Source organism: Ambystoma mexicanum (assembly GCF_040938575.1).
Source record: "Ambystoma mexicanum isolate Mex_15411 chromosome 12 unlocalized genomic scaffold, UKY_AmexF1_1 Mex_chr12_unloc.1, whole genome shotgun sequence".
Classification (NCBI taxonomy): domain Eukaryota; kingdom Metazoa; phylum Chordata; class Amphibia; order Caudata; family Ambystomatidae; genus Ambystoma; species Ambystoma mexicanum.
Genome location: NW_027182322.1, coordinates 5,383,824 through 5,455,912, shown reverse-complemented (window position 1 = coordinate 5,455,912; position 72,089 = coordinate 5,383,824). Strand labels below are relative to the sequence as shown.

The following is a 72,089-nucleotide window of genomic DNA, read 5'->3' as shown; positions in this document are numbered from 1 at the left end:
TGGATGCACGTTCACGCCTCCACCTTCTCTCGGCTTCATACGGGGATCATATCTCCTCCCTGTCTCACCATCATGCAGGGATGCATGACCAATGCTCCTTCCCTTCTCGCCTGCATACATGGATGCACGTTCACGCCTCCTCCTTCTCTCGGCTTCATACGGGGATCATATCTCCTCCCTGTCTCACCCTCATGCAGGGATGCATGACCAATGCTCCTTCCCTTCTCGCCTGCATACATGGATGCACGTTCACGCCTCCTCCTTTTCTCGGCTTCATACCGGGATCATATCTCCTCAATGTCTCACCCTCACTTCCAACATGTGTAACTTCTTGTTCTCTTTGACGTCTGGGGCATGGGTGGCTACTGCACAGCTATAGATGTCGCCCACCTGCAAGGTGCTATGGAAAGCACTTTTCCACATTGGACGTGCTATATTAACCCCCTCTCCCCAAATACAATAAAAATAAAGAAATATATGTGCTTCCATAATGTCTACCTTCTAATGTTTCATATGTGTAAGCACATTGTCCTCCTCCTGACCACATTCTAAAACTATGTGCAAATTGTTCCTTCCATAAACTGTCACTTCCTTGGCCCTTTATTTATAATGACTGTTATACTCTCTCTCTTTCCGCCACAGTATAAAAAAGCCTAGCACACCTCATGATTGGACTAAGAAATTCCTGTCATTTAGTTGGAAATGATTTTCCCATTATCCCCAAAAACTCCTCACTGTGTCTAAGAACGCTTTTTTTCACCGGACAATACAGATCAGATTGACTTGAAAGGTCCTTTCACGCGACTACAGAATGCCTCTCATTCCACTAAAAGATACGCCTTTGCCTACAATAGCCTAGGACTAGACTATGAGTCCCAATGTAGAAAGACCACAAGTCCACAGATATGCCTGTTTATTTAAACATCTGTATTATCATCAGCGTGTGATTGTAAAGGCGGGACCTCGCGCTCTCTGTAACGCACTCCATTGGCAACATCAGTTAAATGTCGTTGGTTCAATCCGTCGCGGATGTTGTTTTTATTCCCATTTGTAACTGGGAAATACTGTCGCTGCAACACATATGTCTTAATCAAGCTAGTGGTTATTGACGTAAATGGCAGTGTTATAATGTTTCATGTACTGCAAATGTCACCACATAATGCGCTCTTAATTAGATTTGGTTGAAATACATTACAGTCACCCGATGAAAAAGTGTGCAAAGAGCATTAAAGAAACAAAAGGTTCATAACAGTAACAGGACATATCGAATTGTTTCAGTCCTCCACAGAGATTGCCAATGTATTAATGGAAATTCTAAAATATCTGCCCAACTGCTGTGACATTGCCTCACCGCAATGCCGTGACTCGGATTCGAACCGAGGTTGCTGCAGCCACAACGCAGAGTACTAACCACTATATGATCACGACGAGCTACTTGGGCTGCTACAATGTGACGTTCCACCTCTATCATAAGCTGTACTCCATCTGTGATGTCATGACTCATGTTTGAATTAAAGGTTGGTTGTGATGTTATCCATGAGAATAAGTGGACACCTGATCCCCAGTCACTTATTTAAGATCTCAATAATCAAGTCAGAATCCAAATGAAAGTCATCAAAGTGGAGCCAATTAGAAATAATATAGTTACACAAACCTGGCAATGGTGCGGCAGCCAGGGCCGATAATGGCCCGCCAGCCTGAGAGCAGGAAAGTGTGAGAGCAGTGATGGTCTTGTGAGAGTTTACAGCTGTTATTGACCCTGTCCCCTTCCATTGCAGAGTTTTCTCCCTATAAGAAGTGCAGAGGCCCCTCCGGGGTGCTAATAGTAAATTTATTTTTTTGCGCAGGAGAAGTGCTCTTCACCAATTGCACGTGCCAAATCACCCGAAGGCCACCACCATAAAATTCAGGCATTCATGTTCATGCGTCCTCCATGTTATGTCCTTATAAAGGGATGCATGTTCATGATGACTCCATGTCACACCTGCATACAAGGATGCATGTTCATGCCACCTCGTTCTCTTGGCTTCATACAGGGATTGTATCTCCTCCCTGTCTCACCCTCATGCAGGGATGCATGACCAATGCTCCTTCCCTTCTCGCCCGCATACATGGATGCACGTTCATGTCTCCTCGTTCTCTCGGCTTCATACGGGGATTTTATCTCCTCCCTGTCTCACCCTCAGGAAGGGATGCATGACCAATGCTCCTTCCCGTCTCGCCCGCATACATGGATGCACGTTCACGCCTACTCCTTCTCTCGGCTTCATACGGGGATCATATCTCCTCCCTGTCTCACCCTCATGCAGGGATGCATGACCAATGCTCCTTCCTGTCTCGCCCGCATACATGGATGCACGTTCACGCCTCCTCCTTCTCTCGGCTTCATACGGGGATCATATCTCCTCCCTGTCTCACCCTCATGCAGGGATGCATGACCAATGCTCCTTCTCGCCTGCATACATGGATGCACGTTCACGCCTCCTCCTTCTCTCGGCTTCATACGGGGATCATATCTCCTCCCTGTCTCACCCTCATGCAGGGATGCATGACCAACGTTCCTTCCTGTCTCGCCCGCATACATGGATGCGCGTTCACGCCTCCTCCTTCTCTCGGCTTCATACGGGGATCATATCTCCTCCCTGTCTCACCCTCATGCAGGGATGCATGACCAATGCTCCTTCCCTTCTCGCCTGCATACATGGATGCACGTTCACGCCTCCTCCTTCTCTCGGCTTCATACGGGGATCATATCTCCTCAATGTCTCACCCTCACTTCCAACATGTGTAACTTCTTGTTCTCTTTGACGTCTGGGGCATTGGTGGCTACTGCACAGCTCTAGATGTCGCCCACCTGCAAGGTGCTATGGAAAGCACTTTTCCACATTGGACGTGCTATATTAACCCCCTCTCCCCAAATACAATAAAAATAAAGAAATATATGTGCTTCCATAATGTCTACCTTCTAATGTTTCATATTTGTAAGCACATTGTCCTCCTCCTGACCACATTCTAAAACTATGTGCAAATTGTTCCTTCCATAAACTGTCACTTCCTTGGCCCTTTATTTATAATGGCTGTTATACTCTCTCTCTTTCCGCCACAGTATAAAAAAGCCTAGCACACCTCATGATTGGACTAAGAAATTCCTGTCATTTAGTTGGAAATGATTTTCCCATTATCCCCAAAAACTCCTCACTGTGTCTAAGAACGCTTTTTTTCACAGGACAATACAGATCAGATTGACTTGAAAGGTCCTTTCACGCGACTACAGAATGCCTCTCATTCCACTAAAAGATACGCCTTTGCCTACAATAGCCTAGGACTAGACTATGAGTCCCAATGTAGAAAGACCACAAGTCCACAGATATGCCTGTTTATTTAAACATCTGTATTATCATCAGCGTGTGACTGTAAAGGCGGGACCTCGCGCTCTCTGTAGCGCGCTCCATTGGCAACATCAGTTAAATGTCGTTGGTTCAATCCCTCGCGGATGTTGTTTTTATTCCCATTTGTAACTGGGAAATACTGTCGCTGCAATACATATGTCTTAATCAAGCTAGTGGTTATTGACGTAAATGGCAGTGTTATAATGTTTCATGTACTGCAAATGTCACCACATAATGCGCTCTTAATTAGATTTGGTTGAAATACATTACAGTCACCCGATGAAAAAGTGTGCAAAGAGCATTAAAGAAACAAAAGGTTCATAACAGTAACAGGACATATCGAATTGTTTCAGTCCTCCACAGAGATTGCCAATGTCTTAATGGAAATTCTAAAATATCTGCCCAACTGCCGTGACATTGCCTCACCGCAATGCCGTGACTCGGATTCGAACCGAGGTTGCTGCAGCCACAACGCAGAGTACTAACCACTATATGATCACGGCGAGCTACTTGGGCTGCTACAATGTGACGTTCCACCTCTATCATAAGCTGTACTCCATCTGTGATGTCATGACTCATGTTTGAATTAAAGGTTGGTTGTGATGTTATCCATGAGAATAAGTGGACACCTGATCCCCAGTCACTTATTTAAGATCTCAATAATCAAGTCAGAATCCAAATGAAAGTCATCAAAGTGGAGCCAATTAGAAATAATATAGTTACACAAACCTGGCAATGGTGCGGCAGCCAGGGCCGATAATGGCCCGCCAGCCTGAGAGCAGGAAAGTGTGAGAGCAGTGATGGTCTTGTGAGAGTTTACAGCTGTTATTGACCCTGTCCCCTTCCATTGCAGAGTTTTCTCCCTATAAGAAGTGCAGAGGCTCCCTCCGGGGTGTTAATAGTAAATTTATTTTTTTGCGCAGGAGAAGTGCTCTTCACCAATTGCACGTGCCAAATCACCCGAAGGCCACCACCATAAAATTCAGGCATTCATGTTCATGCGTCCTCTATGTTATGTCCTTATAAAGGGATGCATTTTCATGATGACTCCATCTCACACCTGCATACAAGGATGCATGTTCATGCCACCTCGTTCTCTTGGCTTCATACAGGGATTTTATCTCCTCCCTGTCTCACCCTCCTGCAGGGATGCATGACCAATGCTCCTTCCCTTCTCGCCCGTATACATGGATGTACGTTCATGTCTCCTCGTTCTCTCGGCTTCATACAGGGATTTTATCTCCTCCCTGTCTCACCCTCAGGAAGGGATGCATGACCAATGCTCCTTCCCGTCTCGCCCGCATACATGGATGCACGTTCACGCCTCCTCCTTCTCTCGGCTTCATACGGGGATCATATCTCCTCCCTGTCTCACCCTCATGCAGGGATGCATGACCAATGCTCCTTCCCTTCTCGCCTGCATACATGGATGCACGTTCACGCCTCCTCCTTCTCTCGGCTTCATACGGGGATCATATCTCCTCCCTGTCTCACCCTCATGCAGGGATGCATGACCAACGCTCCTTCCTGTCTCGCCCGCATACATGGATGCACGTTCACGCCTCCTCCTTCTCTCGGCTTCATACGGGGATCATATCTCCTCCCTGTCTCACCCTCATGCAGGGATGCATGACCAATGCTCCTTCCCTTCTCGCCTGCATACATGGATGCACGTTCACACCTCCTCCTTCTCTCGGCTTCATACGGGGATCATATCTCCTCAATGTCTCACCCTCACTTCCAACATGTGTAACTTCTTGTTCTCTTTGACGTCTGGGGCATGGGCGGCTACTGCACAGCTCTAGATGTCTCCCACCTGCAAGGTGCTATTGAAAGCACTTTTCCACATTGGATGTGCTATATTAACCCCCTATCCCCAAATACAATAAAAATAAAGAAATATATGTGCTTCCATAATGTCTACCTTCTAATGTTTCATATGTGTAAGCACATTGTCCTCCTCCTGACCACATTCTAAAACTATGTGCAAATTGTTCCTTCCATAAACTGTCACTTCCTTGGCCCTTTATTTATAATGACTGTTATACTCTCTCTCTTTCCACCACAGTATAAAAAAGCCTAGCACACCTCACGATTTGACTAAGAAATTCCTGTCATTTAGTTGGAAATGATTTTCCCATTATCCCCAAAAACTCCTCACTGTGTCTAAGAACGCTTTTTTTCACAGGACAATACAGATCAGATTGACTTGAAAGGTCCTTTCACGCGACTACAGAATGCCTCTCATTCCACTAAAAGATACGCCAGTGCCTACAATAGCCTAGGACTAGACTATGAGTCCCAATGTAGAAAGACCACAAGTCCACAGATATGCCTGTTTATTTAAACATCTGTATTATCATCAGCATGTGACTGTAAAGGCGGGACCTCGCGCTCTCTGTAACGCTCTCCATTGGCAACATCAGTTAAATGTCGTTGGTTCAATCCCTCGCGGATGTTGTTTTTATTCCCATTTGTAACTGGGAAATACTGTCGCTGCAATACATATGTCTTAATCAAGCTAGTGGTTATTGACGTAAATGGCAGTGTTATAATGTTTCATGTACTGCAAATGTCACCACATAATGCGCTCTTAATTAGATTTGGTTGAAATACATTACAGTCACCCGATGAAAAAGTGTGCAAAGAGCATTAAAGAAACAAAAGGTTCATAACAGTAACAGGACAAATCGAATTGTTTCAGTCCTCCACAGAGATTGCCAATGTATTAATGGAAATTCTAAAATATCTGCCCAACTGCCGTGACATTGCCTCACCGCAATGCCGTGACTCGGATTCGAACCGAGGTTGCTGCGGCCACAACGCAGAGTACTAACCACTATACGATCACGGCGAGCTACTTGGGCTGCTAAATCGCGAAGTTCCACCTCTAACATAAGCTGTACTCCATCTGTGATTTCATGACTCATGTTTAAATTAAAGGTTGGTTGTGATGTTATCCATGAGAATAAGTGGGCACCTGATCCCCAGTCACTTATTTAAGATCTCAATAATCAAGTCAGAATCCAAATGAAAGTCATCAAAGTGGAGCCAATTAGAAATAATATAGTTACACAAACTTGGCAATGGTGCGGCAGCCAGGGCCGATAATGGCCCGCCAGCCTGAGAGCAGGAAAGTGTGAGAGCAGTGATGGTCTTGTGAGAGTTTACAGCTGTTATTGACCCTGTCCCCTTCCATTGCAGAGTTTTCTCCCTATAAGAAGTGCAGAGGCTCCCTCCGGGGTGCTAATAGTAAATTTATTTTTTTGCACAGGAGAAGTGCTCTTCGCCAATTGCACGTGACAAATCACCCGATGGCCACCACCATAAAATTCAGGCATTCATGTTCATGCGTCCTCCATGTTATGTCCTTATAAAGGGATGCATGTTCATGATGACTCCATGTCACACCTGCATACAAGGATGCATGTTCATGCCGCCTCGTTCTCTTGGCTTCATACAGGGATTTTATCTCCTCCCTGTCTCACCCTCATGCAGGGATGCATGACCAATGCTCCTTCCCTTCTCGCCCGCATACATGGATGCACGTTCATGTCTTCTCGTTCTCTCGGCTTCATACGGGGATTTTATCTCCTCCCTGTCTCACCCTCAGGAAGGGATGCATGACCAATGCTCCTTCCCGTCTCGCCCGCATACATGGATGCACGTTCACGCCTCCTCCTTCTCTCGGCTTCATACGGGGATCATATCTCCTCCCTGTCTCACCCTCATGCAGGGATGCATGACCAATGCTCCTTCCTGTCTCGCCCGCATACATGGATGCACGTTCACGCCTCCTCCTTCTCTCGGCTTCATACGGGGATCATATCTCCTCCCTGTCTCACCCTCATGCAGGGATGCATGACCAATGCTCCTTCCCCTCTCGCCTGCATACATGGATGCACGTTCACGCCTCCTCCTTCTCTCGGCTTCATACGGGGATCATATCTCCTCCCTGTCTATCCCTCATGCAAGGATGCATGACCAACGCTCCTTCCTGTCTCGCCCGCATACATGGATGCACGTTCACGCCTCCTCCTTCTCTCGGCTTCATACGGGGATCATATCTCCTCCCTGTCTCACCCTCATGCAGGGATGCATGACCAATGCTCCTTCCCTTCTCGCCTGCATACATGGATGCACGTTCACGCCTCCTCCTTCTCTCGGCTTCATACGGGGATCATATCTCCTCAATGTCTCACCCTCACTTCCAACATGTGTAACTTCTTGTTCTCTTTGACGTCTGGGGCATCGGTGGCTACTGCACAGCTCTAGATGTTGCCCACATGCAAGGTGCTATGGAAAGCACTTTTCCACATTGGACGTGCTATATTAACCCCCTCTCCCCAAATACAATAAAAATAAAGAAATATATGTGCTTCCATAATGTCTACCTTCTAATGTTTCATATGTGTAAGCACATTGTCCTCCTCCTGACCACATTCTAAAACTATGTGCAAATTGTTCCTTCCATAAACTGTCACTTCCTTGGCCCTTTATTTATAATGACTGTTATACTCTCTCTCTTTCCGCCACAGTATAAAAAGCCTAGCACACCTCATGATTGGACTAAGAAATTCCTGTCATTTAGTTGGAAATGATTTTCCCATTATCCCCAAAAACTCCTCACTGTGTCTAAGAACGCTTTTTTTCACAGGACAATACAGATCAGATTGACTTGAAAGGTCCTTTCACGCGACTACAGAATGCCTCTCATTCCACTAAAAGATACGCCAGTGCCTACAATAGCCTAGGACTAGACTATGAGTCCCAATGTAGAAAGACCAAAAGTCCACAGATATGCCTGTTTATTTAAACATCTGTATTATCATCAGCGTGTGACTGTAAAGGCGGGACCTCGCGCTCTCTGTAACGCGCTCCATTGGCAACATCAGTTAAATGTTGTTGGTTCAATCCCTCGCGTATGTTGTTTTTATTCCCATTTGTAACTGGGAAATACTGTCGCTGCAATACATATGTCTTAATCAAGCTAGTGGTTATTGACGTAAATGGCAGTGTTACAATGTTTCATGTACTGCAAATGTCACCACATAATGCGCTCTTAATTAGATTTGGTTGAAATACATTACAGTCACCCGATGAAAAGGTGTGCAAAGAGCATTAAAGAAACAAAAGGTTCATAACAGTAACAGGACATATCGAATTGTTTCAGTCCTCCACAGAGATTGCCAATGTATTAATGGAAATTCTAAAATATTTGCCCAACTGCCGTGACATTGCCTCACCGCAATGCCGTGCGAACCGAGGTTGCTGCGGCCACAACGCAGAGTACTAACCACTATACGATCACGGCGAGCTACTTGGGCTGCTACAATGTGACGTTCCACCTCTATCATAAGCTGTACTCCATCTGTGATGTCATGACTCATGTTTGAATTAAAGGTTGGTTGTGATGTTATCCATGAGAATAAGTGGACACCTGATCCCCAGTCACTTATTTAAGATCACAATAATCAAGTCAGAATCCAAATGAAAGTCATCAAAGTGGAGCCAATTAGAAATAATATAGTTACACAAACCTGGCAATGGTGCGGCAGCCATGGCCGATAATGGCCCGCCAGCCTGAGAGCAGGAAAGTGTGAGAGCAGTGATGGTCTTGTGAGAGTTTACAGCTGTTATTGACCCTGTCCCCTTCCATTGCAGAGTTTTCTCCCTATAAGAAGTGCAGAGGCTCCCTCCGGGGTGCTAATAGTACATTTATTTTTTTGCGCAGGAGAAGTGCTCTTCACCAATTGCACGTGCCAAATCACCCGAAGGCCACCACCATAAAATTCAGGCATTCATGTTCATGCGTCCTCCATGTTATGTCCTTATAAAGGGATGCATGTTCATGATGACTCCATGTCACACCTGCATACAAGGATGCATGTTCATGCCGCCTCGTTCTCTTGGCTTCATACAGGGATTTTATCTCCTCCCTGTCTCACCCTCATGCAGGGATGCATGACCAATGCTCCTTCCCTTCTCGCCCGCATACATGGATGCACGTTCATGTCTCCTCGTTCTCTCGGCTTCATACAGGGATTTTATCTCCTCCCTGTCTCACCCTCAGGAAGGGATGCATGACCAATGCTCCTTCCCGTCTCGCCGCATACATGGATGCACATTCACGCCTCCTCCTTCTCTCGGCTTCATACGGGGATCATATCTCCTCCCTGTCTCACCCTCATGCAGGGATGCATGACCAATGCTCCTTCCTGTCTCGCCCGCATACATGGATGCACGTTCACGCCTCCTCCTTCTCTCGGCTTCATACGGGGATCATATCTCCTCCCTGTCTCACCCTCATGCAGGGATGCATGACCAATGCTCCTTCCCTTCTCGCCTGCATACATGGATGCACGTTCACCCCTCCTCCTTCTCTCGGCTTCATACGGGGATCATATCTCCTCCCTGTCTCACCCTCATGCAGGGATGCATGACCAACGCTCCTTCCTGTCTCGCCCGCATACATGGCTGCACGTTCACGCCTCCTCCTTCTCTCGGCTTCATACGGGGATCATATCTCCTCCCTGTCTCACCCTCATGCAGGGATGCATGACTAATGCTCCTTCCCTTCTCGCCTGCATACATGGATGCACGTTCACGCCTCCTCCTTCTCTCGGCTTCATACGGGGATCATATCTCCTCAATGTCTCACCCTCACTTCCAACATGTGTAACTTCTTGTTCTCTTTGACGTCTGGGGCATGGGTGGCTACTGCACAGCTCTAGATGTCGCCCACCTGCAAGGTGCTATTGAAAGCACTTTTCCACATTGGACGTGCTATATTAACCCCCTCTCCCCAAATACAATAAAAATAAAGAAATATATGTGCTTCCATAATGTCTACCTTCTAATGTTTCATATGTGTAAGCACATTGTCCTCCTCCTGACCACATTCTAAAACTATGTGCAAATTGTTCCTTCCATAAACTGTCACTTCCTTGGCCCTTTATTTATAATGACTGTTATACTCTCTCTCTTTCCGCCACAGTATAAAAAAGCCTAGCACACCTCATGATTGGACTAAGAAATTCCTGTCATTTAGTTGGAAATGATTTTCCCATTATCCCCAAAAACTCCTCACTGTGTCTAAGAACGCTTTTTTTCACAGGACAATACAGATCAGATTGACTTGAAAGGTCCTTTCACGCGACTACAGAATGTCTCTCATTCCACTAAAAGATACGCCAGTGCCTACAATAGCCTAGGACTAGACTATGAGTCCCAATGTAGAAAGACCACAAGTCCACAGATATGCCTGTTTATTTAAACATCTGTATTATCATCATCGTGTGACTGTAAAGGCGGGACCTCGCGCTCTCTGTAACACGCTCCATTGGCAACATCAGTTAAATGTCGTTGGTTCAATCCCTCGCGGATGTTGTTTTTATTCCCATTTGTAACTGGGAAATACTGTCGCTGCAATACATATTTCTTAATCAAGCTAGTGGTTATTGACGTAAATGGCAGTGTTATAATGTTTCATGTACTGCAAATGTCACCACATAATGCGCTCTTAATTAGATTTGGTTGAAATACATTACAGTCACCCATGAAAAAGTGTGCAAAGAGCATTAAAGAAACAAAAGGTTCATAACAGTAACAGGACATATCGAATTGTTTCAGTCCTCCACAGAGATTGCCAATGTATTAATGGAAATTCTAAAATATTTGCCCAACTGCCGTGACATTGCCTCACCGCAATGCCGTGCGAACCGAGGTTGCTGCGGCCACAACGCAGAGTACTAACCACTATACGATCACGGCGAGCTACTTGGGCTGCTACAATGTGACGTTCCACCTCTATCATAAGCTGTACTCCATCTGTGATGTCATGACTCATGTTTGAATTAAAGGTTGGTTGTGATGTTATCCATGAGAATAAGTGGACACCTGATCCCCAGTCACTTATTTAAGATCTCAATAATCAAGTCAGAATCCAAATGAAAGTCATCAAAGTGGAGCCAATTAGAAATAATATAGTTACACAAACCTGGCAATGGTGCGGCAGCCATGGCCGATAATGGCCCGCCAGCCTGAGAGCAGGAAAGTGTGAGAGCAGTGATGGTCTTGTGAGAGTTTACAGCTGTTATTGACCCTGTCCCCTTCCATTGCAGAGTTTTCTCCCTATAAGAAGTGCAGAGGCTCCCTCCGGGGTGCTAATAGTACATTTATTTTTTTGCGCAGGAGAAGTGCTCTTCACCAATTGCACGTGCCAAATCACCCGAAGGCCACCACCATAAAATTCAGGCATTCATGTTCATGCGTCCTCCATGTTATGTCCTTATAAAGGGATGCATGTTCATGATGACTCCATGTCACACCTGCATACAAGGATGCATGTTCATGCCGCCTCGTTCTCTTGGCTTCATACAGGGATTTTATCTCCTCCCTGTCTCACCCTCATGCAGGGATGCATGACCAATGCTCCTTCCCTTCTCGCCCGCATACATGGATGCACGTTCATGTCTCCTCGTTCTCTCGGCTTCATACAGGGATTTTATCTCCTCCCTGTCTCACCCTCAGGAAGGGATGCATGACCAATGCTCCTTCCCGTCTCGCCGCATACATGGATGCACATTCACGCCTCCTCCTTCTCTCGGCTTCATACGGGGATCATATCTCCTCCCTGTCTCACCCTCATGCAGGGATGCATGACCAATGCTCCTTCCTGTCTCGCCCGCATACATGGATGCACGTTCACGCCTCCTCCTTCTCTCGGCTTCATACGGGGATCATATCTCCTCCCTGTCTCACCCTCATGCAGGGATGCATGACCAATGCTCCTTCCCTTCTCGCCTGCATACATGGATGCACGTTCACCCCTCCTCCTTCTCTCGGCTTCATACGGGGATCATATCTCCTCCCTGTCTCACCCTCATGCAGGGATGCATGACCAACGCTCCTTCCTGTCTCGCCCGCATACATGGCTGCACGTTCACGCCTCCTCCTTCTCTCGGCTTCATACGGGGATCATATCTCCTCCCTGTCTCACCCTCATGCAGGGATGCATGACTAATGCTCCTTCCCTTCTCGCCTGCATACATGGATGCACGTTCACGCCTCCTCCTTCTCTCGGCTTCATACGGGGATCATATCTCCTCAATGTCTCACCCTCACTTCCAACATGTGTAAATTCTTGTTCTCTTTGACGTCTGGGGCATGGGTGGCTACTGCACAGCTCTAGATGTCGCCCACCTGCAAGGTGCTATTGAAAGCACTTTTCCACATTGGACGTGCTATATTAACCCCCTCTCCCCAAATACAATAAAAATAAAGAAATATATGTGCTTCCATAATGTCTACCTTCTAATGTTTCATATGTGTAAGCACATTGTCCTCCTCCTGACCACATTCTAAAACTATGTGCAAATTGTTCCTTCCATAAACTGTCACTTCCTTGGCCCTTTATTTATAATGACTGTTATACTCTCTCTCTTTCCGCCACAGTATAAAAAAGCCTAGCACACCTCATGATTGGACTAAGAAATTCCTGTCATTTAGTTGGAAATGATTTTCCCATTATCCCCAAAAACTCCTCACTGTGTCTAAGAACGCTTTTTTTCACAGGACAATACAGATCAGATTGACTTGAAAGGTCCTTTCACGCGACTACAGAATGTCTCTCATTCCACTAAAAGATACGCCAGTGCCTACAATAGCCTAGGACTAGACTATGAGTCCCAATGTAGAAAGACCACAAGTCCACAGATATGCCTGTTTATTTAAACATCTGTATTATCATCATCGTGTGACTGTAAAGGCGGGACCTCGCGCTCTCTGTAACACGCTCCATTGGCAACATCAGTTAAATGTCGTTGGTTCAATCCCTCGCGGATGTTGTTTTTATTCCCATTTGTAACTGGGAAATACTGTCGCTGCAATACATATGTCTTAATCAAGCTAGTGCTTATTGACGTAAATGGCAGTGTTATAATGTTTCATGTACTGCAAATGTCACCACATAATGCGCTCTTAATTAGATTTGGTTGAAATACATTACAGTCACCCATGAAAAAGTGTGCAAAGAGCATTAAAGAAACAAAAGGTTCATAACAGTAACAGGACATATCGAATTGTTTCAGTCCTCCACAGAGATTGCCAATGTATTTATGGAAATTCTAAAATATCTGCCCAACTGCCGTGACATTGCCTCACCGCAATGCGGTGACTCGGATTCAAACCGAGGTTGCTGCGGCCACAACACAGAGTACTAACCACTATACGATCACGGCGAGCTACTTGGGCTGCTACAATGTGACGTTCCACCTCTATCATAAGCTGTACTCCATCTGTGATGTCATGACTCATGTTTGAATTAAAGGTTGGTTGTGATGTTATCCATGAGAATAAGTGGACACCTGATCCCCAGTCACTTATTTAAGATCTCAATAATCAAGTCAGAATCCAAATGAAAGTCATCAAAGTGGAGCCAATTAGAAATAATATAGTTACACAAACCTGGCAATGGTGCGGCAGCCAGGGCCGATAATGGCCCGCCAGCCTGAGAGCAGGAAAGTGTGAGAGCAGTGATGGTCTTGTGAGAGTTTACAGCTGTTATTGACCCTGTCCCCTTCCATTGCAGAGTTTTCTCCCTATAAGAAGTGCAGAGGCTCCCTCCGGGGTGCTAATAGTACATTTATTTTTTTGCGCAGGAGAAGTGCTCTTCACCAATTGCACGTGCCAAATCACCCGAAGGCCACCACCATAAAATTCAGGCATTCATGTTCATGCGTCCTCCATGTTATGTCCTTATAAAGGGATGCATGTTCATGATGACTCCATGTCACACCTGCATACAAGGATGCATGTTCATGCCGCCTCGTTCTCTTGGCTTCATAGAGGGATTTTATCTCCTCCCTGTCTCACCCTCATGCAGGGATGCATGACCAATGCTCCTTCCCTTCTCGCCCGCATACAATGATGCACGTTCATGTCTTCTCGTTCTCTCGGCTTCATACAGGGATTTTATCTCCTCCCTGTCTCACCCTCAGGAAGGGATGCATGACCAATGCTCCTTCCTGTCTCGCCCGCATACATGGATGCACGTTCACGCCTCCTCCTTCTCTCGGCTTCATACGGGATCATATCTCCTCCCTGTCTCACCCTCATGCAGGGATGCATGACCAATGCTCCTTCCCTTCTCGCCTGCATACATGGATGCACATTCACGCCTCCTCCTTCTCTCGGCTTCATACGGGGATCATATCTCCTCCCTGTCTCACCCTCATGCAGGGATGCATGACCAACGCTCCTTCCTGTCTCGCCCGCATACATGGATGCACGCTCACGCCTCCTCCTTCTCTCGGCTTCATACGGGGATCATATCTCCTCCCTGTCTCACCCTCATGCAGGGATGCATGACCAATGCTCCTTCCCTTCTCGCCTGCATACATGGATGCACGTTCACGCCTCCTCCTTCTCTCGGCTTCATACGGGGATCATATCTCCTCAATGTCTCACCCTCACTTCCAACATGTGTAACTTCTTGTTCTCTTTGACGTCTGGGGCATGGGTGGCTACTGCACAGCTCTAGATGTCGCCCACCTGCAAGGTGCTATGGAAAGCACTTTTCCACATTGGACGTGCTATATTAACCCCCTCTCCCCAAATACAATAAAAATAAAGAAATATATGTGCTTCCATAATGTCTACCTTCTAATGTTTCATATGTGTAAGCACATTGTCCTCCTCCTGACCACATTCTAAAACTATGTGCAAATTGTTCCTTCCATAAACTGTCACTTCCTTGGCCCTTTATTTATAATGACTGTTATACTCTCTCTCTTTCCGCCAAAGTATAAAAAAGCCTAGCACACCTCATGATTGGACTAAGAAATTCCTGTCATTTAGTTGGAAATGATTTTCCCATTATCCCCAAAAACTCCTCACTGTGTCTAAGAACGCTTTTTTTCACAGGACAATACAGATCAGATTGACTTGAAAGGTCCTTTCACGCGACTACAGAATGCCTCTCATTCCACTAAAAGATACGCCTTTGCCTACAATAGCCTAGGACTAGACTATGAGTCCCAATGTAGAAAGACCACAAGTCCACAGATATGCCTGTTTATTTAAACATCTGTATTATCATCAGCGTGTGACTGTAAAGGCGGGACCTCGCGCTCTCTGTAACGCGCTCCATTGGCAACATCAGTTAAATGTCGTTGGTTCAATCCCTCGCGGATGTTGTTTTTATTCCCATTTGTAACTGGGAAATACTGTCGCTGCAATACATATGTCTTAATCAAGCTAGTGGTTATTGACGTAAATGGCAGTGTTATAATGTTTCATGTACTGCAAATGTCACCACATAATGCGCTCTTAATTAGATTTGGTTGAAATACATTACAGTCACCCATGAAAAAGTGTGCAAAGAGCATTAAAGAAACAAAAGGTTCATAACTGTAACAGGACATATCAAATTGTTTCAGTCCTCCACAGAGATTGCCAATGTATTAATGGAAATTTTAAAATATCTGCCCAACTGCCGTGACATTGCCTCACCGCAGTCCCCTGACTCGGATTCGAATCGAGGTTGCTGTGGCCACAACGCAGAGTACTAACTACTATACGATCACGGCGAGCTACTTGGGCTGCTACAATGTGACGTTCCACCTTTATCATAAGCTGTACTCCATCTGTGATGTCATGACTCATGTTTGAATTAAAGGTTGGTTGTGATGTTATCCATGAGAATAAGTGGACACCTGATCCCCAGTCACTTATTTAAGATCTCAATAATCAAGTCAGAATCCAAATGAAAGTCATCAAAGTGAAGCCAATTAGAAATAATATAGTTACACAAACCTGGCAATGGTGTGGCAGCCAGGGCCGATAATGGCCCGCCAGCCTGAGAGCAGGAAAGTGTAAGAGCAGTGATGGTCTTGTGAGAGTTTACAGCTGTTATTGACCCTGTCCCCTTCCATTGCAGAGTTTTCTCCCTATAAGAAGTGCAGAGGCTCCCTCCGGGGTGCTAATAGTACATTTATTTTTTTGCACAGGAGAAGTGCTCTTCGCCAATTGCACGTGCCAAATCACCCGAAGGCCACCACCATAAAATTCAGGCATTCATGTTCATGCGTCCTCCATGTTATGTCCTTATAAAGGGATGCATGTTCATGATGACTCCATGTCACACCTGCATACAAGGATGCATGTTCATGCCGCCTCGTTCTCTTGGCTTCATACAGGGATTTTATCTCCTCCCTGTCTCACCCTCATGCAGGGATGCATGACCAATGCTCCTTCCCTTCTCGCCCGCATACAATGATGCACGTTCATGTCTTCTCGTTCTCTCGGCTTCATACGGGGATTTTATCTCCTCCCTGTCTCACCCTCAGGAAGGGATGCATGACCAATGCTCCTTCCTGTCTCGCCCGCATACATGGATGCACGTTCACGCCTCCTCCTTCTCTCGGCTTCATACGGGATCATATCTCCTCCCTGTCTCACCCTCATGCAGGGATGCATGACCAATGCTCCTTCCCTTCTCGCCTGCATACATGGATGCACATTCACGCCTCCTCCTTCTCTCGGCTTCATACGGGGATCATATCTCCTCCCTGTCTCACCCTCATGCAGGGATGCATGACCAACGCTCCTTCCTGTCTCGCCCGCATACATGGATGCACGCTCACGCCTCCTCCTTCTCTCGGCTTCATACGGGGATCATATCTCCTCCCTGTCTCACCCTCATGCAGGGATGCATGACCAATGCTCCTTCCCTTCTCGCCTGCATACATGGATGCACGTTCACGCCTCCTCCTTCTCTCGGCTTCATACGGGGATCATATCTCCTCAATGTCTCACCCTCACTTCCAACATGTGTAACTTCTTGTTCTCTTTGACGTCTGGGGCATGGGTGGCTACTGCACAGCTCTAGATGTCGCCCACCTGCAAGGTGCTATGGAAAGCACTTTTCCACATTGGACGTGCTATATTAACCCCCTCTCCCCAAATACAATAAAAATAAAGAAATATATGTGCTTCCATAATGTCTACCTTCTAATGTTTCATATGTGTAAGCACATTGTCCTCCTCCTGACCACATTCTAAAACTATGTGCAAATTGTTCCTTCCATAAACTGTCACTTCCTTGGCCCTTTATTTATAATGACTGTTATACTCTCTCTCTTTCCGCCAAAGTATAAAAAAGCCTAGCACACCTCATGATTGGACTAAGAAATTCCTGTAATTTAGTTGGAAATGATTTTCCCATTATCCCCAAAAACTCCTCACTGTGTCTAAGAACGCTTTTTTTCACAGGACAATACAGATCAGATTGACTTGAAAGATCCTTTCACGCGACTACAGAATGCCTCTCATTCCACTAAAAGATACGCCTTTGCCTACAATAGCCTAGGACTAGACTATGAGTCCCAATGTAGAAAGACCACAAGTCCACAGATATGCCTGTTTATTTAAACATCTGTATTATCATCAGCGTGTGACTGTAAAGGCGGGACCTCGCGCTCTCTGTAACGCGCTCCATTGGCAACATCAGTTAAATGTCGTTGGTTCAATCCCTCGCGGATGTTGTTTTTATTCCCATTTGTAACTGGGAAATACTGTCGCTGCAATACATATGTCTTAATCAAGCTAGTGGTTATTGACGTAAATGGCAGTGTTATAATGTTTCATGTACTGCAAATGTCACCACATAATGCGCTCTTAATTAGATTTGGTTGAAATACATTACAGTCACCCGATGAAAAAGTGTGCAAAGAGCATTAAAGAAACAAAAGGTTCATAACAGTAACAGGACATATCGAATTGTTTCAGTCCTCCACAGAGATTGCCAATGTCTTAATGGAAATTCTAAAATATCTGCCCAACTGCCGTGACATTGCCTCACCGCAATGCCGTGACTCGGATTCGAACCGAGGTTGCTGCAGCCACAACGCAGAGTACTAACCACTATATGATGACGGCGAGCTACTTGGGCTGCTACAATGTGACGTTCCACCTCTATCATAAGCTGTACTCCATCTGTGATGTCATGACTCATGTTTGAATTAAAGGTTGGTTGTGATGTTATCCATGAGAATAAGTGGACACCTGATCCCCAGTCACTTATTTAAGATCTCAATAATCAAGTCAGAATCCAAATGAAAGTCATCAAAGTGGAGCCAATTAGAAATAATATAGTTACACAAACCTGGCAATGGTGCGGCAGCCAGGGCCGATAATGGCCCGCCAGCCTGAGAGCAGGAAAGTGTGAGAGCAGTGATGGTCTTGTGAGAGTTTACAGCTGTTATTGACCCTGTCCCCTTCCATTGCAGAGTTTTCTCCCTATAAGAAGTGCAGAGGCTCCCTCCGGGGTGCTAATAGTACATTTATTTTTTTGCGCAGGGGAAGTGCTCTTCACCAATTGCACGTGCCAAATCACCCGAAGGCCACCACCATAAAATTCAGGCATTCATGTTCATGCGTCCTCCATGTTATGTCCTTATAAAGGGATGCATGTTCATGATGACTCCATGTCACACCTGCATACAAGGATGCATGTTCATGCCGCCTCGTTCTCTTGGCTTCATACAGGGATTTTATCTCCTCCCTGTCTCACCCTCATGCAGGGATGCATGACCAATGCTCCTTCCCTTCTCGCCCGCATACATGGATGCACGTTCATGTCTCCTCGTTCTCTCGGCTTCATACAGGGATTTTATCTCCTCCCTGTCTCACCCTCAGGAAGGGATGCATGACCAATGCTCCTTCCCGTCTCGCCCGCATACATGGATGCACATTCACGCCTCCTCCTTCTCTCGGCTTCATACGGGGATCATATCTCCTCCCTATCTCACCCTCATGCAGGGATGCATGACCAATGCTCCTTCCTGTCTCGCTCGCATACATGGATGCACGTTCACGCCTCCTCCTTCTCTCGGCTTCATACGGGGATCATATCTCCTCCCTGTCTCACCCTCATGCAGGGATGCATGACCAATGCTCCTTCCCTTCTCGCCTGCATACATGGATGCACGTTCACGCCTCCTCCTTCTCTCGGCTTCATACGGGGATCATATCTCCTCCCTGTCTCACCCTCATGCAGGGATGCATGACCAACGCTCCTTCCTGTCTCGCCCGCATACATGGATGCACGTTCACGCCTCCTCCTTCTCTCGGCTTCATACGGGGATCATATCTCCTCCCTGTCTCACCCTCATGCAGGGATGCATGACCAATGCTCCTTCCCTTCTCACCTGCATACATGGATGCACGTTCACGCCTCCTCCTTTTCTCGGCTTCATACGGGGATCATATCTCCTCAATGTCTCACCCTCACTTCCAACATGTGTAACTTCTTGTTCTCTTTGACGTCTGGGGCATGGGTGGCTACTGCACAGCTCTAGATGTCGCCCACCTGCAAGGTGCTATGGAAAGCACTTTTCCACATTGGACGTGCTATATTAACCCCCTCTCCCCAAATACAATAAAAATAAAGAAATATATGTGCTTCCATAATGTCTACCTTCTAATGTTTCATATGTGTAAGCACATTGTCCTTCCTGACCACATTCTAAAACTATGTGCAAATTGTTCCTTCCATAAACTGTCACTTCCTTGGCCCTTTATTTATAATGACTGTTATACTCTCTCTCTTTCCGCCACAGTATAAAAAAGCCTAGCACACCTCATGATTGGACTAAGAAATTCCTGTCATTTAGTTGGAAATGATTTTCCCATTATCCCCAAAAACTCCTCACTGTGTCTAAGAACGCTTTTTTTCACAGGACAATACAGATCAGATTGACTTGAAAGGTCCTTTCACGCGACTACAGAATGTCTCTCATTCCACTAAAAGATACGCCAGTGCCTACAATAGCCTAGGACTAGACTATGAGTCCCAATGTAGAAAGACCACAAGTCCACAGATATGCCTGTTTATTTAAACATCTGTATTATCATCATCGTGTGACTGTAAAGGCGGGACCTCGCGCTCTCTGTAACACGCTCCATTGGCAACATCAGTTAAATGTCGTTGGTTCAATCCCTCGCGGATGTTGTTTTTATTCCCATTTGTAACTGGGAAATACTGTCGCTGCAATACATATGTCTTAATCAAGCTAGTGGTTATTGACGTAAATGGCAGTGTTATAATGTTTCATGTACTGCAAATGTCACCACATAATGCTCTCTTAATTAGATTTGGTTGAAATACATTACAGTCACCCGATGAAAAAGTGTGCAAAGAGCATTAAAGAAACAAAAGGTTCATAACAGTAACAGGACATATCGAATTGTTTCAGTCCTCCACAGAGATTGCCAATGTCTTAATGGAAATTCTAAAATATCTGCCCAACTGCCGTGACATTGCCTCACCGCAATGCCGTGACTCGGATTCGAACCAAGGTTGCTGCAGCCACAACGCAGAGTACTAACCACTATATGATGACGGCGAGCTACTTGGGCTGCTACAATGTGACGTTCCACCTCTATCATAAGCTGTACTCCATCTGTGATGTCATGACTCATGTTTGAATTAAAGGTTGGTTGTGATGTTATCCATGAGAATAAGTGGACACCTGATCCCCAGTCACTTATTTAAGATCTCAATAATCAAGTCAGAATCCAAATGAAAGTCATCAAAGTGGAGCCAATTAGAAATAATATAGTTACACAAACCTGGCAATGGTGCGGCAGCCAGGGCCGATAATGGCCCGCCAGCCTGAGAGCAGGAAAGTGTGAGAGCAGTGATGGTCTTGTGAGAGTTTACAGCTGTTATTGACCCTGTCCCCTTCCATTGCAGAGTTTTCTCCCTATAAGAAGTGCAGAGGCTCCCTCCGGGGTGCTAATAGTACATTTATTTTTTTGCGCAGGGGAAGTGCTCTTCACCAATTGCACGTGCCAAATCACCCGAAGGCCACCACCATAAAATTCAGGCATTCATGTTCATGCGTCCTCCATGTTATGTCCTTATAAAGGGATGCATGTTCATGATGACTCCATGTCACACCTGCATACAAGGATGCATGTTCATGCCGCCTCGTTCTCTTGGCTTCATACAGGGATTTTATCTCCTCCCTGTCTCACCCTCATGCAGGGATGCATGACCAATGCTCCTTCCCTTCTCGCCCGCATACATGGATGCACGTTCATGTCTCCTCGTTCTCTCGGCTTCATACAGGGATTTTATCTCCTCCCTGTCTCACCCTCAGGAAGGGATGCATGACCAATGCTCCTTCCCGTCTCGCCCGCATACATGGATGCACATTCACGCCTCCTCCTTCTCTCGGCTTCATACGGGGATCATATCTCCTCCCTATCTCACCCTCATGCAGGGATGCATGACCAATGCTCCTTCCTGTCTCGCTCGCATACATGGATGCACGTTCACGCCTCCTCCTTCTCTCGGCTTCATACGGGGATCATATCTCCTCCCTGTCTCACCCTCATGCAGGGATGCATGACCAATGCTCCTTCCCTTCTCGCCTGCATACATGGATGCACGTTCACGCCTCCTCCTTCTCTCGGCTTCATACGGGGATCATATCTCCTCCCTGTCTCACCCTCATGCAGGGATGCATGACCAACGCTCCTTCCTGTCTCGCCCGCATACATGGATGCACGTTCACGCCTCCTCCTTCTCTCGGCTTCATACGGGGATCATATCTCCTCCCTGTCTCACCCTCATGCAGGGATGCATGACCAATGCTCCTTCCCTTCTCACCTGCATACATGGATGCACGTTCACGCCTCCTCCTTTTCTCGGCTTCATACGGGGATCATATCTCCTCAATGTCTCACCCTCACTTCCAACATGTGTAACTTCTTGTTCTCTTTGACGTCTGGGGCATGGGTGGCTACTGCACAGCTCTAGATGTCGCCCACCTGCAAGGTGCTATGGAAAGCACTTTTCCACATTGGACGTGCTATATTAACCCCCTCTCCCCAAATACAATAAAAATAAAGAAATATATGTGCTTCCATAATGTCTACCTTCTAATGTTTCATATGTGTAAGCACATTGTCCTTCCTGACCACATTCTAAAACTATGTGCAAATTGTTCCTTCCATAAACTGTCACTTCCTTGGCCCTTTATTTATAATGACTGTTATACTCTCTCTCTTTCCGCCACAGTATAAAAAAGCCTAGCACACCTCATGATTGGACTAAGAAATTCCTGTCATTTAGTTGGAAATGATTTTCCCATTATCCCCAAAAACTCCTCACTGTGTCTAAGAACGCTTTTTTTCACAGGACAATACAGATCAGATTGACTTGAAAGGTCCTTTCACGCGACTACAGAATGCCTCTCATTCCACTAAAAGATACGCCAGTGCCTACAATAGCCTAGGACTAGACTATGAGTCCCAATGTAGAAAGACCACAAGTCCACAGATATGCCTGTTTATTTAAACATCTGTATTATCATCAGCGTGTGACTGTAAAGGCAGGACCTCGCGCTCTCTGTAACGCGCTCCATTGGCAACATCAGTTAAATGTCGTTGGTTCAATCCCTCGCGGATGTTGTTTTTATTCCCATTTGTAACTGGGAAATACTGTCGCTGCAATACATATGTCTTAATCAAGCTAGTGGTTATTGACGTAAATGGCAGTGTTATAATGTTTCATGTACTGCAAATGTCACCACATAATGCGCTCTTAATTAGATTTGGTTGAAATACATTACAGTCACCCGATGAAAAAGTGTGCAAAGAGCATTAAAGAAACAAAAGGTTCAGAACAGTAACAGGACATATCGAATTGTTTCAGTCCTCCACAGAGATTGCCAATGTATTAATGGAAATTCTAAAATATCTGCCCAACTGCCGTGACATTGCCTCACCGCAATGCCGTGAATCGGATTCGAACCGAGGTTGCTGCGGCCACAACGCAGAGTACTAACCACTATATGATCACGGCGAGCTACTTGGGCTGCTACAATGTGATGTTCCACCTCTATCATAAGCTGTACTCCATCTGTGATGTCATGACTCATGTTTGAATTAAAGGTTGGTTGTGATGTTATCCATGAGAATAAGTGGACACCTGATCCCCAGTCACTTATTTAAGATCTCAATAATCAAGTCAGAATCCAAATGAAAGTCATCAAAGTGGAGCCAATTAGAAATAATATAGTTACACAAACTTGGCAATGGTGCGGCAGCCAGGGCCGATAATGGCCTGCCAGCCTGAGAGCAGGAAAGTGTGAGAGCAGTGATGGTCTTGTGAGAGTTTACAGCTGTTATTGACCCTTTCCCCTTCCATTGCAGAGTTTTCTCCCTATAAGAAGTGCAGAGGCTCCCTCCGGGGTGCTAATAGTAAATTTATTTTTTTGCACAGGAGAAGTGCTCTTCGCCAATTGCACGTGACAAATCACCCGAAGGCCACCACCATAAAATTCAGGCATTCATGTTCATGCGTCCTCCATGTTATGTCCTTATAAAGGGATGCATGTTCATGATGACTCCATGTCACACCTGCATACAAGGATGCATGTTCATGCCGCCTCGTTCTCTTGGCTTCATACAGGGATTTTATCTCCTCCCTGTCTCACCCTCATGCAGGGATGCATGTCCAATGCTCCTTCCCTTCTCGCCCGCATACATGGATGCACGTACATTTCTTCTCGTTCTCTCGGCTTCATACGGGGATTTTATCTCCTCCCTGTCTCACCCTCAGAAAGGGATGCATGACCAATGCTCCTTCCCGTCTCGCCCGCATACATGGATGCACGTTCACGCCTCCTCCTTCTCTCGGCTTCATACGGGGATCATATCTCCTCCCTGTCTCACCCTCATGCAGGGATGCATGACCAATGCTCCTTCCTGTCTCGCCCGCATACATGGATGCACATTCACGCCTCCTCCTTCTCTCGGCTTCATACGGGGATCATATCTCCTCCCTGTCTCACCCTCATGCAGGGATGCATGACCAATGCTCCTTCCCTTCTCGCCTGCATACATGGATGCACGTTCACGCCTCCTCCTTCTCTCGGCTTCATACGGGGATCATATCTCCTCCCTGTCTCACCCTCATGCAAGGATGCATGACCAACGCTCCTTCCTGTCTCGCCCGCATACATGGATGCACGTTCACGCCTCCTCCTTCTCTCGGCTTCATACGGGGATCATATCTCCTCCCTGTCTCACCCTCATGCAGGGATGCATGACCAATGCTCCTTCCCTTCTCGCCTGCATACATGGATGCACGTTCACGCCTCCTCCTTCTCTCGGCTTCATACGGGGATCATATCTCCTCAATGTCTCACCCTCACTTCCAACATGTGTAACTTCTTGTTCTCTTTGACGTCTGGGGCATCGGTGGCTACTGCACAGCTCTAGATGTCGCCCACATGCAAGGTGCTATGGAAAGCACTTTTCCACATTGGACGTGCTATATTAACCCCCTCTCCCCAAATACAATAAAAATAAAGAAATATATGTGCTTCCATAATGTCTACCTTCTAATGTTTCATATGTGTAAGCACATTGTCCTCCTCCTGACCACATTCTAAAACTATGTGCAAATTGTTCCTTCCATAAACTGTCACTTCCTTGGCCCTTTATTTATAATGACTGTTATACTCCCTCTCTTTCCGCCACAGTATAAAAAAGCCTAGCACACTTCATGATTGGACTAAGAAATTCCTGTCATTTAGTTGGAAATTATTTTCCCATTATCCCCAAAAACTCCTCACTGTGTCTAAGAACGCTTTTTTTCACAGGACAATACAGATCAGATTGACTTGAAAGGTCCTTTCACGCGACTACAGAATGCCTCTCATTCCACTAAAAGATACGCCAGTGCCTACAATAGCCTAGGACTAGACTATGAGTCCCAATGTAGAAAGACCACAAGTCCACAGATATGCCTGTTTATTTAAACATCTGTATTATCATCAGCGTGTGACTGTAAAGGCGGGACCTCGCGCTCTCTGTAACGCGCTCCATTGGCAACATCAGTTAAATGTCGTTGGTTCAATCCCTCGCGGATGTTGTTTTTATTCCCATTTGTAACTGGGAAATACTGTAGCTGCAATACATATGTCTTAATCAAGCTAGTGGTTATTGACGTAAATGGCAGTGTTACAATGTTTCATGTACTGCAAATGTCACCACATAATGCGCTCTTAATTAGATTTGGTTGAAATACATTACAGTCACCCGATGAAAAAGTGTGCAAAGAGCATTAAAGAAACAAAAGGTTCATAACAGTAACAGGACATATCGAATTGTTTCAGTCCTCCACAGAGATTGCCAATGTATTAATGGAAATTCTAAAATATTTGCCCAACTGCCGTGACATTGCCTCACCACAATGCCGTGCGAACCGAGGTTGCTGCGGCCACAACGCAGAGTACTAACCACTATACGATCACGGCGAGCTACTTGGGCTGCTACAATGTGACGTTCCACCTCTATCATAAGCTGTACTCCATCTGTGATGTCATGACTCATGTTTGAATTAAAGGTTGGTTGTGATGTTATCCATGAGAATAAGTGGACACCTGATCCCCAGTCACTTATTTAAGATCTCAATAATCAAGTCAGAATCCAAATGAAAGTCATCAAAGTGGAGCCAATTAGAAATAATATAGTTACACAAACCTGGCAATGGTGTGGCAGCCAGGGCCGATAATGGCCCGCCAGCCTGAGAGCAGGAAAGTGTGAGAGCAGTGATGGTCTTGTGAGAGTTTACAGCTGTTATTGACCCTGTCCCCTTCCATTGCAGAGTTTTCTCCCTATAAGAAGTGCAGAGGCTCCCTCCGGGGTGATAATAGTACATTTATTTTTTTGCACAGGAGAAGTGCTCTTCGCCAATTGCACGTGCCAAATCACCCGAAGGCCACCACCATAAAATTCAGGCATTCATGTTCATGCGTCCTCCATGTTATGTCCTCATAAAGGGATGCATGTTCATGATGACTCCATGTCACACCTGCATACAAGGATGCATGTTCATGCCGCCTCGTTCTCTTGGCTTCATACAGGGATTTTATCTCCTCCCTGTCTCACCCTCATGCAGGGATGCATGACCAATGCTCCTTCCCTTCTCGCCCGCATACAATGATGCACGTTCATGTCTTCTCGTTCTCTCGGCTTCATACGGGGATTTTATCTCCTCCCTGTCTCACCCTCAGGAAGGGATGCATGACCAATGCTCCTTCCCGTCTCGCCCGCATACATGGATGCACGTTCACGCCTCCTCCTTCTCTCGGCTTCATACGGGGATCATATCTCCTCCCTGTCTCACCCTCATGCAGGGATGCATGACCAATGCTCCTTCCTGTCTCGCCCGCATACATGGATGCACGTTCACGCCTCCTCCTTCTCTCGGCTTCATACGGGATCATATCTCCTCCCTGTCTCACCCTCATGCAGGGATGCATGACCAATGCTCCTTCCCTTCTCGCCTGCATACATGGATGCACATTCACGCCTCCTCCTTCTCTCGGCTTCATACGGGGATCATATCTCCTCCCTGTCTCACCCTCATGCAGGGATGCATGACCAACGCTCCTTCCTGTCTCGCCCGCATACATGGATGCACGCTCACGCCTCCTCCTTCTCTCGGCTTCATACGGGGATCATATCTCCTCCCTGTCTCACCCTCATGCAGGGATGCATGACCAATGCTCCTTCCCTTCTCGCCTGCATACATGGATGCACGTTCACGCCTCCTCCTTCTCTCGGCTTCATACGGGGATCATATCTCCTCAATGTCTCACCCTCACTTCCAACATGTGTAACTTCTTGTTCTCTTTGACGTCTGGGGCATGGGTGGCTACTGCACAGCTCTAGATGTCGCCCACCTGCAAGGTGCTATGGAAAGCACTTTTCCACATTGGACGTGCTATATTAACCCCCTCTCCCCAAATACAATAAAAATAAAGAAATATATGTGCTTCCATAATGTCTACCTTCTAATGTTTCATATGTGTAAGCACATTGTCCTCCTCCTGACCACATTCTAAAACTATGTGCAAATTGTTCCTTCCATAAACTGTCACTTCCTTGGCCCTTTATTTATAATGACTGTTATACTCTCTCTTTTTCCGCCAAAGTATAAAAAAGCCTAGCACACCTCATGATTGGACTAAGAAATTCCTGTCATTTAGTTGGAAATGATTTTCCCATTATCCCCAAAAACTCCTCACTGTGTCTAAGAACGCTTTTTTTCACAGGACAATACAGATCAGATTGACTTGAAAGGTCCTTTCACGCGACTACAGAACGCCTCTCATTCCACTCAAAGATACGCCAGTGCCTACAATAGCCTAGGACTAGACTATGAGTCCCAATGTAGAAAGACCACAAGTCCACAGATATGCCTGTTTATTTAAACATCTGTATTATCATCAGCGTGTGACTGTAAAGGAGGGACCTTGCGCTCTCTGTAACGCGCACCATTGGCAACATCAGTTAAATGTCGTTGGTTCAATCCCTCGCGGATGTTGTTTTTATTCCCATTTGTAACTGGGAAATACTGTCGCTGCAATACATATGTCTTAATCAAGCTAGTGGTTATTGACGTAAATGGCAGTGTTATAATGTTTCATGTACTGCAAATGTCACCACATAATGCGCTCTTAATTAGATTTGGTTGAAATACATTACAGTCACCCATGAAAAAGTGTGCAGAGAGCATTAAAGAAACAAAAGGTTCATAACAGTAACAGGACATATCGAATTGTTTCAGTCCTCCACAGAGATTGCCAATGTATTAATGGAAATTCTAAAATATCTGCCCAACTGCCGTGACATTGCCTCACCGCAATGCCGTGACTCGGATTCGAACCGAGGTTGCTGCGGCCACAACGCAGAGTACTAACCACTATACGATCACGGCGAACTACTTGGGCTGCTACAATGTGACGTTCCACCTCTATCATAAGCTGTACTCCATCTGTGATGTCATGACTCATGTTTGAATTAAAGGTTGGTTGTGATGTTATCCATGAGAATAAGTGGACACCTGATCCCCAGTCACTTATTTAAGATCTCAATAATCAAGTCAGAATCCAAATGAAAGTCATCAAAGTGGAGCCAATTAGAAATAATATAGTTACACAAACCTGGCAATGGTGCGGCAGCCAGGGCCGATAATGGCCCGCCAGCCTGAGAGCAGGAAAGTGTGAGAGCAGTGATGGTCTTGTGAGAGTTTACAGCTGTTATTGACCCTGTCCCCTTCCATTGCAGAGTTTTCTCCCTATAAGAAGTGCAGAGGCTCCCTCCGGGGTGCTAATAGTACATTTATTTTTTTGCGCAGGAGAAGTGCTCTTCACCAATTGCATGTGCCAAATCACCCGAAGGCCACCACCATAAAATTCAGGCATTCATGTTCATGCGTCCTCCATGTTATGTCCTTATAAAGGGATGCATGTTCATGATGACTCCATGTCACACCTGCATAGAAGGATGCATGTTCATGCCGCCTCGTTCTCTTGGCTTCATACAGGGATTTTATCTCCTCCCTGTCTCACCCTCACGCAGGGATGCATGACCAATGCTCCTTCCCTTCTCGCCCGCATACAATGATGCACGTTCATGTCTTCTCGTTCTCTCGGCTTCATACAGGGATTTTATCTCCTCCCTGTCTCACCCTCAGGAAGGGATGCATGACCAATGCTCCTTCCCGTCTCGCCCGCATACATGGATGCACGTTCACGCCTCCTCCTTCTCTCGGCTTCATACGGGGATCATATCTCCTCCCTGTCTCACCCTCATGCAGGGATGCATGACCAATGCTCCTTCCTGTCTCGCCCGCATACATGGATGCACGTTCACGCCTCCTCCTTCTCTCGGCTTCATACGGGGATCATATCTCCTCCCTGTCTCACCCTCATGCAGGGATGCATGACCAATGCTCCTTCCCTTCTCACCTGCATACATGGATGCACATTCACGCCTCCTCCTTCTCTCGGCTTCATACGCGATCATATCTCCTCCCTGTCTCACCCTCATGCAGGGATGCATGACCAACGCTCCTTCCTGTCTCGCCCGCATACATGGATGCACGTTCACGCCTCCTCCTTCTCTCGGCTTCATACGGGGATCATATCTCCTCCCTGTCTCACCCTCATGCAGGGATGCATGACCAATGCTCCTTCCCTTCTTGCCTGCATACATGGATGCACATTCACGCCTCCTCCTTCTCTCGGCTTCATACGGGGATCATATCTCCTCAATGTCTCACCCTCACTTCCAACATGTGTAACTTCTTGTTCTCTTTGACGTCTGGGGCATGGGTGGCTACTGCACAGCTCTAGATGTCGCCCACCTGCAAGGTGCTATGGAAAGCACTTTTCCACATTGGACGTGCTATATTAACCCCCTCTCCCCAAATACAATAAAAATAAAGAAATATATGTGCTTCCATAATGTCTACCTTCTAATGTTTCATATGTGTAAGCACATTGTCCTCCTCCTGACCACATTCTAAAACTATGTGCAAATTGTTCCTTCCATAAACTGTCACTTCCTTGGCCCTTTATTTATAATGACTGTTATACTCTCTCTCTTTCCGCCAAAGTATAAAAAAGCCTAGCACACCTCATGATTGGACTAAGAAATTCCTGTCATTTAGTTGGAAATGATTTTCCCATTATCCCCAAAAACTCCTCACTGTGTCTAAGAACGCTTTTTTTCACAGGACAATACAGATCAGATTGACTTGAAAGGTCCTTTCACGCGACTACAGAATGCCTCTCATTCCACTCAAAGATACGGCGGTGCCTACAATAGCCTAGGACTAGACTATGAGTCCCAATGTAGAAAGACCACAAGTCCACAGATATGCCTGTTTATTTAAACATCTGTATTATCATCAGCGTGTGACTGTAAAGGCGGGACTTTGCGCTCTCTGTAACGCGCTCCATTGGCAACATCAGTTAAATGTCGTTGGTTCAATCCCTCGCGGATGTTGTTTTTATTCCCATTTGTAACTGGGAAATACTGTCGCTGCAATACATATGTCTTAATCAAGCTAGTGCTTATTGACGTAAATGGCAGTGTTATAATGTTTCATGTACTGCAAATGTCACCACATAATGCGCTCTTAATTAGATTTGGTTGAAATACATTACAGTCACCCATGAAAAAGTGTGCAAAGAGCATTAAAGAAACAAAAGGTTCATAACAGTAACAGGACATATCGAATTGTTTCAGTCCTCCACAGAGATTGCCAATGTATTTATGGAAATTCTAAAATATCTGCCCAACTGCCGTGACATTGCCTCACCGCAATGCGGTGACTCGGATTCAAACCGAGGTTGCTGCGGCCACAACGCAGAGTACTAACCACTATACGATCACGGCGAGCTACTTGGGCTGCTACAATGTGACGTTCCACCTCTATCATAAGCTGTACTCCATCTGTGATGTCATGACTCATGTTTGAATTAAAGGTTGGTTGTGATGTTATCCATGAGAATAAGTGGACACCTGATCCCCAGTCACTTATTTAAGATCTCAATAATCAAGTCAGAATCCAAATGAAAGTCATCAAAGTGGAGCCAATTAGAAATAATATAGTTACACAAACCTGGCAATGGTGCGGCAGCCAGGGCCGATAATGGCCCGCCAGCCTGAGAGCAGGAAAGTGTGAGAGCAGTGATGGTCTTGTGAGAGTTTACAGCTGTTATTGACCCTGTCCCCTTCCATTGCAGAGTTTTCTCCCTATAAGAAGTGCAGAGGCTCCCTCCGAGGTGCTAATAGTACATTTATTTTTTTGCACAGGAGAAGTGCTCTTCGCCAATTGCACGTGCCAAATCACCCGAAGGCCACCACCATAAAATTCAGGCATTCATGTTCATGCGTCCTCCATGTTATGTCCTTATAAAGGGATGCATGTTCATGATGACTCCATGTCACACCTGCATACAAGGATGCATGTTCATGCCGCCTCGTTCTCTTGGCTTCATACAGGGATTTTATCTCCTCCCTGTCTCACCCTCATGCAGGGATGCAAGACCAATGCTCCTTCCCTTCTCGCCCGCATACAATGATGCACGTTCATGTCTTCTCGTTCTCTCGGCTTCATACGGTGATTTTATCTCCTCCCTGTCTCACCCTCAGGAAGGGATGCATGACCAATGCTCCTTCCCGTCTCGCCCGCATACATGGATGCACGTTCACGCCTCCTCCTTCTCTCGGCTTCACACGGGGATCATATCTCCTCCCTGTCTCACCCTCATGCAGGGATGCATGACCAATAATCCTTCCTGTCTCGCCCGCATACATGGATGCACGTTCACGCCTCCTCCTTCTCTCGGCTTCATACGGGGATCATATCTCCTCCCTGTCTCACCCTCATGCAGGGATGCATGACCAATGCTCCTTCCCTTCTCGCCTGCATACATGGATGCACGTTCACGCCTCCTCCTTCTCTCGGCTTCATACGGGGATCATATCTCCTCCCTGTCTCACCCTCATGCAGGGATGCATGACCAACGCTCCTTCCTGTCTCGCCCGCATACATGGATGCACGTTCACGCCTCCTCCTTCTCTCGGCTTCATACAGGGATCATATCTCCTCCCTGTCTCACCCTCATGCAGGGATGCATGACCAATGCTCCTTCCCTTCTCGCCTGCATAAATGGATGCACGTTCACGCCTCCTCCTTCTCTCGGCTTCATACGGGGATCATATCTCCTCAATGTCTCACCCTCACTTCCAACACGTGTACCTTCTTGTTCTCTTTGACGTCTGGGGCATGGGTGGCTACTGCACAGCTCTAGATGTCGCCCACCTGCAAGGTGCTATGGAAAGCACTTTTCCACATTGGACGTGCTATATTAACCCCCTCTCCCCAAATACAATAAAAATAAAGAAATATATGTGCTTCCATAATGTCTACCTTCTAATGTTTCATATGTGTAAGCACATTGTCCTCCTCCTGACCACATTCTAAAACTATGTGCAAATTGTTCCTTCCATAAACTGTCACTTCCTTGGCCCTTTATTTATAATGACTGTTATACTCTCTCTCTTTCCGCCAAAGTATAAAAAAGCCTAGCACACCTCATGATTGGACTAAGAAATTCCTGTCATTTAGTTGGAAATGATTTTCCCATTATCCCCAAAAACTCCTCACTGTGTCTAAGAACGCTTTTTTTCACAGGACAATACAGATCAGATTGACTTGAAAGGTCCTTTCACGCGACTACAGAATGCCTCTCATTCCACTCAAAGATACGGCGGTGCCTACAATAGCCTAGGACTAGACTATGAGTCCCAATGTAGAAAGACCACAAGTCCACAGATATGCCTGTTTATTTAAACATCTGTATTATCATCAGCGTGTGACTGTAAAGGCGGGACCTTGCGCTCTCTGTAACGCGCTCCATTGGCAACATCAGTTAAATGTCGTTGGTTCAATCCCTCGCGGATGTTGTTTTTATTCCCATTTGTAACTGGGAAATACTGTCGCTGCAATACATATGTTTTAATCAAGCTAGTGGTTATTGACGTAAATGGAAGTGTTATAATGTTTCATGTACTGCAAATGTCACCACATAATGCGCTCTTAATTAGATTTGGTTGAAATACATTACAGTCACCCATGAAAAAGTGTGCAGAGAGCATTAAAGAAACAAAAGGTTCATAACTGTAACAGGACATATCGAATTGTTTCAGTCCTCCACAGAGATTGCCAATGTATTAATGGAAATTCTAAAATATCTGCCCAACTGCCGTGACATTGCCTCACCGCAATCCTGTGACTCGGATTCGAACCGAGGTTGCTGTGGCCACAACGCAGAGTACTAACCACGATACGATCACGGCGAGCTACTTGGGCTGCTACAATGTGACGTTCCACCTCTATCATAAGCTGTACTCCATCTGTGATGTCATGACTCATGTTTGAATTAAAGGTTGGTTGTGATGTTATCCATGAGAATAAGTGGACACCTGATCCCCAGTCACTTATTTAAGATCTCAATAATCAAGTCAGAATCCAAATGAAAGTCATCAAAGTGGAGCCAATTAGAAATAATATAGTTACACAAACCTGGCAATGGTGCGGCAGCCAGGGCCGATAATGGCCCGCCAGCCTGAGAGCAGGAAAGTGTGAGAGCAGTGATGGTCTTGTGAGAGTTTACAGCTGTTATTGACCCTGTCCCCTTCCATTGCAGAGTTTTCTCCCTATAAGAAGTGCAGAGGCTCCCTCCGGGGTGCTAATAGTACATTTATTTTTTTGCACAGGAGAAGTGCTCTTCGCCAATTGCACGTGCCAAATCACCCGAAGGCCACCACCATAAAATTCAGGCATTCATGTTCATGCGTCCTCCATGTTATGTCCTTATAAAGGGATGCATGTTCATGATGACTCCATGTCACACCTGCATACAAGGATGCATGTTCATGCCGCCTCGTTCTCTTGGCTTCATACAGGGATTTTATCTCCTCCCTGTCTCACACTCATGCAGGGATGCAAGACCAATGCTCCTTCCCTTCTCGCCCGCATACAATGATGCACGTTCATGTCTTCTCGTTCTCTCGGCTTCATACGGGGATTTTATCTCCTCCCTGTCTCACCCTCAGGAAGGGATGCATGACCAATGCTCCTTCCCGTCTCGCCCGCATACATGGATGCACGTTCACGCCTCCTCCTTCTCTCGGCTTCACACGGGGATCATATCTCCTCCCTGTCTCACCCTCATGCAGGGATGCATGACCAATAATCCTTCCTGTCTCGCCCGCATACATGGATGCACGTTCACGCCTCCTCCTTCTCTCGGCTTCATACGGGGATCATATCTCCTCCCTGTCTCACCCTCATGCAGGGATGCATGACCAATGCTCCTTCCCTTCTCGACTGCATACATGGATGCACGTTCACGCCTCCTCCTTCTCTCGGCTTCATACGGGGATCATATCTCCTCCCTGTCTCACCCTCATGCAGGGATGCATGACCAACGCTCCTTCCTGTCTCGCCCGCATACATGGATGCACGTTCACGCCTCCTCCTTCTCTCGGCTTCATACAGGGATCATATCTCCTCCCTGTCTCACCCTCATGCAGGGATGCATGACCAATGCTCCTTCCCTTCTCGCCTGCATACATGGATGCACGTTCACGCCTCCTCCTTCTCTCGGCTTCATACGGGGATCATATCTCCTCAATGTCTCACCCTCACTTCCAACATGTGTAACTTCTTGTTCTCTTTGACGTCTGGGGCATGGGTGGCTACTGCACAGCTCTAGATGTCGCCCACCTGCAAGGTGCTATGGAAAGCACTTTTCCACATTGGACGTGCTATATTAACCCCCTCTCCCCAAATACAATAAAAATAAAGAAATATATGTGCTTCCATAATGTCTACCTTCTAATGTTTCATATGTGTAAGCAAATTGTCCTCCTCCTGACCACATTCTAAAACTATGTGCAAATTGTTCCTTCCATAAACTGTCACTTCCTTGGCCCTTTATTTATAATGACTGTTATACTCTCTCTCTTTCCGCCACAGTATAAAAAAGCCTAGCACACCTCATGATTGGACTAAGAAATTCCTGTCATTTAGTTGGAAATGATTTTCCCATTATCCCCAAAAACTCCTCACTGTGTCTAAGAACGCTTTTTTTCACAGGACAATACAGATCAGATTGACTTGAAAGGTCCTTTCACGCGACTACAGAATGCCTCTCATTCCACTAAAAGATACGCCAGTGCCTACAATAGCCTAGGACTAGACTATGAGTCCCAATGTAGAAAGACCACAAGTCCACAGATATGCCTGTTTATTTAAACATCTGTATTATCATCAGCGTGTGACTGTAAAGGCGGGACCTCACGCTCTCTGTAACGCGCTCCATTGGCAACATCAGTTAAATGTCATTGGTTCAATCCCTCGCGGATGTTGTTTTTATTCCCATTTGTAACTGGGAAATACTGTCGCTGCAATACATATGTCTTAATCAAGCTAGTGGTTATTGACGTAAATGGCAGTGTTATAATGTTTCATGTACTGCAAATGTCACCACATAATGCGCTCTTAGTTAGATTTGGTTGAAATACATTACAGTCACCCGATGAAAAAGTGTGCAAAGAGCATTAAAGAAACAAAAGGTTCATAATAGTAACAGGACATATCGAATTGTTTCAGTCCTCCACAGAGATTGCCAATGTATTAATGGAAATTCTAAAATATCTGCCCAACTGCCGTGGCATTGCCTCACCACAATGCCGTGACTCGAACCAAGGTTGCTGCGGCCACAACGCAGAGTACTAACCACTATACGATCACGGCGAGCTACTTGGGCTGCTACAATGTGACGTTCCACCTCTATCATAAGCTGTACTCCATCTGTGATGTCATGACTCATGTTTGAATTAAAGGTTGGTTGTGATGTTATCCATGAGAATAAGTGGACACCTGATCCCCAGTCACTTATTTAAGATCTCAATAATCAAGTCAGAATCCAAATGAAACTCATCAAAGTGGAGCCAATTAGAAATAATATAGTTACACAAACCTGGCAATGGTGCGGCAGCCAGGGCCGATAATGGCCCGCCAGCCTGAGAGCAGGAAAGTGTGAGAGCAGTGATGGTCTTGTGTGAGTTTACAGCTGTTATTGACCCTGTCCCCTTCCATTGCAGAGTTTTCTCCCTATAAGAAGTGCAGAGGCTCCCTCCGGGGTGCTAATAGTACATTTATTTTTTTGCGCAGGAGAAGTGCTCTTCACCAATTGCACGTGCCAAATCACCCGAAGGCCACCACCATAAAATTCAGGCATTCATGTTCATGCGTCCTCCATGTTATGTCCTTATAAAGGGATGCATGTTCATGATGACTCCATGTCACACCTGCATACAAGGATGCATGTTCATGTCGCCTCGTTCTCTTGGCTTCATACAGGGATTTTATCTCCTCCCTGTCTCACCCTCATGCAGGGATGCATGACCAATGCTCCTTCCCTTCTCGCCCGCATACATGGATGCACGTTCATGTCTCCTCGTTCTCTCGGCTTCATACAGGGATTTTATCTCCTCCCTGTCTCACCCTCAGGAAGGGATGCATGACCAATGCTCCTTCCCGTCTCGCCCGCATACATGGATGCACGTTCACGCCTCCTCCTTCTGTCGGCTTCATACGGGGATCATATCTCCTCCCTGTCTCACCCTCATGCAGGGATGCATGACCAATGCTCCTTCCTGTCTTGCCCGCATACATGGATGCACGTTCACGCCTCCTCCTTCTCTCGGCTTCATACGGGGATCATATCTCCTCCCTGTCTCACCCTCATGCAGGGATGCATGACCAATGCTCCTTCCCTTCTCGCCTGCATACATGGATGCACGTTCACGCCGCCTCCTTCTCTCGGCTTCATACGGGGATCATATCTCCTCCCTGTCTCACCCTCATGCAGGGATGCATGACCAATGCTCCTTCCTGTCTCGCCCGCATACATGGATGCACGTTCACGCCTCCTCCTTCTCTCGGCTTCATACGGGGATCATATCTCCTCCATGTCTCACCCTCATGCAGGGATGCATGACCAATGCTCCTTCCCTTCTCGCCTGCATACATGGATGCACGTTCACGCCTCCTCCTTCTCTCGGCTTCATACGGGGATCATATCTCCTCAATGTCTCACCCTCACTTCCAACATGTGTAACTTCTTGTTCTCTTTGACGTCTGGGGCATGGGTGGCTACTGCACAGCTCTAGATGTCGCCCACCTGCAAGGTGCTATGGAAAGCACTTTTCCACATTGGACGTGCTATATTAACCCCCTCTCCCCAAATACAATAAAAATAAAGAAATATATGTGCTTCCATAATGTCTACCTTCTAATGTTTCATATGTGTAAGCACATTGTCCTCCTCCTGACCACATTCTAAAACTATGTGCAAATTGTTCCTTCCATAAACTTTCACTTCCTTGGCCCTTTATTTATAATGACTGTTATACTCTCTCTCTTTCCGCCACAGTATAAAAAAGCCTAGCACACCTCATGATTGGACTAAAAAATTCCTGTCATTTAGTTGGAAATGCTTTTCCCATTATCCCCAAAAACTCCTCACTGTGTCTAAGAACGTTTTTTTTCACAGGACAATACAGATCAGATTGACTTGAAAGGTCCTTTTACGCGACTACAGAATGCCTCTCATTCCACTAAAAGATACGCCAGTGCCTACAATAGCCTAGGACTAGACTATGAGTCCCAATGTAGAAAGACCACAAGTCCACAGATATGCCTGTTTATTTAAACATCTGTATTATCATCAGCGTGTGACTGTAAAGGCGGGACCTCGCGCTCTCTGTAACGCGCTCCATTGGCAACATCAGTTAAATGTTGTTGGTTCAATCCCTCGCAGATGTTGTTTTTATTCCCATTTGTAACTGGGAAATACTGTCACTGCAATACATATGTCTTAATCAAGCTAGTGGTTATTGACGTAAATGGCAGTGTTATAATGTTTCATGTACTGCAAATGTCACCACATAATGCGCTCTTAATTAGATTTGGTTGAAATACATTACAGTCACCCATGAAAAAGTGTGCAGAGAGCATTAAAGAAACAAAAGGTTCATAACTGTAACAGGACATATCGAATTGTTTCAGTCCTCCACAGAGATTGCCAATGTATTAATGGAAATTCTAAAATATCTGCCCAACTGCCGTGACATTGCCTCACCGCAATCCTGTGACTCGGATTCAAACCGAGATTGCTGTGGCCACAACGCAGAGTACTAACCACTATACGATCACGGCGAGCTACTTGGGCTGCTGCAATGTGACGTTCCACCTCTATCATAAGCTGTACTCCATCTGTGATGTCATGACTCATGTTTGAATTAAAGGTTGGTTGTGATGTTATCCATGAGAATAAGTGGACACCTGATCCCCAGTCACTTATTTAAGATCTCAATAATCAAGTCAGAATCCAAATGAAAGTCATCAAAGTGGAGCCAATTAGAAATAATATAGTTACACAAACCTGGCAATGGTGCGGCAGCCAGGGCCGATAATGGCCCGCCAGCCTGAGAGCAGGAAAGTGTGAGAGCAGTGATGGTCTTGTGAGAGTTTACAGCTGTTATTGACCCTGTCCCCTTCCATTGCAGAGTTTTCTCCCTATAAGAAGTGCAGATGCTCCCTCCGGGGTGCTAATAGTAAATTTATTTTTTTGCACAGGAGAAGTGCTCTTCGCCAATTGCACGTGCCAAATCATCCGAAGGCTACCACCATAAAATTCAGGCATTCATGTTCATGCGTCCTCCATGTTATGTCCTTATAAAGGGATGCATGTTCATGATGACTCCATGTCACACCTGCATACAAGGATGCATGTTCATGCCGCCTCGTTCTCTTGGCTTCATACAGGGATTTTATCTCCTCCCTGTCTCACCCTCATGCAGGGATGCAAGACCAATGCTCCTTCCCTTCTCGCCCGCATACAATGATGCACGTTCATGTCTTCTCGTTCTCTCGGCTTCATACGGGGATTTTATCTCCTCCCTGTCTCACCCTCAGGAAGGGATGCATGACCAATGCTCCTTCCCGTCTCGCCCGCATACATGGATGCACGTTCACGCCTCCTCCTTCTCTCGGCTTCATACGGGGATCATATCTCCTCCCTGTCTCACCCTCATGCAGGGATGCATGACCAATAATCCTTCCTGTCTCGCCCGCATACATGGATGCACGTTCACGCCTCCTCCTTCTCTCGGCTTCATACGGGGATCATATCTCCTCCCTGTCTCACCCTCATGCAGGGATGCATGACCAATGCTCCTTCCCTTCTCGCCTGCATACATGGATGCACGTTCACGCCTCCTCCTTCTCTCGGCTTCATACGGGGATCATATCTCCTCCCTGTCTCACCCTCACTTCCAACATGTGTAACTTCTTGTTCTCTTTGACGTCTGGGGCATGGGTGGCTACTGCACAGCTCTAGATGTCGCCCACCTGCAAGGTGCTATGGAAAGCACTTTTCCACATTGAACGTGCTATATTAACCCCCTCTCCCCAAATACAATAAAAATAAAGAAATATATGTGCTTCCATAATGTCTACCTTCTAATGTTTCATATGTGTAAGCACATTGTCCTCCTCCTGACCACATTCTAAAACTATGTGCAAATTGTTCCTTTCATAAACTGTCACTTCCTTGGCCCTTTATTTATAATGACTGTTATACTCTCTCTCTTTCCGCCACAGTATAAAAAAGCCTAGCACACCTCATGATTGGACTAAGAAATTCCTGTCATTTAGTTGGAAATGATTTTCCCATTATCCCCAAAAACTCCTCACTGTGTCTAAGAACGCTTTTTTTCACAGGACAATACAGATCAGATTTACTTGAAAGGTCCTTTCACGCGACTACAGAATGCCTCTCATTCCACTAAAAGATACACCAGTGCCTACAATAGCCTAGGACTAGACTATGAGTCCCAATGTAGAAAGACCACAAGTCCACAGATATGCCTGTTTATTTAAACATCTGTATTATCATCAGCGTGTGACTGTAAAGGCGGGACCTCGCGCTCTCTGTAAAGCGCTCCATTGGCAACATCAGTTAAATGTCGTTGATTCAATCCCTCGCGGATGTTGTTTTTATTCCCATTTGTAACTGGGAAATACTGTCGCTGCAATACATATGTCTTAATCAAGCTAGTGGTTATTGACGTAAATGGCAGTGTTATAATGTTTCATGTACGGCAAATGGCACCACATAATGCCCTCTTAATTAGATTTGGTTGAAATACATTACAGTCACCCGATGAAAAAGTGTGCAAAGAGCATTAAAGAAACAAAAGATTCATAACAGTAACAGGACATATCGAATTGTTTCAGTCCTCCACAGAGATTGCCAATGTATTAATGGAAATTCTAAAATATCTGCCCAACTGCCGTGACATTGCCTCACCGCAATGCCGTGACTCGGATTCGAACCGCAGAGTACTAACCACTATACGATCACAGTGAGCTACTTGGACTGCTACAATGTGACGTTCCACCTCTATCATAAGCTGTACTCCATCTGTGATGTCATGACTCATGTTTGAATTAAAGGTTGGTTGTGATGTTATCCATGAGAATAAGTGGACACCTGATCCCCAGTCACTTATTTAAGATCTCAATAATCAAGTCAGAATCCAAATGAAAGTCATCAAAGTGGAGCCAATTAGAAATAATATAGTTACACAAACCTGGCAATGGTGCGGCAGCCAGGGCCGATAATGGCCCGCCAGCCTGAGAGCAGGAAAGTGTGAGAGCAGTGATGGTCTTGTGAGAGTTTACAGCTGTTATTGACCCTGTCCCCTTCCATTGCAGAGTTTTCTCCCTATAAGAAGTGCAGAGGCTCCCTCCGGGGTGCTAATAGTAAATTTATTTTTTTGCGCAGGAGAAGTGCTCTTCACCAATTGCACGTGCCAAATCACCCGAAGGCCACCACCATAAAATTCAGGCATTCATGTTCATGCGTCCTCCATGTTATGTCCTTATAAAGGGATGCATGTTCATGATGACTCCATGTCACAACTGCATACAAGGATGCATGTTCATGCCGCCTCGTTCTCTCGGCTTCATACGGGGATCATATCTCCTCCCTGTCTCACCCTCATGCAGGGATGCATGACCAATGCTCCTTGCCTTCTCGCCTGCATACATGGATGCACGTTCACGCCTCCTCCTTCTCTCGGCTTCATACGGGGATCATATCTCCTCAATGTCTCACCCTCACTTCCAACATGTGTAACTTCTTGTTCTCTTTGACGTCTGGGGCATGGGTGGCTACTGCACGCTCTAGATGTCGCCCACCTGCAAGGTGCTATGGAAAGCACTTTTCCACATTGGACGTGCTATATTAACCCCCTCTCCCCAAATACAATAAAAATAAAGAAATATATGTGCTTCCATAATGTCTACCTTCTAATGTTTCATATGTGTAAGCACATTGTCCTCCTCCTGACCACATTCTAAAACTATGTGCAAATTGTTCCTTCCATAAACTGTCACTTCCTTGGCCCTTTATTTATAATGACTGTTATACTCTCTCTCTTTCCGCCACAGTATAAAAAAGCCTAGCACACCTCATGATTGGACTAAGAAATTCCTGTCATTTAGTTGGAAATGATTTTCCCATTATCCCCAAAAACTCCTCACTGTGTCTAAGAACGCTTTTTTTCACAGGACAATACAGATCAGATTGACTTGAAAGGTCCTTTCACGCGACTACAGAATGCCTCTCATTCCACTAAAAGATACGCCAGTGCCTACAATAGCCTAGGACTAGACTATGAGTCCCAATGTAGAAAGACCACAAGTCCACAGATATGCCTGTTTATTTAAACATCTGTATTATCATCAGCGTGTGACTGTAAAGGCGGGACCTCACGCTCTCTGTAACGCGCTCCATTGGCAACATCAGTTAAATGTCATTGGTTCAATCCCTCGCGGATGTTGTTTTTATTCCCATTTGTAACTGGGAAATACTGTCGCTGCAATACATATGTCTTAATCAAGCTAGTGGTTATTGACGTAAATGGCAGTGTTATAATGTTTCATGTACTGCAAATGTCACCACATAATGCGCTCTTAGTTAGATTTGGTTGAAATACATTACAGTCACCCGATGAAAAAGTGTGCAAAGAGCATTAAAGAAACAAAAGGTTCATAATAGTAACAGGACATATCGAATTGTTTCAGTCCTCCACAGAGATTGCCAATGTATTAATGGAAATTCTAAAATATCTGCCCAACTGCCGTGGCATTGCCTCACCACAATGCCGTGACTCGAACCAAGGTTGCTGCGGCCACAACGCAGAGTACTAACCACTATACGATCACGGCGAGCTACTTGGGCTGCTACAATGTGACGTTCCACCTCTATCATAAGCTGTACTCCATCTGTGATGTCATGACTCATGTTTGAATTAAAGGTTGGTTGTGATGTTATCCATGAGAATAAGTGGACACCTGATCCCCAGTCACTTATTTAAGATCTCAATAATCAAGTCAGAATCCAAATGAAACTCATCAAAGTGGAGCCAATTAGAAATAATATAGTTACACAAACCTGGCAATGGTGCGGCAGCCAGGGCCGATAATGGCCCGCCAGCCTGAGAGCAGGAAAGTGTGAGAGCAGTGATGGTCTTGTGTGAGTTTACAGCTGTTATTGACCCTGTCCCCTTCCATTGCAGAGTTTTCTCCCTATAAGAAGTGCAGAGGCTCCCTCCGGGGTGCTAATAGTACATTTATTTTTTTGCGCAGGAGAAGTGCTCTTCACCAATTGCACGTGCCAAATCACCCGAAGGCCACCACCATAAAATTCAGGCATTCATGTTCATGCGTCCTCCATGTTATGTCCTTATAAAGGGATGCATGTTCATGATGACTCCATGTCACACCTGCATACAAGGATGCATGTTCATGTCGCCTCGTTCTCTTGGCTTCATACAGGGATTTTATCTCCTCCCTGTCTCACCCTCATGCAGGGATGCATGACCAATGCTCCTTCCCTTCTCGCCCGCATACATGGATGCACGTTCATGTCTCCTCGTTCTCTCGGCTTCATACAGGGATTTTATCTCCTCCCTGTCTCACCCTCAGGAAGGGATGCATGACCAATGCTCCTTCCCGTCTCGCCCGCATACATGGATGCACGTTCACGCCTCCTCCTTCTGTCGGCTTCATACGGGGATCATATCTCCTCCCTGTATCACCCTCATGCAGGGATGCATGACCAATGCTCCTTCCTGTCTCGCCCGCATACATGGATGCACGTTCACGCCTCCTCCTTCTCTCGGCTTCATACGGGGATCATATCTCCTCCCTGTCTCACCCTCATGCAGGGATGCATGACCAATGCTCCTTCCCTTCTCGCCTGCATACATGGATGCACGTTCACGCCTCCTCCTTCTCTCGGCTTCATACGGGGATCATATCTCCTCCCTGTCTCACCCTCATGCAGGGATGCATGACCAATGCTCCTTCCTGTCTCGCCCGCATACATGGATGCACGTTCACGCCTCCTCCTTCTCTCGGCTTCATACGGGGATCATATCTCCTCCATGTCTCACCCTCATGCAGGGATGCATGACCAATGCTCCTTCCCTTCTCGCCTGCATACATGGATGCACGTACACGCCTCCTCCTTCTCTCGGCTTCATACGGGGATCATATCTCCTCAATGTCTCACCCTCACTTCCAACATGTGTAACTTCTTGTTCTCTTTGACGTCTGGGGCATGGGTGGCTACTGCACAGCTCTAGATGTCGCCCACCTGCAAGGTGCTATGGAAAGCACTTTTCCACATTGGACGTGCTATATTAACCCCCTCTCCCCAAATACAATAAAAATAAAGAAATATATGTGCTTCCATAATGTCTACCTTCTAATGTTTCATATGTGTAAGCACATTGTCCTCCTCCTGACCACATTCTAAAACTATGTGCAAATTGTTCCTTCCATAAACTTTCACTTCCTTGGCCCTTTATTTATAATGACTGTTATACTCTCTCTCTTTCCGCCACAGTATAAAAAAGCCTAGCACACCTCATGATTGGACTAAGAAATTCCTGTCATTTAGTTGGAAATGATTTTCCCATTATCCCCAAAAACTCCTCACTGTGTCTAAGAACGCTTTTTTTCACAGGACAATACAGATCAGATTGACTTGAAAGGTCCTTTTACGCGACTACAGAATGCCTCTCATTCCACTAAAAGATACGCCAGTGCCTACAATAGCCTAGGACTAGACTATGAGTCCCAATGTAGAAAGACCACAAGTCCACAGATATGCCTGTTTATTTAAACATCTGTATTATCATCAGCGTGTGACTGTAAAGGCGGGACCTCGCGCTCTCTGTAACGCGCTCCATTGGCAACATCAGTTAAATGTTGTTGGTTCAATCCCTCGCAGATGTTGTTTTTATTCCCATTTGTAACTGGGAAATACTGTCACTGCAATACATATGTCTTAATCAAGCTAGTGGTTATTGACGTAAATGGCAGTGTTATAATGTTTCATGTACTGCAAATGTCACCACATAATGCGCTCTTAATTAGATTTGGTTGAAATACATTACAGTCACCCGATGAAAAAGTGTGCAAAGAGCATTAAAGAAACAAAAGGTTCATAACAGTAACAGGACATATCGAATTGTTTCAGTCCTCCACAGAGATTGCCAATGTATTAATGGAAATTCTAAAATATCTGCCCAACTGCCGTGACATTGCCTCACCGCAATCCCGTGACTCGGATTCGAACCGAGGTTGTTGTGGCCACAACGCAGAGTACTAACCACTATACAATCACGGCGAGCTACTTGGGCTGCTACAATGTGACGTTCCACCTCTATCATAAGCTGTACTCCATCTGTGATGTCATGACTCATGTTTGAATTAAAGGTTGGTTGTGATGTTATCCATGAGAATAAGTGGACACCTGATCCCCAGTCACTTATTTAAGATCTCAATAATCAAGTCAGAATCCAAATGAAAGTCATCAAAGTGGAGCCAATTAGAAATAATATAGTTACACAAACCTGGCAATGGTGCGGCAGCCTGGGCCGATAATGGCCCGCCAGCCTGAGAGCAGGAAAGTGTGAGAGCAGTGATGGTCTTGTGAGAGTTTACAGCTGTTATTGACCCTGTCCCCTTCCATTGCAGAGTTTTCTACCTATAAGAAGTGCAGAGGCTCCCTCCGGGGTGCTAATAGTACATTTATTTTTTTGCACAGGAGAAGTGCTCTTCGCCAATTGCACGTGCCAAATCACCCGAAGGCCACCACCATATAATTCAGGCATTCATGTTCATGCGTCCTCCATGTTATGTCCTTATAAAGGGATGCATGTTCATGATGACTCCATGTCATACCTGCATACAAGGATGCATGTTCATGCCGCCTCGTTCTCTTGGCTTCATACAGGGATTTTATCTCCTCCCTGTCTCACCCTCATGCAGGGATGCATGACCAATGCTCCTTCCCTTCTCGACCGCATACATGGATGCACGTTCATATCTTCTCGTTCTCTCGGCTTCATACGGGGATTTTATCTCCTCCCTGTCTCACCCTCAGGAAGGGATGCATGACCAATGCTCCTTCCCGTCTCGCCCGCATACATGGATGCACGTTCACGCCTCCTCCTTCTCTCGGCTTCATACGGGGATCATATCTCCTCCCTGTCTCACCCTCATGCAGGGATGCATGACCAATGCTCCTTCCTGTCTCGCCCGCATACATGGATGCACGTTCACGCCTCCTCCTTCTCTCGGCTTCATACGAGGATCATATCTCCTCCCTGTCTCACCCTCATGCAGGGATGCATGACCAATGCTCCTTCCTGTCTCGCCCGCATACATGGATGCACGTTCACGCCTCCTCCTTCTCTCGGCTTCATACGGGGATCATACATCCTCCCTGTCTCACCCTCATGCAGGGATGCATGACCAATGCTCCTTCCTGTCTCGCCCGCATACATGGATGCACGTTCACGCCTCCTCCTTCTCTCGGCTTCATACGGGGATCATATCTCCTCCCTGTCTCACCCTCATGCAGGGATGCATGACCAATGCTCCTTCCCTTCTCGCCTGCATACATGGATGCACGTTCACGCCTCCTCCTTCTCTCGGCTTCATACGGGGATCATATCTCCTCCCTGTCTCACCCTCATGCAGGGATGCATGACCAATGCTCCTTCCTGTCTCGCCCGCATACATGGATGCACGTTCACGCCTCCTCCTTCTCTCGGCTTCATACTGGGATCATATCTCCTCCCTGTCTCACCCTCATGCAGGGATGCATGACCAATGCTCCTTCCCTTCTCGCCTGCATACATGGCTGCACGTTCACGCCTCCTCCTTCTCTCGGCTTCATACGGGGATCATATCTCCTCAATGTCTCACCCTCACTTCCAACATGTGTAACTTCTTGTTCTCTTTGACGTCTGGGGCATGGGTGGCTACTGCACAGCTCTAGATGTCGCCCACCTGCAAGGTGCTATTGAAAGCACTTTTCCACATTGGACGAGCTATATTAACCCCCTCTCCCCAAATACAATAAAAATAAAGAAATATATGTGCTTCCATAATGTCTACCTTCTAATGTTTCATATGTGTAAGCACATTGTCCTCCTCCTGACCACATTCTAAAACTATGTGCAAATTGTTCCTTCCATAAACTGTAACTTCCTTGGCCCTTTATTTATAATGACTGTTATACTCTCTCTCTTTCCGCCACAGTATAAAAAAGCCTAGCACAACTCATGATTGGACTAAGAAATTCCTGTCATTTAGTTGGAAATGATTTTCCCATTATCCCCAAAAACTCCTCACTGTGTCTAAGAACGCTTTTTTTCACAGGACAATACAGATCAGATTGACTTGAAAGGTCCTTTCACGCGACTACAGAATGTCTCTCATTCCACTAAAAGATACGCCAGTGCCTACAATAGCCTAGGACTAGACTATGAGTCCCAATGTAGAAAGACCACAAGTCCACAGATATGCCTGTTTATTTAAACATCTGTATTATCATCATCGTGTGACTGTAAAGGCGGGACCTCGCGCTCTCTGTAACGCGCTCCATTGGCAACATCAGTTAAATGTCGTTGGTTCAATCCCTCGCGGATGTTGTTTTTATTCCCATTTGTAACTGGGAAATACTGTTGCTGCAATACATATGTCTTAATCAAGCTAGTGGTTATTGACGTAAATGGCAGTGTTATAATGTTTCATGTACTGCAAATGTCACCACATAATGCGCTCTTAATTAGATTTGGTTGAAATACATTACAGTCACCCGATGAAAAAGTGTGCAAAGAGCATTAAAGAAACAAAAGGTTCATAACAGTAACAGGACATATCGAATTGTTTCAGTCCTCCACAGAGATTGCCAATGTATTAATGGAAATTCTAAAATATCTGCCCAACTGCCGTGACATTGCCTCACCGCAATGCCGTGACTCGGATTCGAACCGAGGTTGCTGCGGCCACAACGCAGAGTACTAACCACTATACGATCACGGCGAGCTACTTGGGCTACTACAATGTGACGTTCCACCTCTATCATAAGCTGTAATCCATCTGTGATGTCATGACTCATGTTTGAATTAAAGGTTGGTTGTGATGTTATCCATGAGAATAAGTGGACACCTGATCCCCAGTCACTTATTTAAGATCTCAATAATCAAGTCAGAATCCAAATGAAAGTCATCAAAGTGGAGCCAATTAGAAATAATATAGTTACACAAACCTGGCAATGGTGCGGCAGCCAGGGCCGATAATGGCCCGCCAGCCTGAGAGCAGGAAAGTGTGAGAGCAGTGATGGTCTTGTGAGAGTTTACAGCTGTTATTGACCCTGTCCCCTTCCATTGCAGAGTTTTCTCCCTATAAGAAGTGCAGAGGCTCCCTCCGGGGTGCTAATAGTACATTTATTTTTTTGCGCAGGAGAAGTGCTCTTCACCAATTGCACGTGCCAAATCACCCGAAGGCCACCACCATAAAATTCAGGCATTCATGTTCATGCGTCCTCCATGTTATGTCCTTATAAAGGGATGCATGTTCATGATGACTCCATGTCACACCTGCATACAAGGATGCATGTTCATGCCGCCTCGTTCTCTTGGCTTCATACAGGGATTTTATCTCCTCCGTGTCTCACCCTCATGCAGGGATGCATGACCAATGCTCCTTCCCTTCTCGCCCGCATACATGGATGCACGTTCATGTCTCCTCGTTCTCTCGGCTTCATACAGGGATTTTATCTCCTCCCTGTCTCACCCTCAGGAAGGGATGCATGACCAATGCTCCTTCCCGTCTCGCCCGCATACATGGATGCACGTTCACGCCTCCTCCTTCTCTCGGCTTCATACGGGGATCATATCTCCTCCCTGTCTCACCCTCATGCAGGGATGCATGACCAATGCTCCTTCCTGTCTCGCCCGCATACATGGATGCACGTTCACGCCTCCTCCTTCTCTCGGCTTCATACAGGGATCATATCTCCTCCCTGTCTCACCCTCATGCAGGCATGCATGACCAATGCTCCTTCCCTTCTCGCCTGCATACATGGATGCACGTTCACGCCTCCTCCTTCTCTCGGCTTCATACGGGGATCATATCTCCTCCCTGTCTCACCCTCATGCAGGGATGCATGACCAATGCTCCTTCCTGTCTCGCCCGCATACATGGCTGCACGTTCACGCCTCCTCCTTCTCTCGGCTTCATACGGGGATCATATCTCCTCCCTGTCTCACCCTCATGCAGGGATGCATGACCAATGCTCCTTCCTGTCTCGCCCGCATACATGGATGCACGTTCACGCCTCCTCCTTCTCTCGGCTTCATACGGGGATCATATCTCCTCAATGTCTCACCCTCACTTCCAACATGTGTAACTTCTTGTTCTCTTTGACGTCTGGGGCATGGGTGGCTACTGCACAGCTCTAGATGTCGCCCACCTGCAAGGTGCTATGGAAAGCACTTTTCCACATTGGACGTGCTATATTAACCCCCTCTCCCCAAATACAATAAAAATAAAGAAATATATGTGCTTCCATAATGTCTACCTTCTAATGTTTCATATGTGTAAGCACATTGTCCTCCTCCTGACCACATTCTAAAACTATGTGCAAATTGTTCCTTCCATAAACTGTCACTTCCTTGGCCCTTTATTTATAATGACTGTTATACTCTCTCTCTTTCCGCCACAGTATAAAAAAGCCTAGCACACCTCATGATTGGACTAAGAAATTCCTGCCATTTAGTTGGAAATTATTTTCCCATTATCCCCAAAAACTCCTCACTGTGTCTAAGAACGCTTTTTTTCACAGGACAATACAGATCAGATTGACTTGAAAGGTCCTTTCACGCGACTACAGAACGCCTCTCATTCCACTCAAAGATACGCCAGTGCCTACAATAGCCTAGGACTAGACTATGAGTCCCAATGTAGAAAGACCACAAGTCCACAGATATGCCTGTTTATTTAAACATCTGTATTATTATCAGCGTGTGACTGTAAAGGCGGGACCTTGCGCTCTCTGTAACGCGCTCCATTGGCAACATCAGTTAAATGTCGTTGGTTCAATCCCTCGCGGATGTTGTTTTTATTCCCATTTTTTATTCCCATTTGTAACTGGGAAATACTGTCGCTGCAATACATATGTCTTAATCAAGCTAGTGGTTATTGACGTAAATGGCAGTGTTATAATGTTTCATGTACTGCAAATGTCACCACATAATGCGCTCTTAATTAGATTTGGTTGAAATACATTACAGTCACCCATGAAAAAGTGTGCAAAGAGCATTAAAGAAACAAAAGGTTCATAACTGTAACAGGACAAATCGAATTGTTTCAGTCCTCCACAGAGATTGCCAATGTATTAATGGAAATTCTAAAATATCTGCCCAACTGCCGTGACATTGCCTCACCGCAATCCCGTGACTCGGATTCGAACCGAGATTGCTGTGGCCACAACGCAGAGTACTAACCACTATACGATCACGGCGAGCTACTTGGGCTGCTACAATGTGACGTTCCACCTCTATCATAAGCTGTACTCCATCTGTGATGTCATGACTCATGTTTGAATTAAAGGTTGGTTGTGATGTTATCCATGAGAATAAATGGACACCTGATCCCCAGTCACTTATTTAAGATCTCAATAATCAAGTCAGAATCCAAATGAAAGTCATCAAAGTGGAGCCAATTAGAAATAATATAGTTACACAAACCTGGCAATGGTGCGGCAGCCAGGGCCGATAATGGCCCGCCAGCCTGAGAGCAGGAAAGTGTGAGAGCAGTGATGGTCTTGTGAGAGTTTACAGCTGTTATTGACCCTGTCCCCTTCCATTGCAGAGTTTTCTCCCTATAAGAAGTGCAGAGGCTCCCTCCGGGGTGCTAATAGTACATTTATTTTTTTGCGCAGGAGAAGTGCTCTTCACCAATTGCACGTGCCAAATCACCCGAAGGCCACCACCATAAAATTCAGGCATTCATGTTCATGCGTCCTCCATGTTATGTCCTTATAAAGGGATGCATGTTCATGATGACTCCATGTCACACCTGCATACAAGGATGCATGTTCATGCCACCTCGTTCTCTTGGCTTCATACAGGGATTTTATCTCCTCCCTGTCTCACCCTCATGCAGGGATGCATGACCAATGCTCCTTCCCTTCTCGCCCGCATACATGGATGCACGTTCATGTCTCCTCGTTCTCTCGGCTTCATACTGGGATTTTATCTCCTCCCTGTCTCACCCTCAGGAAGGGATGCATGACCAATGCTCCTTCCCGTCTCGCCCGCATACATGGATGCACGTTCACGCCTCCTCCTTCTCTTGGCTTCATACGGGGATCATATCTCCTCCCTGTCTCACCCTCATGCAGGGATGCATGACCAATGCTCCTTCCTGTCTCGCCCGCATACATGGATGCACGTTCACGCCTCCTCCTTCTCTCGGCTTCATACGGGGATCATATCTCCTCCCTGTCTCACCCTCATGCAGGGATGCATGACCAATGCTCCTTCCCTTCTCGCCTGCATACATGGATGCACGTTCACGCCTCCTCCTTCTCTCGGCTTCATACGGGGATCATATCTCCTCCCTGTCTCACCCTCATGCAGGGATGCATGACCAATGCTCCTTCCTGTCTCGCCCGCATACATGGATGCACGTTCACGCCTCCTCCTTCTCTCGGCTTCATACGGGGATCATATCTCCTCCCTGTCTCACCCTCATGCAGGGATGCATGACCAATGCTCCTTCCCTTCTCGCCTGCATACATGGATGCACGTTCACGCCTCCTCCTTCTCTCGGCTTCATACGGGGATCATATCTCCTCAATGTCTCACCCTCACTTCCAACATGTGTAACTTCTTGTTCTCTTTGACGTCTGGGGCATGGGTGGCTACTGCACAGCTCTAGATGTCGCCCACCTGCAAGGTGCTATGGAAAGCACTTTTCCACATTGGACGTGCTATATTAACCCCCTCTCCCAAATACAATAAAAATAAAGAAATATATGTGCTTCCATAATGTCTACCTTCTAATGTTTCATATGTGTAAGCACATTGTCCTCCTCCTGACCACATTCTAAAACTATGTGCAAATTGTTCCTTCCATAAACTGTCACTTCCTTGGCCCTTTATTTATAATGACTGTTATACTCTCTCTCTTTCCGCCACAGTATAAAAAAGCCTAGCACACCTCATGATTGGACTAAGAAATTCCTGTCATTTAGTTGGAAATGATTTTCCCATTATCCCCAAAAACTCCTCACTGTGTCTAAGAACGCTTTTTTTCACAGGACAATACAGATCAGATTGACTTGAAAGGTCCTTTCACGCGACTACAGAATGCCTCTCATTCCACTAAAAGATACGCCAGTGCCTACAATAGCCTAGGACTAGACTATGAGTCCCAATGTAGAAAGACCACAAGTCCACAGATATGCCTGTTTATTTAAACATCTGTATTATCATCAGCGTGTGACTGTAAAGGCGGGACTTCGCGCTCTCTGTAACGCGCTCCATTGGCAACATCAGTTAAATGTTGTTGGCTCAATCCCTCGCGGATGTTGTTTTTATTCCCATTTGTAACTGGGAAATACTGTCGCTGCAATACATATGTCTTAATCAAGCTAGTGGTTATTGACGTAAATGGCAGTGTTATAATGTTTCATGTACTGCAAATGTCACCACATAATGCGCTCTTAATTAGATTTGGTTGAAATACATTACAGTCACCCGATGAAAAAGTGTGCAAAGAGCATTAAAGAGACAAAAGGTTCATAACAGTAACAGGACATATCGAATTGTTTCAGTCCTCCACAGAGATTGCCAATGTATTAATGGAAATTCTAAAATATCTGCCCAACTGCCGTGACATTGCCTCACCGCAATGCCGTGACTCGGATTCGAACCGAGGTTGCTGTGGCCACAATGCAAAGTACTAACCACTATACGATCACGGCGAGCTACTTGGGCTGCTACAATGTGATGTTCCACCTCTATCATAAGCTGTACTCCATCTGTGATGTCATGACTCATGTTTGAATTAAAGGTTGGTTGTGATGTTATCCATGAGAATAAGTGGACACCTGATCCCCAGTCACTTATTTAAGATCTCAATAATCAAGTCAGAATCCAAATGAAAGTCATCAAAGTGGAGCCAATTAGAAATAATATAGTTACACAAACCTGGCAATGGTGCGGCAGCCTGGGCCGATAATGGCCCGCCAGCCTGAGAGCAGGAAAGTGTGAGAGCAGTGATGGTCTTGTGAGAGTTTACAGCTGTTATTGACCCTGTCCCCTTCCATTGCAGAGTTTTCTCCCTATAAGAAGTGCAGAGGCTCCCTCCGGGGTGCTAATAGTACATTTATTTTTTTGCACAGGAGAAGTGCTCTTCGCCAATTGCACGTGCCAAATCACCCGAAGGCCACCACCATATAATTCAGGCATTCATGTTCATGCGTCCTCCATGTTATGTCCTTATAAAGGGATGCATGTTCATGATGACTCCATGTCATACCTGCATACAAGGATGCATGTTCATGCCGCCTCGTTCTCTTGGCTTCATACAGGGATTTTATCTCCTCCCTGTCTCACCCTCATGCAGGGATGCATGACCAATGCTCCTTCCCTTCTCGACCGCATACATGGATGCACGTTCATGTCTTCTCGTTCTCTCGGCTTCATACGGGGATTTTATCTCCTCCCTGTCTCACCCTCAGGAAGGGATGCATGACCAATGCTCCTTCCCGTCTCGCCCGCATACATGGATGCACGTTCACGCCTCCTCCTTCTCTCGGCTTCATACGGGGATCATATCTCCTCCCTGTCTCACCCTCATGCAGGGATGCATGACCAATGCTCCTTCCCTTCTCGCCCGCATACATGGATGCACGTTCATGTCTCCTCGTTTTCTCGGCTTCATACGGGGATTTTATCTCCTCCCTGTCTCACCCTCAGGAAGGGATGCATGACCAATGCTCCTTCCCGTCTCGCCCGCATACATGGATGCACGTTCACGCCTCCTCCTTCTCTCGGCTTCATACGGGGATCATATCTCCTCCCTGTCTCACCCTCATGCAGGGATGCATGACCAATGCTCCTTCCTGTCTCGCCCGCATACATGGATGCACGTTCACGCCTCCTCCTTCTCTCGGCTTCATACGGGGATCATATCTCCTCCCTGTCTCACCCTCATGCAGGGATGCATGACCAATGCTCCTTCCCTTCTCGCCTGCATACATGGATGCACGTTCACGCCTCCTCCTTCTCTCGGCTTCATACGGGGATCATATCTCCTCCCTGTCTCACCCTCATGCAGGGATGCATGACCAATGCTCCTTCCTGTCTCGCCCGCATACATGGATGCACGTTCACGCCTCCTCCTTCTCTCGGCTTCATACGGGGATCATATCTCCTCCCTGTCTCACCCTCATGCAGGGATGCATGACCAATGCTCCTTCCCTTCTCGCCTGCATACATGGATGCACGTTCACGCCTCCTCCTTCTCTTGGCTTCATACGGGGATCATATCTCCTCAATGTCTCACCCTCGCTTCCAACATGTGTAACTTCTTGTTCTCTTTGACGTCTGGGGCATGGATGGCTACTGCACAGCTCTAGATGTCGCCCACCTGCAAGGTGCTATGGAAAGCACTTTTCCACATTGGACGTGCTATATTAACCCCCTCTCCCCAAATACAATAAAAATAAAGAAATATATGTGCTTCCATAATGTCTACCTTCTAATGTTTCATATGTGTAAGCACATTGTCCTCCTCCTGACCACACTCTAAAACTATGTGAAAATTGTTCCTTCCATAAACTGTCACTTCCTTGGCCCTTTATTTATAATGACTGTTATACTCTCTCTCTTTCCGCCACAGTATAAAAAAGCCTAGCACACCTCATGATTGGACTAAGAAATTCCTGTCATTTAGTTGGAAATGATTTTCCCATTATCCCCAAAAACTCCTCACTGTGTCTAAGAACGCTTTTTTTCACAGGACAATACAGATCAGATTGACTTGAAAGGTCCTTTCACGCGACTACAGAATGCCTCTCATTCCACTAAAAGATACGCCAGTGCCTACAATAGCCTAGGACTAGACTATGAGTCCCAATGTAGAAAGACCACAAGTCCACAGATATGCCTGTTTATTTAAACATCTGTATTATCATCAGCGTGTGACTGTAAATGCGGGACCTCGCGCTCTCTGTAACGCGCTCCATTGGCAACATCAGTTAAATGTCGTTGGTTCAATCCCTCGCGGATGTTGTTTTTATTCCCATTTGTAACTGGGAAATACTGTCGCTGCAATACATATGTCTTAATCAAGCTAGTGGTTATTGACGTAAATGGCAGTGTTATAATGTTTCATGTACTGCAAATGTCACCACATAATGCGCTCTTAATTAGATTTGGTTGAAATACATTACAGTCACCCGATGAAAAAGTGTGCAAAGAGCATTAAAGAAACAAAAGGTTCATAACAGTAACAGGACATATCGAATTGTTTCAGTCCTCCACAGAGATTGCCAATGTATTAATGGAAATTCTAAAATATCTGCCCAACTGCCTCACCGCAATGCCGTGACTCGGATTCGAACCGAGGTTGCTGAGGCCACAATGCAGAGTACTAACCACTATATGATCACGGGGAGCTACTTGGGCTGCTACAATGTGACGTTCCACCTCTATCATAAGCTGTACTCCATCTGTGATGTCATGACTCATGTTTGAATTAAAGGTTGGTTGTGATGTTATCCATGAGAATAAGTGGACAACTGATCCCCAGTCACTTATTTAAGATCTCAATAATCAAGTCAGAATCCAAATGAAAGTCATCAAAGTGGAGCCAATTAGAAATAATATAGTTACACAAACCTGGCAATGGTGCGGCAGCCAGGGCCGATAATGGCCCGCCAGCCTGAGAGCAGGAAAGTGTGAGAGCAGTGATGGTCTTGTGAGAGTTTACAGCTGTTATTGACCCTGTCCCCTTCCATTGCAGAGTTTTCTCCCTATAAGAAGTGCAGAGGCTCCCTCCGGGGTGCTAATAGTACATTTATTTTTTTGCGCAGGAGAAATGCTCTTCACCAATTGCACGTGCCAAATCACCCGAAGGCCACCACCATAAAATTCACGCATTCATGTTCATGCGTCCTCCATGTTATGTCCTTATAAAGGGATGCGTGTTCATGATGACTCCATGTCACACCTGCATACAAGGATGCATGTTCATGCCGCCTCGTTCTCTTGGCTTCATACAGGGATTTTATCTCCTCCCTGTCTCACCCTCATGCAGGGATGCATGACCAATGCTCCTTCCCTTCTCGCCCGCATACATGGATGCACGTTCATGTCTCCTCGTTCTCTCGGCTTCATACAGGGATTTTATCTCCTCCCTGTCTCACCCTCAGGAAGGGATGCATGACCAATGCTCCTTCCCGTCTCGCCCGCATACATGGATGCACGTTCACGCCTCCTCCTTCTCTCGGCTTCATACGGGGATCATATCTCCTCCCTGTCTCACCCTCATGCAGGGATGCATGACCAATGCTCCTTCCTGTCTCGCCCGCATGCATGGATGCACGTTCACGCCTCTTCCTTCTCTCGGCTTCATACGGGGATCATATCTCCTCCCTGTCTCACCCTCATGCAGGGATGCATGACCAATGCTCCTTCCCTTCTCGCCTGCATACATGGATGCACGTTCACGCCTCCTCCTTCTCTCGGCTTCATACGGGGATCATATGTCCTCCCTGTCTCACCCTCATGCAGGGATGCATGACCAATGCTCCTTCCCTTCTCGCCTGCATACATGGATGCACGTTCACGCCTCCTCCTTCTCTCGGCTTCATACGGGGATCATATGTCCTCCCTGTCTCACCCTCATGCAGGGATGCATGACCAATGCTCCTTCCCTTCTCGCCTGCATACATGGATGCACGTTCACGCCTCCTCCTTCTCTCGGCTTCATACGGGGATCATATCTCCTCAATGTCTCACCCTCACTTCCAACATGTGTAACTTCTTGTTCTCTTTGACGTCTGGGGCATGGGTGGCTACTGCACAGCTCTAGATGTCGCCCACCTGCAAGGTGCTATTGAAAGCACTTTTCCACATTGGACGAGCTATATTAACCCCCTCTCCCCAAATACAATAAAAATAAAGAAATATATGTGCTTCCATAATGTCTACCTTCTAATGTTTCATATGTGTAAGCACATTGTCCTCCTCCTGACCACATTCTAAAACTATGTGCAAATTGTTCCTTCCATAAACTGTAACTTCCTTGGCCCTTTATTTATAATGACTGTTATACTCTCTCTCTTTCCGCCACAGTATAAAAAAGCCTAGCACACCTCATGATTGGACTAAGAAATTCCTGTCATTTAGTTGGAAATGATTTTCCCATTATCCCCAAAAACTCCTCACTGTGTCTAAGAACGCTTTTTTTCACAGGACAATACAGATCAGATTGACTTGAAAGGTCCTTTCACGCGACTACAGAATGTCTCTCATTCCACTAAAAGATACGCCAGTGCCTACAATAGCCTAGGACTAGACTATGAGTCCCAATGTAGAAAGACCACAAGTCCACAGATATGCCTGTTTATTTAAACATCTGTATTATCATCATCGTGTGACTGTAAAGGCGGGACCTCGCGCTCTCTGTAACGCGCTCCATTGGCAACATCAGTTAAATGTCGTTGGTTCAATCCCTCGCGGATGTTGTTTTTATTCCCATTTGTAACTGCGAAATACTGTCGCTGCAATACATATGTCTTAATCAAGCTAGTGGTTATTGACGTAAATGGCAGTGTTATAATGTTTCATGTACTGCAAATGTCACCACATAATGCGCTCTTAATTAGATTTGGTTGAAATACATTACAGTCACCCGATGAAAAAGTGTGCAAAGAGCATTAAAGAAACAAAAGGTTCATAACAGTAACAGGACATATCGAATTGTTTCAGTCCTCCACAGAGATTGCCAATGTATTAATGGAAATTCTAAAATATCTGCCCAACTGCCGTGACATTGCCTCACCGCAATGCCGTGACTCGGATTCGAACCGAGGTTGCTGCGGCCACAACGCAGAGTACTAACCACTATACGATCACGGCGAGCTACTTGGGCTACTACAATGTGACGTTCCACCTCTATCATAAGCTGTAACCCATCTGTGGTGTCATGACTCATGTTTGAATTAAAGGTTGGTTGTGATGTTATCCATGAGAATAAGTGGACACCTGATCCCCAGTCACTTATTTAAGATCTCAATAATCAAGTCAGAATCCAAATGAAAGTTATCAAAGTGGAGCCAATTAGAAATAATATAGTTACACAAACCTGGCAATGGTGCAGCAGCCAGGGCCGATAATGGCCCGCCAGCCTGAGAGCAGGAAAGTGTGAGAGCAGTGATGGTCTTGTGAGAGTTTACAGCTGTTATTGACCCTGTCCCCTTCCATTGCAGAGTTTTCTCCCTATAAGAAGTGCAGAGGCTCCCTCCGGGGTGCTAATAGTACATTTCTTTTTTTGCGCAGGAGAAGTGCTCTTCACCAATTGCACGTGCCAAATCACCCGAAGGCCACCACCATAAAATTCAGGCATTCATGTTCATGCGTCCTCCATGTTATGTCCTTATAAAGGGATGCATGTTCATGATGACTCCATGTCACACCTGCATACAAGGATGCATGTTCATGCCGCCTCGTTCTCTTGGCTTCATACAGGGATTTTATCTCCTCCCTGTCTCACCCTCATGCAGGGATGCATGACCAATGCTCCTTCCCTTCTCGCCCGCATACATGGATGCACGTTCATGTCTCCTCGTTCTCTCGGCTTCATACAGGGATTTTATCTCCTCCCTGTCTCACCCTCAGGAAGGGATGCATGACCAATGCTCCTTCCCGTCTCGCCCGCATACATGGATGCACGTTCACGCCTCCTCCTTCTCTCGGCTTCATAGGGGGATCATATCTCCTCCCTGTCTCACCCTCATGCAGGGATGCATGACCAATGCTCCTTCCTGTCTCGCCCGCATACATGGATGCACGTTCACGCCTCCTCCTTCTCTCGGCTTCATACAGGGATCATATCTCCTCCCTGTCTCACCCTCATGCAGGCATGCATGACCAATGCTCCTTCCCTTCTCGCCTGCATACATGGATGCACGTTCACGCCTCCTCCTTCTCTCGGCTTCATACGGGGATCATATCTCCTCCCTGTCTCACCCTCATGCAGGGATGCATGACCAATGCTCCTTCCTGTCTCGCCCGCATACATGGCTGCACGTTCACGCCTCCTCCTTCTCTCGGCTTCATACGGGGATCATATCTCCTCCCTGTCTCACCCTCATGCAGGGATGCATGACCAATGCTCCTTCCTGTCTCGCCCGCATACATGGATGCACGTTCACGCCTCCTCCTTCTCTCGGCTTCATACGGGGATCATATCTCCTCAATGTCTCACCCTCACTTCCAACATGTGTAACTTCTTGTTCTCTTTGACGTCTGGGGCATGGGTGGCTACTGCACAGCTCTAGATGTCGCCCACCTGCAAGGTGCTATGGAAAGCACTTTTCCACATTGGACGTGCTATATTAACCCCCTCTCCCCAAATACAATAAAAATAAAGAAATATATGTGCTTCCATAATGTCTACCTTCTAATGTTTCATATGTGTAAGCACATTGTCCTCCTCCTGACCACATTCTAAAACTATGTGCAAATTGTTCCTTCCATAAACTGTCACTTCCTTGGCCCTTTATTTATAATGACTGTTATACTCTCTCTCTTTCCGCCACAGTATAAAAAAGCCTAGCACACTTCATGATTGGACTAAGAAATTCCTGTCATTTAGTTGGAAATTATTTTCCCATTATCCACAAAAACTCCTCACTGTGTCTAAGAACGCTTTTTTTCACAGGACAATACAGATCAGATTGACTTGAAAGGTCCTTTCACGCGACTACAGAACGCCTCTCATTCCACTCAAAGATACGCCAGTGCCTACAATAGCCTAGGACTAGACTATGAGTCCCAATGTAGAAAGACCACAAGTCCACAGATATGCCTGTTTATTTAAACATCTGTATTATCATCAGCGTGTGACTGTAAAGGCTGGACCTTGCGCTCTCTGTAACGCGCTCCATTGGCAACATCAGTTAAATGTCGTTGGTTCAATCCCTCGCGGATGTTGTTTTTATTCCCATTTGTAACTGGGAAATACTGTCGCTGCAATACATATGTCTTAATCAAGCTAGTGGTTATTGACGTAAATGGCAGTGTTATAATGTTTCATGTACTGCAAATGTCACCACATAATGCGCTCTTAATTAGATTTGCACCCGATGAAAAAGTGTGCAAAGAGCATTAAAGAAACAAAAGGTTCATAACAGTAACAGGACATATCGAATTGTTTCAGTCCTCCACAGAGATTGCCAATGTATTAATGGAAATTCTAAAATATCTGCCCAACTGCCGTGACATTGCCTCACCGCAATGCCGTGACTCGGATTCAAACCGAGGTTGCTGCGGCCACAACGCAGAGTACTAACCACTATACGATCACGGCGAGCTACTTGGGCTGCTACAATGTGACGTTCCACCTCTATCATAAGCTGTACTCCATCTGTGATGTCATGACTCATGTTTGAATTAAAGGTTGGTTGTGATGTTATCCATGAGAATAAGTGGACACCTGATCCCCAGTCACTTATTTAAGATCTCAATAATCAAGTCAGAATCCAAATGAAAGTCATCAAAGTGGAGCCAATTAGAAATAATATAGTTACACAAACCTGGCAATGGTGCGGCAGCCAGGGCCGATAATGGCCCGCCAGCCTGAGAGCAGGAAAGTGTGAGAGCAGTGATGGTCTTGTGAGAGTTTACAGCTGTTATTGACCCTGTCCCCTTCCATTGCAGAGTTTTCTCCCTATAAGAAGTGCAGAGGCTCCCTCCGGGGTGCTAATAGTACATTTATTTTTTTGCGCAGGAGAAGTGCTCTTCACCAATTGCACGTGCCAAATCACCCGAAGGCCACCACCATAAAATTCAGGCATTCATGTTCATGCGTCCTCCATGTTATGTCCTTATAAAGGGATGCATGTTCATGATGACTCCATGTCACACCTGCATACAAGGATGCATGTTCATGCCGCCTCGTTCTCTTGGCTTCATACAGGGATTTTATCTCCTCCCTGTCTCACCCTCATGCAGGGATGCATGACCAATGCTCCTTCCCGTCTCGCCCGCATACATGGATGCACGTTCACGCCTCCTCCTTCTCTCGGCTTCATACGGGGATCATATCTCCTCCCTGTCTCACCCTCATGCAGGGATGCATGACCAATGCTCCTTCCTGTCTCGCCCGCATACATGGATGCACGTTCACGCCTCCTCCTTCTCTCGGCTTCATACGGGGATCATATCTCCTCCCTGTCTCACCCTCATGCAGGGATGCATGACCAATGCTCCTTCCCTTCTCGCCTGCATACATGGATGCACGTTCACGCCTCCTCCTTCTCTCGGCTTCATACGGGGATCATATGTCCTCCCTGTCTCACCCTCATGCAGGGATGCATGACCAATGCTCCTTCCCTTCTCGCCTGCATACATGGATGCACGTTCACGCCTCCTCCTTCTCTCGGCTTCATACGGGGATCATATGTCCTCCCTGTCTCACCCTCATGCAGGGATGCATGACCAATGCTCCTTCCCTTCTCGCCTGCATACATGGATGCACGTTCACGCCTCCTCCTTCTCTCGGCTTCATACGGGGATCATATCTCCTCAATGTCTCACCCTCACTTCCAACATGTGTAACTTCTTGTTCTCTTTGACGTCTGGGGCATGGGTGGCTACTGCACAGCTCTAGATGTCGCCCACCTGCAAGGTGCTATTGAAAGCACTTTTCCACATTGGACGAGCTATATTAACCCCCTCTCCCCAAATACAATAAAAATAAAGAAATATATGTGCTTCCATAATGTCTACCTTCTAATGTTTCATATGTGTAAGCACATTGTCCTCCTCCTGACCACATTCTAAAACTATGTGCAAATTGTTCCTTCCATAAACTGTAACTTCCTTGGCCCTTTATTTATAATGACTGTTATACTCTCTCTCTTTCCGCCACAGTATAAAAAAGCCTAGCACACCTCATGATTGGACTAAGAAATTCCTGTCATTTAGTTGGAAATGATTTTCCCATTATCCCCAAAAACTCCTCACTGTGTCTAAGAACGCTTTTTTTCACAGGACAATACAGATCAGATTGACTTGAAAGGTCCTTTCACGCGACTACAGAATGTCTCTCATTCCACTAAAAGATACGCCAGTGCCTACAATAGCCTAGGACTAGACTATGAGTCCCAATGTAGAAAGACCACAAGTCCACAGATATGCCTGTTTATTTAAACATCTGTATTATCATCATCGTGTGACTGTAAAGGCGGGACCTCGCGCTCTCTGTAACGCGCTCCATTGGCAACATCAGTTAAATGTCGTTGGTTCAATCCCTCGCGGATGTTGTTTTTATTCCCATTTGTAACTGCGAAATACTGTCGCTGCAATACATATGTCTTAATCAAGCTAGTGGTTATTGACGTAAATGGCAGTGTTATAATGTTTCATGTACTGCAAATGTCACCACATAATGCGCTCTTAATTAGATTTGGTTGAAATACATTACAGTCACCCGATGAAAAAGTGTGCAAAGAGCATTAAAGAAACAAAAGGTTCATAACAGTAACAGGACATATCGAATTGTTTCAGTCCTCCACAGAGATTGCCAATGTATTAATGGAAATTCTAAAATATCTGCCCAACTGCCGTGACATTGCCTCACCGCAATGCCGTGACTCGGATTCGAACCGAGGTTGCTGCGGCCACAACGCAGAGTACTAACCACTATACGATCACGGCGAGCTACTTGGGCTACTACAATGTGACGTTCCACCTCTATCATAAGCTGTAACCCATCTGTGGTGTCATGACTCATGTTTGAATTAAAGGTTGGTTGTGATGTTATCCATGAGAATAAGTGGACACCTGATCCCCAGTCACTTATTTAAGATCTCAATAATCAAGTCAGAATCCAAATGAAAGTTATCAAAGTGGAGCCAATTAGAAATAATATAGTTACACAAACCTGGCAATGGTGCAGCAGCCAGGGCCGATAATGGCCCGCCAGCCTGAGAGCAGGAAAGTGTGAGAGCAGTGATGGTCTTGTGAGAGTTTACAGCTGTTATTGACCCTGTCCCCTTCCATTGCAGAGTTTTCTCCCTATAAGAAGTGCAGAGGCTCCCTCCGGGGTGCTAATAGTACATTTCTTTTTTTGCGCAGGAGAAGTGCTCTTCACCAATTGCACGTGCCAAATCACCCGAAGGCCACCACCATAAAATTCAGGCATTCATGTTCATGCGTCCTCCATGTTATGTCCTTATAAAGGGATGCATGTTCATGATGACTCCATGTCACACCTGCATACAAGGATGCATGTTCATGCCGCCTCGTTCTCTTGGCTTCATACAGGGATTTTATCTCCTCCCTGTCTCACCCTCATGCAGGGATGCATGACCAATGCTCCTTCCCTTCTCGCCCGCATACATGGATGCACGTTCATGTCTCCTCGTTCTCTCGGCTTCATACAGGGATTTTATCTCCTCCCTGTCTCACCCTCAGGAAGGGATGCATGACCAATGCTCCTTCCCGTCTCGCCCGCATACATGGATGCACGTTCACGCCTCCTCCTTCTCTCGGCTTCATAGGGGGATCATATCTCCTCCCTGTCTCACCCTCATGCAGGGATGCATGACCAATGCTCCTTCCTGTCTCGCCCGCATACATGGATGCACGTTCACGCCTCCTCCTTCTCTCGGCTTCATACAGGGATCATATCTCCTCCCTGTCTCACCCTCATGCAGGCATGCATGACCAATGCTCCTTCCCTTCTCGCCTGCATACATGGATGCACGTTCACGCCTCCTCCTTCTCTCGGCTTCATACGGGGATCATATCTCCTCCCTGTCTCACCCTCATGCAGGGATGCATGACCAATGCTCCTTCCTGTCTCGCCCGCATACATGGCTGCACGTTCACGCCTCCTCCTTCTCTCGGCTTCATACGGGGATCATATCTCCTCCCTGTCTCACCCTCATGCAGGGATGCATGACCAATGCTCCTTCCTGTCTCGCCCGCATACATGGATGCACGTTCACGCCTCCTCCTTCTCTCGGCTTCATACGGGGATCATATCTCCTCAATGTCTCACCCTCACTTCCAAAATGTGTAACTTCTTGTTCTCTTTGACGTCTGGGGCATGGGTGGCTACTGCACAGCTCTAGATGTCGCCCACCTGCAAGGTGCTATGGAAAGCACTTTTCCACATTGGACGTGCTATATTAACCCCCTCTCCCCAAATACAATAAAAATAAAGAAATATATGTGCTTCCATAATGTCTACCTTCTAATGTTTCATATGTGTAAGCACATTGTCCTCCTCCTGACCACATTCTAAAACTATGTGCAAATTGTTCCTTCCATAAACTGTCACTTCCTTGGCCCTTTATTTATAATGACTGTTATACTCTCTCTCTTTCCGCCACAGTATAAAAAAGCCTAGCACACTTCATGATTGGACTAAGAAATTCCTGTCATTTAGTTGGAAATTATTTTCCCATTATCCACAAAAACTCCTCACTGTGTCTAAGAACGCTTTTTTTCACAGGACAATACAGATCAGATTGACTTGAAAGGTCCTTTCACGCGACTACAGAACGCCTCTCATTCCACTCAAAGATACGCCAGTGCCTACAATAGCCTAGGACTAGACTATGAGTCCCAATGTAGAAAGACCACAAGTCCACAGATATGCCTGTTTATTTAAACATCTGTATTATCATCAGCGTGTGACTGTAAAGGCTGGACCTTGCGCTCTCTGTAACGCGCTCCATTGGCAACATCAGTTAAATGTCGTTGGTTCAATCCCTCGCGGATGTTGTTTTTATTCCCATTTGTAACTGGGAAATACTGTCGCTGCAATACATATGTCTTAATCAAGCTAGTGGTTATTGACGTAAATGGCAGTGTTATAATGTTTCATGTACTGCAAATGTCACCACATAATGCGCTCTTAATTAGATTTGCACCCGATGAAAAAGTGTGCAAAGAGCATTAAAGAAACAAAAGGTTCATAACAGTAACAGGACATATCGAATTGTTTCAGTCCTCCACAGAGATTGCCAATGTATTAATGGAAATTCTAAAATATCTGCCCAACTGCCGTGACATTGCCTCACCGCAATGCCGTGACTCGGATTCAAACCGAGGTTGCTGCGGCCACAACGCAGAGTACTAACCACTATACGATCACGGCGAGCTACTTGGGCTGCTACAATGTGACGTTCCACCTCTATCATAAGCTGTACTCCATCTGTGATGTCATGACTCATGTTTGAATTAAAGGTTGGTTGTGATGTTATCCATGAGAATAAGTGGACACCTGATCCCCAGTCACTTATTTAAGATCTCAATAATCAAGTCAGAATCCAAATGAAAGTCATCAAAGTGGAGCCAATTAGAAATAATATAGTTACACAAACCTGGCAATGGTGCGGCAGCCAGGGCCGATAATGGCCCGCCAGCCTGAGAGCAGGAAAGTGTGAGAGCAGTGATGGTCTTGTGAGAGTTTACAGCTGTTATTGACCCTGTCCCCTTCCATTGCAGAGTTTTCTCCCTATAAGAAGTGCAGAGGCTCCCTCCGGGGTGCTAATAGTACATTTATTTTTTTGCGCAGGAGAAGTGCTCTTCACCAATTGCACGTGCCAAATCACCCGAAGGCCACCACCATAAAATTCAGGCATTCATGTTCATGCGTCCTCCATGTTATGTCCTTATAAAGGGATGCATGTTCATGATGACTCCATGTCACACCTGCATACAAGGATGCATGTTCATGCCGCCTCGTTCTCTTGGCTTCATACAGGGATTTTATCTCCTCCCTGTCTCACCCTCATGCAGGGATGCATGACCAATGCTCCTTCCCGTCTCGCCCGCATACATGGATGCACGTTCACGCCTCCTCCTTCTCTCGGCTTCATACGGGGATCATATCTCCTCCCTGTCTCACCCTCATGCAGGGATGCATGACCAATGCTCCTTCCTGTCTCGCCCGCATACATGGATGCACGTTCACGCCTCCTCCTTCTCTCGGCTTCATACGGGGATCATATCTCCTCCCTGTCTCACCCTCATGCAGGGATGCATGACCAATGCTCCTTCCCTTCTCGCCTGCATACATGGATGCACGTTCACGCCTCCTCCTTCTCTCGGCTTCATACGGGGATCATATCTCCTCCCTGTCTCACCCTCATGCAGGGATGCATGACCAATGCTCCTTCCTGTCTCGCCCGCATACATGGATGCACGTTCACGCCTCCTCCTTCTCTCGGCTTCATACGGGGATCATATCTCCTCCCTGTCTCACCCTCATGCAGGGATGCATGACCAATGCTCCTTCCCTTCTCGCCTGCATACATGGATGCACGTTCACGCCTCCTCCTTCTCTCGGCTTCATACGGGGATCATATCTCCTCAATGTCTCACCCTCACTTCCAACATGTGTAACTTCTTGTTCTCTTTGACGTCTGGGGCATGGGTGGCTACTGCACAGCTCTAGATGTCGCCCACCTGCAAGGTGCTATTGAAAGCACTTTTCCACATTGGACGTGCTATATTAACCCCCTCTCCCCAAATACAATAAAAATAAAGAAATATATGTGCTTCCATAATGTCTACCTTCTAATGTTTCATATGTGTAAGCACATTGTCCTCCTCCTGACCACATTCTAAAACTATGTGCAAATTGTTCCTTCCATAAACTGTAACTTCCTTGGCCCTTTATTTATAATGACTGTTATACTCTCTCTCTTTCCGCCACAGTATAAAAAAGCCTAGCACACCTCATGATTGGACTAAGAAATTCCTGTCATTTAGTTGGAAATGATTTTCCCATTATCCCCAAAAACTCCTCACTGTGTCTAAGAACGCTTTTTTTCACAGGACAATACAGATCAGATTGACTTGAAAGGTCCTTTCACGCGACTACAGAATGCCTCTCATTCCACTAAAAGATACTCCAGTGCCTACAATAGCCTAGGACTAGACTATGAGTCCCAATGTAGAAAGACCACAAGTCCACAGATATGCCTGTTTATTTAAACATCTGTATTATCATCAGCGTGTGACTGTAAAGGCGGGACCTCGCGCTCTCTGTAACGCGCTCCATTGGCAACATCAGTTAAATGTCGTTGGTTCAATCCCTCGCGGATGTTGTTTTTATTCCCATTTGTAACTGGGAAATACTGTCGCTGCAATACATATGTCTTAATCAAGCTAGTGGTTATTGACGTAAATGGCAGTGTTATAATGTTTCATGTACTGCAAATGTCACCACATAATGCGCTCTTAATTAGATTTGGTTGAAATACATTACAGTCACCCGATGAAAAAGTGTGCAAAGAGCATTAAAGAAACAAAAGGTTCATAACAGTAACAGGACATATCGAATTGTTTCAGTCCTCCACAGAGATTGCCAATGTATTAATGGAAATTCTAAAATATCTGCCCAACTGCCGTGACATTGCCTCACCGCAATGCCGTGACTCGGTTTCGAACCGAGGTTGCTGCGGCCACAACGCAGAGTACTAACCACTATACGATCACGGAGAGCTACTTGGGCTACTACAATGTGACGTTCCACCTCTATCATAAGCTGTAATCCATCTGTGATGTCATGACTCATGTTTGAATTAAAGGTTGGTTGTGATGTTATCCATGAGAATAAGTGGACACCTGATCCCCAGTCACTTATTTAAGATCTCAATAATCAAGTCAGAATCCAAATGAAAGTCATCAAAGTGGAGCCAATTAGAAATAATATAGTTACACAAACCTGGCAATGGTGCGGCAGCCAGGGCCGATAATGGCCCGCCAGCCTGAGAGCAGGAAAGTGTGAGAGCAGTGATGGTCTTGTGAGAGTTTACAGCTGTTATTGACCCTGTCCCCTTCCATTGCAGAGTTTTCTCCCTATAAGAAGTGCAGAGGCTCCCTCCGGGGTGCTAATAGTACATTTCTTTTTTTGCGCAGGAGAAGTGCTCTTCACCAATTGCACGTGCCAAATCACCCGAAGGCCACCACCATAAAATTCAGGCATTCATGTTCATGCGTCCTCCATGTTATGTCCTTATAAAGGGATGCATGTTCATGATGACTCCATGTCACACCTGCATACAAGGATGTATGTTCATGCCGCCTCGTTCTCTTGGCTTCATACAGGGATTTTATCTCCTCCCTGTCTCACCCTCATGCAGGGATGCATGACCAATGCTCCTTCCCTTCTCGCCCGCATACATGGATGCACGTTCATGTCTCCTCGTTCTCTCGGCTTCATACAGGGATTTTATCTCCTCCCTGTCTCACCCTCAGGAAGGGATGCATGACCAATGCTCCTTCCCGTCTCGCCCGCATACATGGATGCACGTTCACGCCTCCTCCTTCTCTCGGCTTCATACGGGGATCATATCTCCTCCCTGTCTCACCCTCATGCAGGGATGCATGACCAATGCTCCTTCCTGTCTCGCCCGCATACATGGATGCACGTTTACGCCTCCTCCTTCTCTCGGCTTCATACAGGGATCATATCTCCTCCCTGTCTCACCCTCATGCAGGCATGCATGACCAATGCTCCTTCCCTTCTCGCCTGCATACATGGATGCACGTTCACGCCTCCTCCTTCTCTCGGCTTCATACGGGGATCATATCTCCTCCCTGTCTCACCCTCATGCAGGGATGCATGACCAATGCTCCTTCCTGTCTCGCCCGCATACATGGCTGCACGTTCACGCCTCCTCCTTCTCTCGGCTTCATACGGGGATCATATCTCCTCCCTGTCTCACCCTCATGCAGGGATGCATGACCAATGCTCCTTCCCTTCTCGCCTGCATACATGGATGCACGTTCACGCCTCCTCCTTCTCTCGGCTTCATACGGGGATCATATCTCCTCAATGTCTCACCCTCACTTCCAACATGTGTAACTTCTTGTTCTCTTTGACGTCTGGGGCATGGGTGGCTACTGCACAGCTCTAGATGTCGCCCACCTGCAAGGTGCTATTGAAAGCACTTTTCCACATTGGACGTGCTATATTAACCCCCTCTCCCCAAATACAATAAAAATAAAGAAATATATGTGCTTCCATAATGTCTACCTTCTAATGTTTCATATGTGTAAGCACATTGTCCTCCTCCTGACCACATTCTAAAACTATGTGCAAATTGTTCCTTCCATAAACTGTAACTTCCTTGGCCCTTTATTTATAATGACTGTTATACTCTCTCTCTTTCCGCCACAGTATAAAAAAGCCTAGCACACCTCATGATTGGACTAAGAAATTCCTGTCATTTAGTTGGAAATGATTTTCCCATTATCCCCAAAAACTCCTCACTGTGTCTAAGAACGCTTTTTTTCACAGGACAATACAGATCAGATTGACTTGAAAGGTCCTTTCACGCGACTACAGAATGCCTCTCATTCCACTAAAAGATACTCCAGTGCCTACAATAGCCTAGGACTAGACTATGAGTCCCAATGTAGAAAGACCACAAGTCCACAGATATGCCTGTTTATTTAAACATCTGTATTATCATCAGCGTGTGACTGTAAAGGCGGGACCTCGCGCTCTCTGTAACGCGCTCCATTGGCAACATCAGTTAAATGTCGTTGGTTCAATCCCTCGCGGATGTTGTTTTTATTCCCATTTGTAACTGGGAAATACTGTCGCTGCAATACATATGTCTTAATCAAGCTAGTGGTTATTGACGTAAATGGCAGTGTTATAATGTTTCATGTACTGCAAATGTCACCACATAATGCGCTCTTAATTAGATTTGGTTGAAATACATTACAGTCACCCGATGAAAAAGTGTGCAAAGAGCATTAAAGAAACAAAAGGTTCATAACAGTAACAGGACATATCGAATTGTTTCAGTCCTCCACAGAGATTGCCAATGTATTAATGGAAATTCTAAAATATCTGCCCAACTGCCGTGACATTGCCTCACCGCAATGCCGTGACTCGGATTCGAACCGAGGTTGCTGCGGCCACAACGCAGAGTACTAACCACTATACGATCACGGCGAGCTACTTGGGCTACTACAATGTGACGTTCCACCTCTATCATAAGCTGTAATCCATCTGTGATGTCATGACTCATGTTTGAATTAAAGGTTGGTTGTGATGTTATCCATGATAATAAGTGGACACCTGATCCCCAGTCACTTATTTAAGATCTCAATAATCAAGTCAGAATCCAAATGAAAGTCATCAAAGTGGAGCCAATTAGAAATAATATAGTTACACAAACCTGGCAATGGTGCGGCAGCCAGGGCCGATAATGGCCCGCCAGCCTGAGAGCAGGAAAGTGTGAGAGCAGTGATGGTCTTGTGAGAGTTTACAGCTGTTATTGACCCTGTCCCCTTCCATTGCAGAGTTTTCTCCCTATAAGAAGTGCAGAGGCTCCCTCCGGGGTGCTAATAGTAAATTTCTTTTTTTGCGCAGGAGAAGTGCTCTTCACCAATTGCACGTGCCAAATCACCCGAAGGCCACCACCATAAAATTCAGGCATTCATGTTCATGCGTCCTCCATGTTATGTCCTTATAAAGGGATGCATGTTCATGATGACTCCATGTCACACCTGCATACAAGGATGTATGTTCATGCCGCCTCGTTCTCTTGGCTTCATACAGGGATTTTATCTCCTCCCTGTCTCACCCTCATGCAGGGATGCATGACCAATGCTCCTTCCCTTCTCGCCCGCATACATGGATGCACGTTCATGTCTCCTCGTTCTCTCGGCTTCATACAGGGATTTTATCTCCTCCCTGTCTCACCCTCAGGAAGGGATGCATGACCAATGCTCCTTCCCGTCTCGCCCGCATACATGGATGCACGTTCACGCCTCCTCCTTCTCTCGGCTTCATACGGGGATCATATCTCCTCCCTGTCTCACCCTCATGCAGGGATGCATGACCAATGCTCCTTCCTGTCTCGCCCGCATACATGGATGCACGTTCACGCCTCCTCCTTCTCTCGGCTTCATACAGGGATCATATCTCCTCCCTGTCTCACCCTCATGCAGGCATGCATGACCAATGCTCCTTCCCTTCTCGCCTGCATACATGGATGCACGTTCACGCCTCCTCCTTCTCTCGGCTTCATACGGGGATCATATCTCCTTAATGTCTCACCCTCACTTCCAACATGTGTAACTTCTTGTTCTCTTTGACGTCTGGGGCATGGGTGGCTACTGCACAGCTCTAGATGTCGCCCACCTGCAAGGTGCTATTGAAAGCACTTTTCCACATTGGACGTGCTATATTAACCCCTTCTCCCCAAATACAATAAAAATAAAGAAATATATGTGCTTCCATAATGTCTACCTTCTAATGTTTCATATGTGTAAGCACATTGTCCTCCTCCTGACCACATTCTAAAACTATGTGCAAATTGTTCCTTCCATAAACTGTAACTTCCTTGGCCCTTTATTTATAATGACTGTTATACTCTCTCTCTTTCCGCCACAGTATAAAAAAGCCTAGCACACCTCATGATTGGACTAAGAAATTCCTGTCATTTAGTTGGAAATGATTTTCCCATTATCCCCAAAAACTCCTCACTGTGTCTAAGAACGCTTTTTTTCACAGGACAATACAGATCAGATTGACTTGAAAGGTCCTTTCACGCGACTACAGAATGCCTCTCATTCCACTAAAAGATACTCCAGTGCCTACAATAGCCTAGGACTAGACTATGAGTCCCAATGTAGAAAGACCACAAGTCCACAGATATGCCTGTTTATTTAAACATCTGTATTATCATCAGCGTGTGACTGTAAAGGCGGGACCTCGCGCTCTCTGTAACGCGCTCCATTGGCAACATCAGTTAAATGTCGTTGGTTCAATCCCTCGCGGATGTTGTTTTTATTCCCATTTGTAACTGGGAAATACTGTCGCTGCAATACATATGTCTTAATCAAGCTAGTGGTTATTGACGTAAATGGCAGTGTTATAATGTTTCATGTACTGCAAATGTCACCACATAATGCGCTCTTAATTAGATTTGGTTGAAATACATTACAGTCACCCGATGAAAAAGTGTGCAAAGAGCATTAAAGAAACAAAAGGTTCATAACAGTAACAGGACATATCGAATTGTTTCAGTCCTCCACAGAGATTGCCAATGTATTAATGGAAATTCTAAAATATCTGCCCAACTGCCGTGACATTGCCTCACCGCAATGCCGTGACTCGGATTCGAACCGAGGTTGCTGCGGCCACAACGCAGAGTACTAACCACTATACGATCACGGCGAGCTACTTGGGCTACTACAATGTGACGTTCCACCTCTATCATAAGCTGTAATCCATCTGTGATGTCATGACTCATGTTTGAATTAAAGGTTGGTTGTGATGTTATCCATGAGAATAAGTGGACACCTGATCCCCAGTCACTTATTTAAGATCTCAATAATCAAGTCAGAATCCAAATGAAAGTCATCAAAGTGGAGCCAATTAGAAATAATATAGTTACACAAACCTGGCAATGGTGCGGCAGCCAGGGCCGATAATGGCCCGCCAGCCTGAGAGCAGGAAAGTGTGAGAGCAGTGATGGTCTTGTGAGAGTTTACAGCTGTTATTGACCCTGTCCCCTT

The 72,089-nt window shown here is 46.1% G+C and overlaps 7 non-coding genes across 7 annotated transcripts; all 7 read right to left on the bottom strand.

Moving 5' to 3' along the window:
- Positions 1-6,171: 6,171 nt before the first annotated feature.
- Positions 6,172-6,243, bottom strand: TRNAH-GUG (transfer RNA histidin (anticodon GUG)). The gene has a single exon. It is a non-coding gene; the product is annotated as a tRNA-His (tRNA).
- A 21,879-nt stretch (positions 6,244-28,122) lies between these two features.
- TRNAH-GUG (transfer RNA histidin (anticodon GUG)) lies at positions 28,123-28,194 on the bottom strand. The gene has a single exon. It is a non-coding gene; the product is annotated as a tRNA-His (tRNA).
- Positions 28,195-47,250: 19,056 nt separating this feature from the next.
- Positions 47,251-47,322, bottom strand: TRNAH-GUG (transfer RNA histidin (anticodon GUG)). Its single transcript has one exon. It is a non-coding gene; the product is annotated as a tRNA-His (tRNA).
- A 10,046-nt stretch (positions 47,323-57,368) lies between these two features.
- TRNAH-GUG (transfer RNA histidin (anticodon GUG)) lies at positions 57,369-57,440 on the bottom strand. The gene has a single exon. It is a non-coding gene; the product is annotated as a tRNA-His (tRNA).
- A 4,731-nt stretch (positions 57,441-62,171) lies between these two features.
- TRNAH-GUG (transfer RNA histidin (anticodon GUG)) lies at positions 62,172-62,243 on the bottom strand. The gene has a single exon. It is a non-coding gene; the product is annotated as a tRNA-His (tRNA).
- Positions 62,244-69,444: 7,201 nt separating this feature from the next.
- On the bottom strand, positions 69,445-69,516 carry TRNAH-GUG (transfer RNA histidin (anticodon GUG)). Its single transcript has one exon. It is a non-coding gene; the product is annotated as a tRNA-His (tRNA).
- Positions 69,517-71,676: 2,160 nt separating this feature from the next.
- On the bottom strand, positions 71,677-71,748 carry TRNAH-GUG (transfer RNA histidin (anticodon GUG)). Its single transcript has one exon. It is a non-coding gene; the product is annotated as a tRNA-His (tRNA).
- Between the last annotated feature and the right edge of the window lie 341 nt (positions 71,749-72,089).